This window comes from Haliotis rufescens, unplaced genomic scaffold (assembly GCF_023055435.1).
Source record: "Haliotis rufescens isolate VD_foot unplaced genomic scaffold, xgHalRufe1.0.p SCAF_18, whole genome shotgun sequence".
Taxonomy (NCBI): domain Eukaryota; kingdom Metazoa; phylum Mollusca; class Gastropoda; order Lepetellida; family Haliotidae; genus Haliotis; species Haliotis rufescens.
The window spans coordinates 29,488,850-29,560,938 of NW_025963868.1; the positions used below are offsets into that span (position 1 = coordinate 29,488,850).

General features: G+C 40.6%; 3 protein-coding genes across 4 annotated transcripts in view; 2 read left to right on the forward strand and 1 right to left on the reverse strand.

Annotated features, from left to right (window-relative positions):
- The window catches only part of LOC124117178 (sodium-dependent glucose transporter 1A-like), a 20,036-nt gene extending 16,745 nt beyond the window's left edge, over positions 1-3,291 (forward strand). The window contains exon 5 of one of the 2 annotated variants that reach the window (XM_048398563.1): positions 2,058-3,290. In XM_048398563.1, the coding sequence (XP_048254520.1) occupies positions 2,058-3,157 (1,100 nt within the window). In that variant the 3' untranslated portion in view covers positions 3,158-3,290. Of the gene's footprint in view, positions 1-2,057 lie in introns of both variants that reach the window. The other variant, XM_048398562.1, reaches the window with a different exon arrangement.
- A 5,891-nt stretch (positions 3,292-9,182) lies between these two features.
- Positions 9,183-40,378, reverse strand: LOC124123200 (sodium-dependent glucose transporter 1A-like). The gene is made up of 4 exons (XM_048397994.1): positions 40,361-40,378; positions 38,525-38,810; positions 35,174-36,089; positions 9,183-9,504 (listed from the first exon to the last, which is right to left on the reverse strand). The coding sequence occupies exons 1-4, from the start codon at positions 40,376-40,378 to the stop codon at positions 9,183-9,185; spliced, it is 1,542 nt and encodes a 513-aa protein (XP_048253951.1).
- A 12,664-nt stretch (positions 40,379-53,042) lies between these two features.
- LOC125381449 (signaling mucin HKR1-like) lies at positions 53,043-55,318 on the forward strand. Its single transcript, XM_048397995.1, has 4 exons — positions 53,043-53,542; positions 53,748-54,317; positions 54,516-54,827; positions 55,033-55,318. Exons 1-4 carry the CDS (start codon positions 53,043-53,045, stop codon positions 55,316-55,318), a joined length of 1,668 nt encoding a protein of 555 aa, XP_048253952.1.
- The last annotated feature ends 16,771 nt before the right edge of the window (positions 55,319-72,089 follow it).

Consider the following 72,089-nt stretch of genomic DNA (forward strand, 5'->3'; position numbering starts at 1 on the left):
CTGGCTTCATATAAACAGTGAACCGCCTCCGTGGTCTAGTGGTAGAGCGTCCGCCCGGAGAGCGGAAGGTCCGGGGTTCGATCCCCGACCGCGTCATACCAAAAGACGTAAAAAGATGGTACTTGTTGTTACCCTGTCTGGCGCTCGGCATTAAGGGGCTAAAACAAGGACTGGTCGGCTCGGAGTCAGTATACTGTGTCTGAGTGGGGTATTCATGTTAAACTGCGGCATGGTATCTCAGTGGGCTAGCTCTATAAATCGGCATCAGTCCGGACTAGTACAAGCAGCCACACAAACACATACATGTACATGCACGTCGCTATATAAGTGCAATAATCTTGGACGCGACGTTAAACCTCATTTCACCTCACCTCATATAAACAGTACTTCGAGATTTAATACCACAAAATGATATCCGAACTTGAAAGCTCTATTTAATATATTTTCCGAACTAATAATAATATTTTCCGAATAAATATTATTTTTCTCCCAACGTGTCTAATATTTGATACAGTCATATCACCCATTGCACACTTGCTGTGTGACCCCGTGCGTTCTATGCACTGGTCCTTGGTATTCCTCGCACACAAGATGATTAAAGAGTCTTCCAGATCAGGGACAACCATCTAAACTAAGGCACTTATTTGTTTTTCATTCACTTCCCCTTGTTTGTTTGTTCAACGTATTTCACGGTTCATCACTCAGCTGCTACCAGTGGAGACTGTTGAGCAAACCTTCCCCCTCCACTGTCCTTATCGATTGTTTGTCATGAACTCTCTGCTACCTTATATACTAGAACTACCGGGGGCACGGGTGGCCCAGTCGTCTAAGGCGCCGCCATTCGCTGTGCAGAGTTGCGTCCCTTGGACATGCGAGAAACCTATGATTGTGGGTTCGAATCCCGGTTCGACCCAATTATGTTTCTAGGTTTGTCAGCACCATACCCGTGCTCGTGGGTTTCACCGAAGTGGTAAACGTCTAAAACCTGCATCTCTTCGGGCTTTCCTCCCACATTAAGCTGACACGCCGCGATATGACTGGAATAATGTTAAAAGCGGCGTTAAACCCAACTCACTCACTACTAGAACTACCAATCACCTTACGCATCTCTCTTGCTCGTTTTAGAACAGCAAATCATAGATTACCCATTGAAACAGGAAGATGGAATAATATTGTAAGAGAGGAAAGAAAATGTACATTGTGTAAAAATTTGATAAGTGATGAAATGCACTTTTTATTAGAATGTCCAAAACTCTCGGAAATTAGAAACAAGTTTTTGCCTCAATACTACTGTATGTATCCTTCTGCCATAAAATTCTCTCATTTGATGACCATTACTTATAAGCAAATTCTATTAAAACTGGCGAGTTATATAAGATCATGTATGGAAATGTTCCACTGACATGTTTTCTCCTATTGTATCTAATTCCTGTATCCAATTACATCTCTGTATCACTGCCGTGATTTACGAGAATAAACATCATTCATGCTACCAAAACACGTAAAACTCACTCACTCACTCACTCACACTTTAAACATCTTTGCTTAACTCACATCATTCATTCTGTCATTTTTCCATATATCCTTTCCCAGTTTCTATTTTCTATCTACCCGTGAAGATCCAGGGTAGAATAGGTCCTCAGCAACCCATGCTTGCCTTAAAAGACGACTATGCTTGTCGTAAAAGGCGACAAACGGGATCGGGTGGTTAGGCTCGCTGACTTGGTTGATGCATGTCATCGTATCCCAATTGAGTGGATCGATGCTCATGATATCAATCACATGATTGTCTGTTCCAGAATCGATTATTTACAGACCGTCGTCATTTAACGGGAATATTGCTGAGTGCGGCGTTAAACAAACAAACAAACAAATTTTCGATCTTCATCTTATCCTTCCCTGGACACGTGTTTATCTTCATCTTCCATCATGATCATCATCAGTGCAAACATGACAAACATGTATTCTATATGTGTCGCTTATGCATCCAATGTCCTGATTTACGTGAGATGAAATGTTAATGAATAAAAGCTTCTCTTAGCCTTCTTCTCTTTTAGGTATGAATGTGGAGATCGTGGAGGAGTGGGGAGACGAGGGCAAACCCTTCATGCAGGCACTGCATTTCTCCTTCTCTCTTGGGGCAACCATCGCCCCTTTCGTCCTTGAACCGTTCCTCTCCCAGGAACCTGAACAAACAACAATGATCACAGCCAACTATACCTCCACAACAACCATTACTTCAGGCATGAACATGACTAGTACTCCAGCCCCGAGACCAGAGAGTAACATCCATTATGGCTTTTTAATTGTTGCAATTCCCTCAGGAATAGTTTCTTTTGCATTCCTCATCAAATTCTTCCATGAAAGGAACAAGGGTACAAGTAACATTCGACGGAAGGACGCACAGAAGGACGCCAAGGACCATGATGAAGAAGAAGGTCCAGCGAGGAAGAAGAGAACTCTCCCTCGACGACTTCTCATCATCACACTGGCACTCTTTGCCCTCTTCTACTTCTTCCTGGACGAGGTGGAAGACACCTCCCCATCTTTCCTGGCTTTGTTTGTCGTGAAGCAGATGAATTGGTCTAAGAAATATGGTGGACGCCTGTCCTCCGCTTTCTGGGCATCCTACACAGCTGGGAGAGGGTTTGGCATCGTCCTCATCAGTTTCGTCACACACGCCCAGTTCTTCACCATCTGCTGCGTCGTCCTCTGTGTGTCTCAGCTTGGTCTCCTCCTGTCAGCCACCTATGGATTTGGTACTGGTATCTGGATCAGCGTTGTTGGTATAGGACTGGCAATCTCAGTGGTGTTCCCCGCAAGTCTCACCTGGACAGAAAAGGAGCTTGTCCAACTCTCAGGGAAGCTGATGGGTGTCATCTATGTTGCCCTAGGTCTCGGTGGACTTGCAAACCCTCAGATTATTGGCGTCGCCATGGATCTGTATTCACCAATGTGGTACAGTTATGTTCTGTTTGCTGAGAGCGTCTTGTTTTCCATCACCTTCCTAGTTCTGGTGACTTTAGTTAAGAAGGTACTCTCTAAACATACACATGACATTGTACAAAGAGGAATAAATGAAAACAAAGAAGATCCCCTGACAACCTTCAAAATGAAGAATGAATGTGTTGGTCAAAATGTACCCACCCAGCAATAATAAGTAAAACATTGTTCAATATATCATGGTCTCCACAGTGGGACAAAAGAGGTTATTGTTCTTCCAATGTAATTGCTCCCTGTAAAGGGTTTCCTCATAAAGGTATTTCTTTAAAAGTGCATGCCAATCGTCTTGTTTTGATTTTCAAATGTCCAGTCGTAATGGGTTCTTCATCAATAAAACACTCAACCAAGCCTGACAAACGGATCCAGCACTGTCCTCTCAAGAGTTATAGGGGCCTAATGGGCTTACTAATGGGTGAGTGAGTGAGGTGGGTTTAACCCTGATGGTGCCTGGCCGTAAGCTGGCCTTGAATACCGCTCAGTGCCGCTGTGAGATGACGTCGTGGTTTCAAAAACGTATACATTGTATCAAAAATGTTGTATTTCTTCAAATAGTGTAACCAAACTGTTTTACATTCAACTCGAATTGACTATCTTTCCAGCAATATCTAAGGTCAACAAATCAAAAGGGCCGGTGCACTGCTGAGTCATCGGTAAAAATGCTGGTATTGTCAGTCTGCTGCTTTTCCACATTACCGTATTCGACGTAATAAGCGCCCAGGGCGCTCTCAAAATTAGAAATAGGGGGCTCTTATTAAAATGTTATTTTGGTGAAAAATACAGAGTTGAAAGATAAATTTCGTGGTTTATGCTGACAGCCTGAAATGTTTATGTACGACAGATATATTTTTCCAGAATTAAATGCCCATAATTAAGGGTGCATATAACACACGAGTGCGTATTATACGCGAATAAATAAGTCTTGTGTACATTGATCAATCGGAAGGGGTGCTAACTGGGATTGTTCACTAGCCAATATCTTAGCAAATGTCGCCGTGGGCGCTTATTAGAGCGGTGCGCTTATTACGTCGAATACAGTAATTGTAATATGGAAGCATCCGAACGTGGCCAGTAATGTCAAGTGAACGCCCTTGATTAAAATATAAAAATCCATTAAGTCGTATAATTGGAAAGTACATAGCGTAACGGTGATAGACATTTGACATTTATGTCGGAGAATACATTCATTGAGAAATTTCCGTGAGTTATATTTACTGGTAGAAAATGCTGATGAAATGTTTCAGGGTTTTTGACGTCAAAACAAAATTGACGGAAGTGGTCGTGATGTAGGACAACTGGTACCGGCACGGCCTGTATTTAGGCCCACCCGGAATTGCGCTCATGGGCTTAAGAACGGAAACTATTTCCGTATTTAGGCCCATTTACTGAGACATAAATGCAAAGTATAATTAATTAAGTCTACTCTAATGTTTTGCATTTATAATTAACTTAACATTAATTTCAAGATTTACAGTACATACTATTCAAAAGAAGTTAAAGTTTCTTTCATATGACTATGGTTAGTCATTAGAGAAAGCGATAGAGCGATAAAGCGATATTTCCCATAATTAATGCAAAATGGTTTTTGCTGATATTTAGTGATCCATTCCTGTAATTCTCACCGCAATTTTGCCTCTTATGATTAGATTTTTTAAACATCATGTAGTAGATAAATATGTTACAAAATACACACATAATATTTTCTCGTATAGCTTGTATATTTTCTTGTAGTGTAGTAAATAAGCAAGATTCACAGAATACAGATGTCACTGTTCATATTTTCATTTTGTTCATAATAGTTCAAATGTCACAAAATACACACATAATTCTTTCTCGTATAGCTTGTATATTTTCTTGTAGTGTAGTAAATAAGCAAGATTCACAGAGAATACAGATGTCAATGTTCATATTTTCATTTTGTTCATAATAGCCCCCCCCCCCCCCCCCCCCCCCCCCCCTATTCCTCCATCAATCTTTAATCTGATAAAAAAAGAGATCATATATTGACAAATAATTGTCAGTTTAATCAGCCACAGTTTGTATTGTTTGCAACGTCCAAAGAATTATTTTTTTCGGTCATTAGATATTTCGGGATCAACATTATGTTCATTAAGTTGCATGTACATTATGCAAACAAAAGTTATACATGTACACAGTTATGTTCCCCTTACAAAATACAGATGGATTAGATATATGTCTCTACCTTAAGTCACATATACGACTTTCGAGAGCGTCATTAACCCGTAACCCCATTCCTTGGACAATAGAAATGAAATGCGTTGTAAATTTTTTTTATAAACAGCTCGTTTCTTATAGTCACTTTCGATCAAACTGTCTTCGGAAATTGAATTTAATGCTAAAGTGCTTGTAAAATAAAGTTGAACTTTCCCGCCAGGAGAGACTAGATATCCGATTATAGTATAGGCTCAGGCAGGAATATACATATTTATGTAACAATTTTCTATCCATTCAAACTGTATGGTTAACAACTGTGCGTTCTGATGTAAGTTATGTAGTTATCTGCTACATTTTTACACAGACAATGAGTCGGACACACACAAACACACACGCACATACATAACTTTGACAAAACTATACTTAAGATATACATAAAATATTACAATGATAGCTGATTAAATATATGTGTGGCCACACTAATTATTATGTCTCTCCATATGTGTAGTTAACACAAGTACACATATCAACTGTGGTAACGCCACAGCGATGGGGGCAGTGGGGTAGCCTTGTGGTTAAAGCGTTCGCTCGTCAAGCCGAAGACCCAGTTCGATTCCCCACATGGGTACAATGTGTGAAGCCCATTTCTGGTGTTCCCCGTGATATTACTGGATTATTGTTAAAAGCGACGTGAAATCATTCTCACTCACTCACTCACTCACTCTCAGCGGTGTTTATCAAATTACTAATTGCAAGTACATATATTTGTAGATTTGCACAAGACAAAAAAAAACACAATTCAAGTTAAACATATATCAAATGTCAAAAAGAACATTTACGGACAGTAGTATGCCACACTGTAACATCATATACTACTGAAAACAAGTTATAGAACACCAACAATTATAAGATCAGACATGACTAATTAACCAATAGTCTTCTTAACTTCTTTTGAAAAGTATATATTTAGATTTTAACCTGATTTATTCAGAGCTAATTGCCATGATCTGCCACGCGCTTTCGGCGTGATGGTCATATACAACTGAATAGGGCCATAAATTAATCAATTACATTTTACGCAAAACTCTGTGGATTGTTTTAAATCACCTACGTCTGTACAGTTAAATTATGTTTCAAGTAAATAGTGATAAAAATTCAACATTCCCTCCTAATTTCAGTAGATATCACATGCGGCCCCTATAGTGGTCAAGAGGGGATATTGCTTAACCGCGAGAGAGTGATAGAGCGATAAAGTGATAAAGCGATAAAGTGATAAAGCGAGAGAGCGATAAAGCGAAAGAGCGATAAAGCGAGAGAGCGATAGAGCGATAAAGCGATAGAGCGATAAAGCGATAGAGCGATAAAGCGAGAAAGCGAGAAAGCGATGTCCCCTCTCGGCCACAATAGGAAGTCCCCGTAGACAAGATATCGCGTCACAGCTGTATGACAAGAACGTATATTTCGATCACTTCGGGCTTGGCTATTTTCAATGTTTGAGCATGAACGTCCTGCCTCTAAACGTATCTTGTACCACCTGTGTATAATAATACATACTATTTCTAATAATGGCGTAATTTGGACACACAAATATAAAGTAATGAATGTGACAGGCGACAATGCTTGTGTAAAGAGTTGACTAACGGGATCGGGTGGTCAGACTCGGTGACTTGGTTGATGCATGTCATTGATCCCAATTGCGTGGATCGGTGCTCATGAGGTCAATCACTGGATTGTCTGGTTCAGACTTGATTATTTACACATAGCCGGAATATTGCTGAGTGTGGCATAAAACAACAAACCAAATCATAAATAGCGCCAAAAGTGCGGGATGGGTCATTTGAAATTAGCAATTTTTATGTAAATTTAAATCACTACAACCTCATCTAAATCGTGAAAAGATGTGACTTTGATTCAGTGAAAATTTGCATAATGATAGTTTCAACAGTAGGTACAGTTAATTTAAACAGTTAATCTTTTTTTTTGTACAGTTTATGTTTATTAATTGTTAAATGTCTTTGTGTTCAAATGAGCTTTGCCTCTTCACCAATTCCTCTTTTGGAATAATGTGAAGATTCCGGGGTAGAATAGGTCTTCAGCAACCCATGCTTGCCGTAAAAGGTGACTCTGCTTGTCGTTAAAGGCGACTAACGGGATCGGGTGGTCAGGCTCGCTGACTTTGTTGATGCATGTCATCGATCCCAATTGCGTGGATCGATGCTCATGATATTAGTCACTGGATTGTCTGGTCCAGACTTGATTATTTACAGACCGCCGTCATATAGCTGGAATATTGCTGAGTGCGGCGTTAAACAACAAACCAACCAACCAACTTTTGGAATAAATAGTATCTAATTCAAATACCGTCACTACTAATCCTCCTAGTGAACAAAACAAAGAAATGCACATCAAAACTGTCATTGTAATAAAAGTGAAAAGTAATTAACAGACAATTGCAAGTGCTAATACCCACCCAACACTAATTGCCCTGTTAATCCCTAGCCCTTTTTGAGTTCATTTTGATAATTAGCTGTTTTTAGAGTAGCAAGGTAATAAACATCAAAGGTGGGGCAGGCTTTGATCATGTGTTCTGTAGAAGAGATGATGTCACTTGTTTTATGTTTATTTAGGATTAGCTACATCCCTTGATGCTACCAAGGTAGCCCTTGAGATTATCAGACAGTTTGGCTTGACACAAACTGATGTCTCCCTTGTAGCACACTATGTGTCAGACAAGGACTTTGACCACTCTGTGCAGATGCATATCAATGCGTGAAGAACGTGGGGTAGATGATTCAATAATGGCACGCAAGTCCAAAGTTGGGTTTCACTGAATTTAGAAACAGACGATGTATCCAAAACAGTAATTATTATTAATTTAGGCATTGCCAGACCAATATATTTGGCAGATTTGCATGTTATTGTTAATCTTCATTAAGTTAATTTAAAAAAAGAAAGGATAAATGATTAAAATATGATAATGATTTGAGGCATAAATATTGCCATGAATATTTGAATTCAGATCAGAACAAATAGGGAGGGTCATCTAAAAATGTGAGAGTCTCCGGGGGAGGGTTATTTAAAAATGGACAATAAAATATAAAGTGCTTTGCATTTTCTTTTCAGGGAGTATAGTGTCAAAATTGAATGAGAACATACCGGTAATACATGACCGGCCCCTTTATTGTAATATACATAGTTTTTAGTTGATGGTTTAGGATGTGCTTTTCAGTTGAATTTCTTATCACTGTCTATGTTGGACTATCAATTAATGGTAGATATTAAATATCCATGATAACTTAGATAAATACTTCTACAGTTTCATCCTAATTTGTCAAAATTTGAATTTCAATATAGCTTCCAATAATGGGTGAATGAATTTGGTGAGAATATCCATTGTCTGAAATCCTAATGTACTTTCTTTTGTTTTTTGGTGTGCTAGGGTAGACTAGAGGGTAAAACGTTCTCTGAAACCCCGGGTTCAATTCACCATCATCATCATTTGGAGATTTAACGTGCGCTTTCCGACTGAGAGCGTATTTCGCACACGGGGTTGCACTTATACTATTGGGGAAAAAAAGCGTAAAGAATAAATAAAGAAGTGCAACCCCCCAAAATGTAAAAAATTACGGCCTATTCTAATAAAGCTGAGGGGGGAGGGGTTTTGCTGGGTGGGGGTGGGGGATTAAAAGTATATTCAATAATATGGAAAAAGTGGGCCTTAGTTGGAGGGGAGGGGGTCAAGCGTGGGAAGGCACGGCGTCGGCTGGCGAGCATGGTGTCTATCGGCGATTTCCTCCCAGAAGTATCTTCGCGACGGCCTCTTCCCTGGGGTCTGGGGTCTTGAAGTGCTTGCTAGCCTTGACATCGCAATCCACGAAAAAGTGAGAGAGTTCTTTGGAGCTGAAGAACTCGTGCTCGAACTTTTCCTTCCCCAAATACTGGATTAGGGTAAGTGGGGCTCCGTCGGTATTGGAGGAGGGAAACACCTGGTCGTGGGCTGTCTCAATTCAGTCCGCGCCGAGGTTGGAATGAGCCTTATAGTATCTAAGGATTCCCCCCGCCTTTCCCAGTAGCGCGGCTCTAAGGTCCTTGTCCTTGTCCTTAAACTCGACCAGGGTGGTCTGAGTCTGGCCGTCGCTAAGGGAAGGGAGCTCTGGTGCGGTGGTCTGAGTGCTGGAGTCGTTCAGGATGGGCGTCGAGGTCTGGGACTCTGCTGACGCGGTGGTGGTGGTAGGTCGGGAGGCTGGTTCGGGAGAGGGGGTGTCTCTCCTCTTCCTCTTCTTCCTCCCGTGGCCCGTATCCTCAGGCGAGCGGAAGGGCTTCTCCCCTCTGGATTCGAGTGTTAATCACAGAGCTAAGGGTGGTGGTGGCTGGGTCAGGGTTGGGGATAAATGAATATAGAATAATAGGGAAAAATGTGGGCATTGGTTGGAGGAGGGGGGGGGGGGGGGGGGGGGGGGGGGGGGGGCTATCCAATCAACAAAATAAAGAAAAGGGGAGAGGATATTGGAAGTTCAATACATCACTACTATGAAAAGATGAATATGCAACAATGGTAATAGGTATTTTAAACTAAACTAAACGTGAATACGCTGATCCTAATATGATAATGAAGATATTAAAAATATCCCTGAAGAAACTTTAGATCTTACAATTACTGATTCGCTATTCTTAGAGACATTTTTTAGGAAAGTAAAAGGAAAAACTATCTCATATTCTACACACTTTAAAAAAGTAAAAGAGAAAAAATATAAAGAAATAGAAAATGATATATTGGAATTTGAAACACGAGTAAGGAACGACTTTCAAAACGTTAGCGAAACATTGTTATCCAAACTGTCAGAGCGGAAATCTGAGCTCGAAACAAATAAAGAAGAAGAAATGAGAGGAATTCAAATACCTAATAGAATACAGTGGTATAACGAAGGAGAGAAACCAACTAATTACTTTTGCCACTTAGAAAACAGGAACTATACGAATAAACTTATCAATACTATTATTGGTGAGGAAATAACAGATGGTTCTCTAATAATAACCGAACAGAAAAACTTTTACGAAAAATTGTACAAGTCGACAGACGATATTGATGCTGAAGGTTTCGATTGTTTAAAAGACTAACCACTCCAACTTTAAATAACAATCTTTCAGAAGAACTAGATGAAGAAATAAAACTGAACGAGATAGCTGCTGCTATTAAGTCAATGAAAAATAATAAGAGCCCAGGACTTGATGGTTTTCCTATCGAATTTTTCAAATATTTTTGGAAAGATATCAACATTTGGATTTATCGCTATATCAAGGACACTTTCAAAAACAACTCTTTGAGTTTGACAATGAATAGAGGAGTTATAACGTGCATTCCAAAACCAAATAAAGATAGATGTTTCTTAAAAAATTGGAGGCCCATTTCTCTTTTAAATGCTTTATACAAGATTATTAGCACTTGTATAACAAATAGGATAAAAAAGACACTGGATCTCCTTATCAACGATAACCAGACAGGATTTATCCCAGGTAGGTGTATTATCGAAAACATTAGACTCCTATATGACATCATTTTCGAAACAAAAAGATTAAAGAAAAAGGCCTATTAATATTAATTGATTTCGAAAAAGCCTTTGACACAGTTTCTAAGCGATTCATTAAGAAGGTTTTTGATAAATTTGGTTTTGTAACTTATATGCAAACATGGGTAAATATCCTGATCTCAAACTTCTTGTGTCATACAAAACGGTCACTTGTCTTCATTTTTCAGCAACGAGAGAGGATGTAGACAAGGAGATCCGATTTCCCCATACTTGTTTCTTTTCGTCGCAGAAATACTTGGCATAATGATAAGAAAAAATACAAATATAAAAGGTATAGTCCTTGGAGAAAGTGAGCGTGTAATAGGTCAATATGCCGATGACACCGAACTATCTTTAGATGCCTCAGCAACGTCGCTAAATGAAGCAGTAAATACACTGAGTAAGTTCTATAGAATGTCTGGCTTACAAATAAACACAGACAAAACTAAAGCTGTATGGATAGGCTCAATGGCAGGGGGTTCACTCACATTATGTCCTGATTTGACATTGGACTGGCACAACGCAGATTTCGATGTACTTGGAATTAAACTAAACGCTGATTTGATAAGTCTTTGGGTTATCAACACTAGACAAAGACTGGAAACAATTAGAAGAATTCTTTCAAACTGGCGGAAACGCAACTTGACATTAATAGGGAAAATAACCGTAATAAAAACCTTGGCTTTGTCAACTATAGTTCATATATTAACTGCTTTACCGAATCTCCCAAAATAATTCATAAAAGAATTAAACAGCATTTTTTTCAATTTCATATGGAATGGAAAGAAAGACAAAACAAGAAAGAAGTGAGCTAAACTAAGATTGAGTTCCAGTGACAATTGACCCCCCCCCCCCCCCCCCCCCAATCTCCCACATTAACCAGTGTTCACTACGAGAAGTAGATCACCATGAACACCTTTGAATAAAAAATTGATTGAGTAGTTACATAAGAAGAATTATCAAAAGGACCAAATATTGTTGACATAAAAACACATAAAACATGGAACAATATCATATAAGAAAATCAATAAATTAATAATTTCCATCTAGCCTTAACAGATATGGTAAAGAATTCATAAATTCAAACTAACACAAAGCACAGATACTTATGATGATCTACATGTGTGGAAACAACTTTGGAAAATATATTAGCTATACAAAACCAGTCACCAAAATTTCCAAATTCCATCATGTTTCCATGAAAACAGCAAAAGAGAAATTTTCAGAATCTTATAAAAGATAAAAGAACAATCATAATATAGTGGTTAATGTAGCAAGTTTGCTGAAGCTAGGATACATAATATGGTAAACATGGATCGTACAAAAACTCTACCCAAAATTTATGTTTCACCATGATTACATGGAAACGGCAAAAATTAAAAAATTCAGAATCTTCAAACTAGCAAAAGGCACATATACTCATTGTGGTAAATGTGTGTAGCAAGCTTGATGAAGCTAGGATGCATAGTTAAAAAGATATGGGCCGTACAAAACACCCACCCTAAAAGTTTAAGTTTCTTAATGTTTCCATAGAAACGGCAAAAATTAAAAAATTCAGAATCTTCAAACTAGCAAAAGGCACAAGTACTCATATGCATTGTGGTTAATGTGTGTAGAAAGTTTGGTGAAGCTAGGGTGCATGGTTAAAATCTTATGGGCCGTACAAAAGCTCGGACGGAAGGACGGACGGAAGGACTGACGAACGGAACGCTATATACCCCCGATTTACTTCGTAAACGGGGGTATAATAAAAAGAGTAAACCTAGTTCGAAAATATGAAGATGGTGGCCTTAGAATGGTTGATATTACAATGTTTATTTACTCACTTAAGGTATCGTGTATCAAACCATATATTTCCAAACCAAAACAGCTAGCCTCTTTCAGGCTTTCCCTTACAAGACATCTTCCGTTTGGGCGCTAATATTAAAAAACACTTCAATATCACAAACCCATTTTGGAAAGACACATTAAACGCTTGGAACAAATACATAAAAACGCACGAAATCAACGAAAATGATGTTCATGAAATTTTAATGCAACCATTGTGGTACAATCATAAATGTAAATTTCCGGATTTCATTATTAGAAATTGGTATACAAGGGGTATTTGCCATGTAAAGGATTTATGTGACTCGAACGGTTTTATTCCATTCCCTGAGCTGAAAATAATGCACTTTATTGGACTATAACAGTTTGCATTTAAACATCCCGAAGCCATGGGAAGATCTACTGCATGATTCAGATAATCTACACACAATGCAACTAAACATTTCCTCTCCGTGGCTTGATTTACTTAAGACAAGCAAAGGTTCTAGGACCTTTTATGACAACTTCATTTCATCATCTAACTTTCCAGTGAGTGAGTGAGTGAGTTTGGTTTTACGCCGCTTTTAGCAATATTCCAGCAATATCACGGCGGGGGACACCAGAAATGGGCTTCACACATTGTACCCATGTCGGGATTCGAACCCGGGTCTACGGCGTGACGAGCGAACGCTTTAACCACTAGGCTACCCGACCGCCCCTCTAACTTTCCAGAAATTTGTTAGAAGTGGGAACAAGAATTTAACAATCCAATTAATTGGAAATATGTATTTTTACAATATAGAAAATCTACAATAGATACAAAACTATTATAATTCCAATTCAAAATCTTACACAAAATTATATACACTAAAAAGGAATTGTTAATGATGAACTTGGTTGACAACAACCTTTGTTCATTTTGCAATTCAGACAGTGAAAAAACATCGCTCATGTATATTTAGAATGTTCTTGTGTCAAAGAATTCTGGGACGAATTTAATGCTTTCATAAGCGTTATTTTCGGTCATGTTTTCATTACAAAACAAGATATCTATTTTGGAGATAAAAACAACATCTTATTAAATCACTTATTGATATTGGCAAAACGACACATTTACGTAACACATATTAAAGGAGTAAAAACATATTTTCAGTCATACAGAAATATACTGAAAGATATTTACCATGTCGAATTTTTTCCTTGCAAAAAAAAGAGTAAAAAAAAGGGGGCGATCGGGTAGCCTAGTGGCTAGAGCGTTCGCCCGTCACGACGAAGACCCGGGTTCTATTCCCGACATGGGTACAAAGTGTGAAGCCCATTTCTGGTGTCCCCCGCCGTGATATTGCTGGAATATTGCTAAAAGCGGCGTAAAACCATACTCACTCACTCACTCACTCCTTGCAAAAAGAAACGGAACAATAAGTTCTTTCTATAAAAAATGGAGGGGCGGTCGGGTAGCCTAGTGGTTAAAGCGTTCGCTCGTCACGCCGAAGATCCGGGTTCGATTCCCGACATGGGTACAATATGTGAAGCCCATTTCTGGTGTCCCCCGCCGTGATATTGCTGGAATATTGCTAAAAGCGGCGTAAAACCATACTCACTCACTCACTCACTCTAAAAAATGGAGTTTAATGGATAAAACCATAACGCAGACGGATTAGCTTCCTTAATCTATATCTCTTACAATTATTACAAAGTATGAAAGGTGAACCTACTTTCATATCACTTCCTGTACATTTTTCTCATTAACATTTACGAGCAATTTGATGCCTCTTATGATACGATGACTATGTACCCTCTGGAATGAATAAAAACAATAAAAAACAAACAAAACTCACTCGGTTATTATGTTGTATTTTGAGATCATTTACATGACCTGTGTGATTGAAAGTTTTGATTATTATGAATAGTTCTGTTTTTATGCATAAGAACCTATGTAACTTAGTTTTCTATTTTCTTGTTTACCCTTCCTTATATTTTGATGTAATGCAAACATTCGAGCAAAATTCAGGTGAGTCTTGTGGCTCTACAGGTATTGTTATAGAAGACCGGATACATTTTTGTATTTCTGAACACTTTTCTGTTTGCAATGGCTTATTTACATGTTCAAAGATTGGTTAAATATCAGTTGCAAGATAAATTGTCAATACCTCACCGTTCGAGAAAACAACTTTTTACATTTGTAAATATATGTGTGTTTCATAATTTTTGAATAACAAGTTTCCAAAGATGTTATGAATTGTTTCAGGTACCTGGATTTCATAATCTGACACCAGCTACATTTTAGAAGATTTTGCTCAAACATGTCAGACAAGGGACTCGCCGGATGATGAATAATATCTCCCGAGAACAACGAACAGATTCACCCCAGAAAGTGACGATTCTGAATGAATAATGCCACATCACTGTGACTGTGGATGGTTTTATTACGACACTAATCAAGTCTGAATGAATTTATGACAAACACTGTGACTATGTCCAGGTTGTGTACACCGACACTGACTATACAAATCTGAATGACTTTTGTGGTTTACTGCAGAAACATAATTGACTTTAGATATTCTTCTTCCGTGAAATTCTGCTGAGATTTGACTAATTTGTTTATTTAGAAAATGGCATTGAAGCGCCTGTTCTGTAAGTTTTTGCAAATACCACTGGTTACGTTATGCTAGTTCATCTTCTTGCTGGATCAAATTTCAATTTGTGATATGTACCAATGAAATGTCATATAATCAATAAATATGTTTTTTTTCAAAAACATTATTTGTTTTGCTTCATTAGCATAAAGAAATATAATACTGATCAGCCATCACATAGGTGCTGAACATATATAAAATATACTAATGCCCTGAGTGTTTTCCTACTATTAATACAGCTCACTAAACAAAGGTTGTAGTTCCACGTTAGTAGAAAAATGACATTGATATGTTTTTCTGTACCTTATTTAGGTGTTTTCTATGGATGCCATTAGTCTTATGTACCAATTTGGGGCAATTGTATTCTGTTTCGAACTCCCATGAAATTACACTGTCCAGATATAACAAGTACTGATACCGTTCCAAACTAATCTTTTAATCTCACCAGGGCCAAATGACAAAGCACATAGCCAATGACTTTCCATTTTTTGATTGAGAATGGGGTTATGCCACTTTTAGCAATATTGCAACAATATAACGGTGCGTGACACCAGCAATAGGCGTCACACATTTGTACCCATGTCGCGAATCGAATGTTATAGTTTGATCACTGATACGTTTCAAATGGAGTTATGCCTGTTTTATTTTAATTCCAAAAGCACAGGACTAATATTAAAGTTCATGTTCCATAAAGGATGATGAACACGCTTCCGATTCCATAAGCTGTAGTATAATTCTAAAAACAACAACGTTCATTTAACTCCAAAGCTAATAATACTTTCCTTTGATATGAATTAATAAATGACAATAATTACTGTTACATAATAATTCCTAACTAAACTCGCTCGCCTGCTTTTCCCCAATCGCCTTGTCCCACAACTTTCATGTCTTCGGGTTTCATTTTAACCCACCTTTTTCCAACTATGTCTTCCAATTCTCAGGGCACTAATGTTTGAATCTTACAGTAGCTGAACATGTAAAAATGAAATAGGCACATTGAAAGATGACATAGGCACATTGAAAGATGACATAGGCACATTGAACGATGACATTGGCAGATTGAAACAACATGACATATGCACATTGAAAGATGACATAGGCACATTGAAACATGACATAGGCACATTGAAAGATGACATAGGCACATTGAAAGATGACATAGGCACATTGAAACATGACATAGGAACATTGAACGATGTCATAGGCACATTGAAAGATGACATAGGCACATTGAAAGATGACATAGACACATTGACACATGACATAGGCACATTGAAACATGACATAGGCACATTGAAACAACATGACATAGGGACATTGAAAGAACATGCCATAGGCACATTGAAAGATGACATAGGCACATTGAAACATGACATAGGCACATTGAAACATGACATAGGCACATTGAAAGATGACATAAGTATATTGAAACATGACATAGGCACATTAAAACATGACTTAGGCACATTGAAACATGACATAGGCACATTGAAACAACATGACATAGGCACATTGAAACATGACATAGGCACATTGAAACAACATGACATAGGCACATTGAAACATGACATAGGCGCATTGAAACATGACATAGGCACATTGAAACAACATGACATAGGCACAGTGAAACATGACATAGGCGCATTGAAACATGACATATGCACATTGAAACATGATATAGGCACAGTGAAACAACATGACATAGGCACATTGAAAGATGACATTGGCAGATTGAAACATGACATAGGCACATTGAAAGATGACATAGGCACATTGAAAGATGACATTGGCAGATTGAAACATGACATAGGCACAGTGAAACATGACATAGGCACATTGAAAGATGACATAGGCACATTGAAAGATGACATTGGCAGATTGAAACATGACATAGGCAGATTGAAACATGACATAGGCACATTGAAACATGACATAGGCACATTGAAACATGACATAGGCACAGTGAAAGAACATGACATAGGCACATTGAAAGATGACATAGGCAGATTGAAACATGACATAGGTAGATTGAAACAGCATGACATAGGCACATTGAAAGATGACATTGGCAGATTGAAACATGACATAGGCACATTGAAACATGACATAGGCACATTGAAACAACATGACATAGGCACATTGAAACATGACATAGGCACATTGAAACATGACATAGGTAGATTGAAACAGCATGACATAGGCACATTGAAAGATGACATTGGCAGATTGAAACATGACATAGGCACATTGAAACATGACATAGGCACATTGAAACAACATGACATAGGCACATTGAAAGATGACATTTTGCAGATTGAAACATGACATAGGCACATTGAAACATGACATAGGCACATTGAAACAACATGACATAGGCACATTGAAAGATGATTTAGGCACATTGAAAGATGACATTGGCAGATTGAAACATGACATAGGCACATTGAAACATGACATAGGCACATTGAAACAACATGACAAAGGCACATTGAAGATGACATTGGCAGATTGAAACATGACATAGGCACATTGAAACAACATGACATTGGCACATTGAAACATGACATAGGCACAGTGAAAGAACATGACATAGGCAGATTGAAAGATGACATAGGCACATTGAAACATGACATAGGTAGATTGAAACAGCATGACATAGGCACATTGAAAGATGACATTGGCAGATTGAAACATGACATAGGCACATTGAAACATGACATAGGCACATTGAAACAACATGAAATAGGCACATTGAAAGATGACATTTTGCAGATTGAAACATGTCATAGGCACATTGAAACATGACATAGGCACATTGAAACAACATGACATAGGCACATTGAAAGATGATATAGGCACATTGAAGGATGACATTGACAGATTGAAAGATGACATAGGCACATTGAAACATGACATAGGCACATTGAAAGATGACATAGGCACATTGAAACAACATGCCATAGGCACATTGAAAGATGCCATAGGCACATTGAAACATGACATAGGCACATTGAAAGATGACAAGGGCACATTGAAAGAACATGCCATAGGCACATTGAAAGATGACATTGGCACAATGCCTAATTAACGTGCACATGGTGGGAGGTCCATCGTGGCAGAGATATGAAACAACATTGATAAATTCAAGGGCGCCGGTAGGACGCTGAAAGACCAAGGAGCACCATCGCATTTGAGTGAGTGAGTGAGTATGCTTTTACGCCGCTTTTAGCAATATTCCAGCAATATCACGGCGGGGGACACCAGACATGGGCTTCACACATTGTACCCATGTCGGGAATCCATCGCATTTGAACGACGGATGGTTGCACAAACTTCCTCTACTATCATTGACATTGTTGATAGAACAATTTGACGACAAACTCGTTGTCAGCGGGATTCGAACTCGCAATATCCGCACCGACGGCTAAGGAAAGCAATTTTTATTACCATGCCGACCGCCTCGGTGGTCATGTGGATATAGCGCCTACCCGGAGAGCGGAAGTTTGATGGTTCGATCCCCGACCCGAGATTTTTTTGTTATTACACTGTTGCCGTGGTAGAGGCGAAATGAAATGGGTTTTAACATAGTGTTCAAGTTTATTGCACTCACACAGCTACGTGTGTGCGGGTTCCTGTTGTGCTAACTCACTAAGAATCCAGGCCGCACTTCACATGTATACCCAACTCAGACACAGTTTACTGCCAGACGTTATTTTGACGTAGAAGAAGTACTATTGTGACGTGATACAAGCATTATTGACGTGGAGGAAGTACCATTGTGACTCGGTACAGACATTGTTGACGTAGAGGAAGAGCCATTGTGACGTGATACATACATTACTGTTGACGTCAGAGTAATAAAAGAGTACGAAATGCACACTCATGTTGTAATGTTCGGGGGCACGTTGTAAGCCACGAACCTCTTAAAGTAAGCAAATAAACCGCTCACCCAGGGGTCTGCAACAGTTCGAAGCGCTTGTGCAGTCTTCTAAAATGGCGGTGCAACTTCCGCTTGGTTGCCTTGACATAATGAAGAACGTAATAGAAAAGGCTCGCTGACGAACTGATGTAATGTACGATTACTTTGTAGATGTGGGGCAGAATGAGAATGATAGGGTGTTAGCTGCCTTTGCTCATGATCCAGTCAAGAATTTCTTGTTCCGCTGTCAAACCTAACTGCCTTTTTGGTTTGAGAACGAAGCGACCCCAGCAGCGATTGTTCCGCTTGCAATCGCACCACTGTAAGGCGAATCGCTATACATAGCTTGAAAGTGATTGGCACTTTAATTGTTAATTGTTAATTGTAGATATGAACACTGAACACATATAACACGAGTATTAGTTTGAAGACTTTTTGTGTTTCAGTTACACCAGCAGCCGGAGGGCAAGTGAACAGATGTTACAGTTTGATCATTGATGCGTTTCAAATGGAGTTATGACTGTTAATTAATTTAATTTAATTTGCATGTTAAAGTTCATGTGAGTGAGTGAGTGAGTATGGTTTTACGCCGCTTTTAGCAATATTCCAGCAATATCACGGCGGGGGACACCAGAAATGGGCTTCACACATTGTACCCATGTCGGGAATCGAACCCGGGTCTTCGGCGTGACGAGCAAACGCTTTAACCACTAGGCTACCCGACAGCCCCTAAAGTTCATGTTCCATAAAGAATGATGAACGCGCTTCCGATTCCATAAGCTGTTGTATTCTTCTAAAAAAAAACAAGGTACATAAAACTCCAAAGCTAATAATACTTTCCTTTGATATGGTTTAATAAATGACATTAATCATTGTAACATAATAATTCCCAACTAAACATAATTAAACATGAAGATAGCCCTGATATCCAGATGGTGGAACAGGTGTCCTGGTGCATGGCGTCATACGATATAGTTGACGCCACACAAACTCGTTGCCAAATCGAAATACAGTAAACTACGGTTATAACGAACTCAAAGGGACAACCAATTTTAGTTCGTTATAACCGTAATTCGTTATAAGCATATATACAGCATAACTACAGCATATAGTCGGGATTAAAAAGTTAGTTCGTTATATCCGTTAGTTCGTTATAAGCGTATTCGTTACAACCGTAGTTTACTGTAGGTGATTTGGAACGGAATTTCAGTTGGGTTTTGCACATTTAAACAGCCAGAAAGATCAGTTGTGATATACGTTCCAGGTCGAATGTCGTACAGCATACAACATGTACAATTTGATAGATCTCACAAAACACTGTCTTACTGACGGAAATGTCGCCTCCGTGGTCTTGTGGTAGAGCGTCCGCCCGGAGAGCGGAAGGTCCGGGGTTCGAACCCCGGCCGCGTCATACCAAAAGACGTTAAAAAATGGTACTTGTTGTTACCCTGTCTGGCGCTCGACATTAAGGGGCTAAAACAAGGACTGGTCGGCTCGGAGTCAGTATACTGTGTCTGAGTGGGGTATTCATGTTAAACTGCGGCATGGTATCTCAGTGAGCTAGCATCAGTCCGGGCTAGTACAAGCAGCCCCACACACACACACGTGCATGCACGTCGCTTTATAAGTGCAATAATCTTGGACGCGACGTTAAACTCAATTTCACCTCACCTCACCTCACTGACGGAAATGTACCTGTACATCACTATATGATATTGGCATTGGACAGGGCTACATTCATGTATATATTATTAAATTTTGCTGTGTTCATTGTTATTCCTGCAACCTGATTAGCTAAATTAGTCACGTGTTATTGTTTTCATTTCCAAATGAATGTAAAAAAGTAACCCATGCCCACCGAGGCGTAATACTTTTATTTCTAGAGAATGTGGTGAATCCCAATATTACAGTCGAGCAAGTCCCTTCCTGCTCACGTGTATCGTTATGGACAGGACATTTAACCAAATTCATGCATATTCATTGTCCAAACAACCCTTTGAGACCGAAGGCCGAGAAGGAATTAAACAGCAAAAGTGCAGGCTCGCTCGCCTGTTTTTCCCCACTCGCCTTGTTCCACAACTTTCATGTCTTCGGGTTTCATTTATAACCCGCCTTTTCCAACTATGTCTTCCCGTTCTAAGGGCACTAATGTTTGGATCTAATGGTGCTGACCATGTCGTTTGAAACAGCCGAGTTCTCCGTTCCGGCTCGTTACAGAATGACTGTTGACCGTTGATTGGCTACAGACTTTGTGGGCGTGTCAACTTTTGGGCATAAATTAAACAATCACCTGAATCATGTCACGCCACAATATGTATTCCTGCACATGGAATGTTTATCATTCTCGTTATTTTGGTCTGCTTTAATATGTGCAACTGTTTTTGGTTAACCTATTTTTCATATACTTCAGTGTGAAAGAGTAGGTTTGCCGAAGTTGAGGAAAGTGTTATTTTCTTGAGGATTGACTGTGTATTTTTTTCGGTTCATTGAGGTATGAATCGAAAAACCGATGTGCAAACTGTATGAATCCGCGTAGCGGATTCTTATAAAAGTTTGCACATCGGTTTTTCGATTCATACCTCAATGAGCCAAAACAATACAGTCAATGCTTATAATTAAATTTGACAACGTAAAACATGTTTTATCTACAATAGTTTAACCAAAAACAGTTGTATATATCAAAACAGACAAAAATGACGAGATTGATAAACATTCCAGGTGTAGGAATACATACTGTGGCGTGACATGAACCAGGTGATCGTTTAATTTATGCACAAACTTGACACGCCTACACAGTCAGTAGCCAATCAACGGAGAGTAGGATCAAAACACCCGACAGAGTGAGGTACTAGATCCTTAAGGTATGAAGGTGTCATATTGTTATATATTTTTTAAATAAAATAAACACAATTTAAAGTATGAAAGTGTCATATTGTTATATATTTTATAAAATAAACACAATTTACGTTTTCTCCTGCGCTCTGATAAGGGCTCCCAGGAAGTTTCGAAAAATAATGTTTTGACGGAAGCATAGGTTGGTTAACCAGCTACAATTCTTGCTGCTTCAAGTGTTTTGGGTCACCGTATTTGAATAGCTTATTTCCATTGGCTTGGATATGTACGCGTTCTCAAAAAGATATTAAATAATACACATACGATTTCACTTAAAGATGCTAAGTATGTTTTAGAATTTTATGACTTAAGCGATCTAGGCCCGAAGCTTTATTCAAAGGGAGAGACTTTAGTATATCACTTATTTCATATACGTTTATTCGCTATGTGCTTAATGTTTTATCTGGACGTTTTTTCCACATTTGGCAATCTCGCCTTACTACCATCAACATCTGTTATGGATGAAAAATACTTGTTTAACAGATTAGCTTTATCTAAATCTGAGTATATATACTGAACCGCAACAGAAACGTCACCATGGATAGATATATGAGAAACCTTATTTGTCCAAACACAGTAAACATACTTTGAGACATATTAAAAAGATGAAACGTGGCAAAACTTATCAAGGTTGAAATTAAAGTGTCAAATGTTCTTAAAGTGAAACACAACACGAGTCTCTGAGAGACAATGGCATTACAAGTCAGTATCTCGTGTATCCGCCATGTGCATTATGACTGCCGTGCAACGCCGATACATAGAATGGATGAGGCAGTTGATGAGGGCCATAGGCACTTGAGCCCACACTTTGAGGGACGCCTGGCGCAGTTCAGCTGCAGTTGTCGGCCTTGGTCGGACGTCATTCAGCCGTCTTTGAATCTCGTCCCACGGGTGCTCAATGGGATTTAAATCGGACCTAAGGGCAGGCCACTGCATGGTTCTGATGCCATTCCGCTGGAGGAAGTCTCTTGTTGCTATTGCAGTGTGTGTACGGGCGTAATCATGTTAAAACTCGTGGTTGCGGTGACGTGCCAAATGAGGTATGGTGTGTGGTCTCAAGACTTGATCAATGTACCAAACTGCTGTGACACCATTGCCTCTCCCTGGACCGATGTTCTGGAAGACCACAGGGCCGACCCTTTGTGCAAGACCAATTCCACCCCACACCATGATGCTCGGACCACACCATGAGTCTCTCTCAACAACACAACAACACAAGCATCCGAATAACGTTCCCAACGGCGTCGCAAGACTCTATCTCTGCCATCTGCTGATGAGATACAGTAATGGCTCTCGTCTGAGAAGAGGACTCTTCTCCACTGCTGGTGGCGCCAATGTTGGTGCTGTGTTGCCCACTGAAGACGGTCCCGGCGATGACGTGGTGTCAGAATGGGTCCTCGGTGTTGCCTGTGACAGTGGAGTGGATGTGTCTGCTCATCAATCGTAGACGCACGGTGTCCGCACTGTGTCGCTTGTGTGTCCCCATGGTCTGTCGAGCAGTTTCCGCAGCAGTAACAAAGCGATCTGGAAGATGCTGTCGCACAATATGACGATCCTGACGTCGGGTGGTGACCCTTGGTCTTCCACTACGTGGTCGGTCATCTGTAGTGTTGGTGGTCTGTCGTAGTGTTGGTCATCTGTAGTGTTGGTGGTCTGGTACCGTTGCTGGAGCCTGTTTATGGTCCTTACGTGGACTTGAAATGCATTGGCTACTTGCCGGGCGGTTTGTCCAGTTTACAATCGTCCAAGGGCTTGGTGGTGTCGCTGATTTTTTGTCAATCTTGGCATGTGGTAGCATTTCAATAACGAATGAATGTTATCCGATCTGAGTGTATTGTTATAGGGCAAGAAATGGAGTAACGCATGTGCATTTCAATTTGCACATGACTCACGTGCATCAGGTTACCATGGCCGTTGCCGTGATGCGCTTGGGCGATCGGTTTTATTGCCAACTGCTTTGTTTTTTTATCATCAAATTTCATTTTTCCGGACAAGGTAATGTTAAATTTTAGAAACTTTGCCAAAACTTATCCAGATATTTAAATGACAACTTTTCATGCGATGTTTCTTGGGTGACGTTTCTTTTGCGGTTCAGTATAGTTGGGCTTTTTCGCAACATACCTGCGCAGAGGTGGAATAGATGAAGTCTTACCTGTATTTTTCACCAAATATCGTAACAATTTCCAATAAGAAGATTTGTTTTCTAAGTATAATTGTCTAAATTGGAGAAGAACATTTCCTTTGCATAATATTTCATATTATTTACTTTATTTCTTTGTTCTCTGCACAATGTTCTGTCCCTGTCTTTATTTGTTTTCCTTGAAATCTTAAGTAACCTGTTACTTTTCCTTATTGCCTTCCGTAATTCGGAATTGAACCACGGTTTATTATTTGGTCGAATTCTAACCTTTTTAGACGGTACACACATTTTTATATAATTATTAAATTTTGAGGAAAAACATTCAATAGATTCATCAATATCTTTATATTTGTTAAAGAGGTTAATCCAATCAATTGATTGAATAAGATTGTTTAATCTATCATGTTGACCTCTTCCACAACACCATATATCTCTAGGAAATGATGATTTGGTTGATGAATGTGTTTTCACTGATAAATACGTGCCCCTATGATCACTAATCTCATTATAAAGAATCATCCACAGAAACATCTTCACTTACAATAATCGGATCTAGTAAAGTACTCGTTGTTTTAGAAATCCGAGTAGGTTCATTTATCACATTACGTAAATTTTTCCTGTCTAACAAATCATTTACATGAAGTTTTCTGGCAGACAAAAGATTTTCATTGATATCTCCGACAATCACTAAATTACATGTAATATCGAACGCATTATCAATATTGTCGTCTAGGCGATTCCAGAAATTGTTTTTATTATACTCTGGTCTGTACACAAGACACAGAATTAAGGTTTTGGGGTAGAAATATCTGTATCCATATAGTTTCATCAAGAACATTTTCTAATACATTCAATCTTTTATATGCTAACCTTTCATGTACAAAGACTATGGCCCCTCCCCAAAATGCATTTCTATCTTTTCTTATCGGACCATGGTAGTTTTGCCAACGTAAGGCATCATTATTGACTGTATCGTCTAAATGAGTTTCAGTGACACAAACGACGTGAAAGCCGGAACAATACTCACTGAGAAAATTAAACTTATTGTGTACAGTTCTTGTGTTGAGGTGAGATATTGACACAGATTTCTCGTGCTGGTTATTTTTACGTTTTTTTTGTTTTAAAATAAAATAAAATAAGAAGCCCTTTCCTTACCTTTTTATGTCTTATTTTTTTCAAACCTAGATTAATTTTATGTGTCTAACCATTGTACATTTTCAGAGCCTATTAATTTAGTGTTTTTCATTTTAGATTTGCTGTGTCTTGGTTTCTAAAAATTTTGGAGGGTTTTTTCCGATACGATAGTGAATCGGGTGCGTTTTAGTTTAGGATTGATCAGGGGCAGTAGCTTTGATCTGACGGCGGCCATATTTTAGCAGGGTAGATCTGGTCTACAACACTGTTTTCATTCGCAATTGTCTTGGTGCTAGATTCCTGTCATTTCCGAAAACAAGGCATGGAAGTCAATATCGCTCAGTAAATCATTTTCGTTCACCTCAGTAATTTTTACAAAATTTATTTTCTTCACTTGCGTTATTAGTATTGATAGATAGCCATTCCATATCCAAATCACCGTAAGGGCAAACCATTTTGTTTCATCTAGCAGCAAGACGACATCAAACGCCAGAACCAATGCATTTAATTATTTATAAGTCAGATGAAATGTTACAAGATCAGGCAAAAATACTTAATTAATTATATTGCTGATAAATGCAGGGATCCAAAAGAAAAAAAGAAAAACGTACCATCTTCAAAGTCAGGACAGCCAGGCCATGGTTAGAGTATGATGCTACACAAGGGCAGCCATTCAATACTTTGGGTATGAGGCTACATAAGAACATCCAGACGAGGGTTCGGGTATGATGCTACACAAGGTCACCCGGACAATAGCTGAGGAACGATGCTACACCAGAACAGTCAGGCGAGGGATCGGGTATGATGCTACACAAGGTCACCCGGACAATAGTTGAAGAACGATGCTACACCAGAACAGTCAGGCGAGGGCTCGGGTATGATGCTACACAAGGTCACCCGGACAATAGCTGAAGAACGATGCTACACCAGAACAGTCAGGCGAGCGATCGGGTATGATGCTACACAAGGTCACCCGGACAATAGTTGAGGAACGATGCTACACCAGAACAGTCAGGCGAGGGCTCGGGTATGATGCTACACAAGGTCACCCGGACAATAGCTGAGGAACGATGCTACACCAGAACAGTCAGGCGAGGGTTCGGGTATGATGCTACACAAGGTCACCCGGACAATAGCTGAAGAACGATGCTACACCAGAACAGTCAGACGAGGGTTCGGGTATGATGCTACACAAGGTCACCCGGACAATAGTTGAGGAACGATGCTACACCAGAACAGTCAGGCGAGGGCTCGGGTATGATGCTACACAAGGTCACCCGGACAATAGCTGAAGAACGATGCTACACCAGAACAGTCAGACGAGGGATCAGGTATGATGCTACACAAGCTCACCCGGACAATAGCTGAAGAATGATGCTACACCAGAACAGTCAGGCGAGGGCTCGGGTATGATGCTACACAAGCTCACCCGGACAATAGCTGAAGAACGATGCTACACCAGAACAGTCAGGCGAGGGATCGGGTATGATGCTTAACCACGGCAACCAGGCGATAGGTCGGGTAAGATGCTACACTAGGGCAGCCATGCAATGGTTAGGGTAGGATTCTACAACAGGACAGTTAGGCCATGGATCGGGTACGATGGATGCTTCTTCACCAGGACATCCAGGCAATGGTTAGGATATAATGCTACACCAGAACAGGACATGGTTCGGGTATAATGCTGCACTGGGACAGCTAGGCCTGGCTTTGGGTACGATGCTTCACCTGGGCAGCTAGGCCATGGTTAGGAAAGAATGCTACACCAGGGCAGCCAGGCCATGGTTAGGATATAATGCTACAACGGAGAAGCCAGGCCATGTTTAGGGTATGGTTTTGGTAAGATGCTATACTAGTGCAGCCGGGCCTTGGTTTGGGTAAGATGCTTCACCAGGGCAGCCAAGCCATGGTTAGGGTATGATGCTACAACAGGGCAGTCAGGACACGGTTCGGGTAAGATGCTACCCTGGTGCAGCCAGGCCTTTGTTCGGCAGGGATGCTACTACACCAGTGCAGTCAGGACATGGTTAGGGTATGATGCTACACAAGGGCAACCAGGCAATGGTTAGGGTAGGAAGCAACATCAGTGCAGTCAGGGTTCGGGTATGATGCTACACCATAACAGCCAGTACATGGTTCGGGTATAATGCAAAATACAGCAGCACGTATCGTCACAAGGACATCAAAATGGACTCCAGTAACACCTGCTCTGATGTCGCTTCACTGGTTACCACTTAAAGCCAGAATTGATTCAAAATTCTAACCCTGGCCTATAAATGCTACATGGAAACAGCCCCATTATAAACTAGTGTCCAAAAGAAACGATACCAACGTATTTTCAAAATTGTTTTTTACTAAGTGAATTGTCTAGTATGAAAACATGCCAATTCGTATTGCTCATCCCAAACACAGCATAGTCGATAAAAAATACCGGGAACACGTGATCACTTCCGGGAAAGAACGTAAATTTCGTGAAAGTGACATTTCCCTCTCTAGCATTTGCTGCACGTGCATAAAAACTGTATAAAACGGCTGATCAGACACGTTGATATCACAGCAACAAAAAGAACACAAGATATGCCACGTTTGACAGCCATCGAGAGAGAGAGAGCCGTTGGAATGGTCCAACAAGGAGAGTCACACGTCGACGTCGCCAGAAGGTTGGGCTGCGCACGCATCACTATCACCAGGTTGATGCAGTGGTTACGTCAGACAGGTCAGACGTCAGACAGGCCCAGGAGTGGAAGCCCACGAGTAACCACGCCCCGTGAAGATCGTTACATCCGGGTAATACACCTGAGGAACCGCACCGTAACAGCGACGTCCACGGCGGCTACAGCACTGGGACACAGGATCAGTCGACAGACCGTCTACAGGAGACTACGGCAGTATGGTATCCGGCCACGTCATCCCTACCGCGGACCGCTCCTGACGCCATCCACACCGGAACAACAGATTGATCTGGGCCAGGCGAGTTCGACGTTGGCAACGGCGGGACTGGGCACGTGTTATGTTCTCTGATGAGAGCAGATTCCTCATCTTCAGAAACGATGGACGGCAGCTTGTATACCGACGATTTGGTGAACGTTTGGCGCCTATCTGTATCCAACAGGTCCGGCCGTTTGGAGGTGGAGGGTTAATGGTTTGGGGTGGCATATGTGGTGACGTCAAAACGATGCTTGTCGTCATTCGTGGAAACCTGAATGCACAGCGTTATCGTGATGACATCCTACGGCCTGTTGTGGTGCCCTTTATTCAGCAACAGCCTCGTGGACTCCTTTTCCAACATGACAATGCAAGGCCACACACAGCAAGATTGACACAGAACTTCCTTGCCAACGCCAACGTACAGGTTTTGCCATGGCCCGCATGTTCACCGGACATGAATCCCATCGAGCACTTATGGGACCACCTCGATCGGCAAATCCGACGTCGCCGTGTGCCTCCATTCAACGTCCAGGACTTGGAACGATGTCTCCTCGAGGAATGGCAACGCATCACTCCCAACGTCATCAGACGTTTGACGTCATCAGTCCGTAGGCGTGTTCTGGCATGTATTGATGCTCACGGTGGACATACCCGCTACTGACTTGACTTTGAGACGTGTGGTGTGACATTTCCCGTTGTTTCTGTGATCAGTGCTCTAACAAAATGTTCATTTTTCGACCCCACCCATCTTTAAAGGCTTGTCATATTGGTTGTACAGATTTTATTGAAATGAAATTTTTGTACAGATGTTGTGAAAGGATTTCTCAAAAGCATAACACCAATCCTAAACTTCTGCATTGTTTAGTTTTTCTTTTATGTCGTTGCAAACAGGTGGTATCGTTTCTTTTGGACACTAGTTTATCTCACCGAACTACTGCCTAAATACAAGCCTTCCAGATCTCTCCGTTCTCAGAATAACAACCTGTTACAAGTCCCGGAAACCCGTCTCAAAACCTTTGGTCAGAGATCTTTCCAGTTCTGCGCTTCCTCGCTATGGAACAAACTACCATCCGATCTTAAGCTGTCGCCATCGCTTTCATCCTTTAATGCTCATCTGAAAACACACCTTTTCAGACAACACTATCAACTCTACTCCCCCTTTCATCAGCATTACTTGCTAAAACTATGTAGCGCCATGAGCATTAACTTGGTGAATGGAATCTGGCGCAGAATAAATGTTATGTTAATGCTACACAAGGGCAGCCAGTACATGGTTAAGGTATAATGCTATACAAGGGCAGCCAGGCCATTGTTCGGGTATAATGCTACACAAGGGCAGCCAGGTGAAGGTTCGGATATGATGCTAAACAAGGGCAGCCATGCAATGGTTAGTGTATAATGCCAGGTAGTAGTTCGGGTAAATGCTACACGAGGGCAGACAGGTCATAGTTCGGGTCCGATGCTACACCAGGCCAGCCAGGCCACGACTCGGGTACGAAGCTACACAAATCCTGTCAGGATTCGGGTAAGCTGCCACACTGGGACAGCCAGGCCATGGTCCGGGTACGAAGCTACACAATTGCAGTCAGGATTCGGGTATGAAGCTACACTGGGACAGCCAGGCAACAGTTCGGGTAGGATGCTACACTAGTGTAGTCAGGGTTCTGGTATGAAGCTGGGCAGGGCATGGTTCGGGTATGCTGCTACGTAGGGGCAGCCAGGTCATGGTTTGGGTTGGATGCTACACCGGGAAAGCCAGGCCATGGTTCGGGTATGATGCTACACAAGGGCGGCCAGGTCATGGTTCAGGTACGATGCTTTACCAGGGCAACCAGGCCATTGTTCGGGTCCGAAGCTACACCAGGGCAGCCAGGCCATTTTTCGGGTACAGTGCAGCCAGGGTTCGGGTATGATGTTACACTGGGACAGCCAGACAATAGTTCTGGTATCTTGCTACACCAGTGGGGCCAGGCCACGGTTAGGGTAGGATGCTATACTAGTGCAGCCAGAGTTCTGGTATGAAGCTGCACAAAGGCAGTCAGACCGTGGTTCGGGTAAGATGCTACACCAGGGCAGTCGTGATTCGGGTACGATGCTACACTGGGACAGCCAGGCAACAGTTCGGGTAGGATACCACCCCAGTGTAACCAGGCCACGGTTTGGGAAGGATGTTATACTAGTACAGCCAGGGTTCTGGTATGAAGCTGCACAAGGACAGGACATGGTTCCGGTATGATGCTACACAAGGGCAGCCAGGCAACAGTTTGTGCAGGATGCTACACCTGTGCAGCCAGGCAATGGTTCGGGTATGATTTTACACGAGGGCAGCCAGACCGTCGTGAGGATAGGATGTTATACCAGTTCAGCCAATGTTCTGGTATCAGGCTATATCAGAACAGCAAGGAAATGGTTCGGGTATGATGCTACACAGGGGTGGCCAGATCATGGTTCGGGCACGATGCTACACCGGGGCAGCCAGGCCATTGTTCGGGTACGATGCTTTACCAAGGCAGCCAGGCCGTGATTCGGGTACAGATATACACAAGTGCAGCCAGGGTTCGGGTATGATGCTACACTGGGACAGCCAGGCAACAGTTCGGGTATCTTGTTACACCAGTGTAGCCAGGCCACGGTTAGGGTAGGATGCTATCCTAGTGCAGCCAGGGTTCTGGTATGAAGCTGCACAGGGGCAGCTAGGTCGTGGTTCGGGTAAGATGCTACACTAGTGCAGCCAGGCCTTGGTTCTGGTGGGATGCTACACAAGGAAAGCCAGTACATGTTTCGGGCATAATGTTATACAAGGGCAGCCAGGTCATGGCTCTGGTTTATGCTACACAACTGCAGTCAGGGTTCGGGTGTGATGCTACACCAGAACAGCCAGGACATGGTTCGGGTTTAATGCTATTCAAGGGCAGCCAGGCCATGGTTCGGGTTGAATACTACACAAGGGCAACCAGGTCAAGGTTCGGATATTATGCTACACCAGGGCAACCAGACCATGGCTCGGGTACGAAGCTACACAAGTGCAGTCATGATTCGGGTATGATGCTACACTGGTACAGCCAGGCAACAGTCCGGGTAGGATGCTACACTCCTGCAACCAGCCCTTGGTTCAGGTAGGATGCTACACAAGGGCAGCCAGGCAATGGTTAGGGTATGATGCTACACCAGTGCAGTCAGGTTTCGGGTGTGATGCTACACCAGAACAGCCAGTACATGGTTCAGGTTTAATGCTATACATGGGCAGCCAGGCCATTTGATACAGCCTCAATCACCAGGAATATAGCCCAGAACGCTGTGTCTGAGTGGGGTATTCATGTGAAACTGTGGCATGGTATCTCAGTGAGCTAGCACTATGAATCGGCATCAGTCCGGACTAGTACAAGCAGCCACACACAAACACGTGCATGCACGTGGCTATAATCTGTATAGTGCAATGATCCTGGACGCGACGTTAAACCCAATTTCACCCCATGTTGTTCATTTACCATCTGACGGAGACAAAGCAATAAGCTTGCCTATTATGTCTATCTTATGTTATTTTCATAGTGTAAGGATGACATGGTTGAGCTATGATGCACATATGTTTTATGGTCTTAGTCTGTATACCAACATCACAGGACCAGTTAGATAGGTTGTCGAATGTTATTTCGTATATACACCACACGTATCACTGTATCACCGTCCCTGAGCACAATCCCAAAGGAGCTGTCCCTCTTGGCAATTGTTGATTAATGCGAGTGAGTGTGGTTTTACGCCGCTTTTAGCAATATTCCAGCAATATCACGTCGGGGGACACCCGAAATGGGCTTCACACATTGTACCCATGTGGGGTATCGAACGCAGGTCTTCGGCGTGACGAGCGAACGCTTTAACCACAAGGCTACCCGACTGCCTTTCTTTTTTTCCAAGATCTGAACGACATGCTTCCCTGATATCATCTTAACTATCACAGTGATCAAGTGAGTGCGAGCACCTGGTTCCAACTACCCTTCTTTCCTGATTTACTGCTATCATTTATTGATTCTGTAATCCCAAAATTGCATAAAGGTCCTATTTGTCCAATATTTTCACATTCCCCGCGCTTCACATCATCGAATTTTGGGTTATGTCCTAAAAATCCACATTTATCATTGAGATTTACTATCCCTGAAATCTTGTGAATTTTTTCTATTTCTTAGGAAATTCAGCTGGTGACAACTGTAGCGTTTCCATGTTTCTGTAATTCATGTGCATACCTTGTCGCCGATACCATGGCACAGATATCTTGATGGCACTATATGAGACATTTTCTTCAGCTAATAATCTCTTCTGAATACCCTCATTTCTTAACCCACAAACCAATCTTTCTCTGAGTGCTTCATTGAGGAATTCCTAAACTGACAATGTTCCTTTCATTTCCTGGATCCAGTAATGAATGTTTAGATTGCCTCTCCTCCTAGCTGATTAAACCTTGAACTCGACCCATCCACGTCCTTCTTAAACTAGATCTAATTCACATAACATACTATTCATCGAAAATATTATGAATGAATGTATTGACATTGTGACAGTTAGGTAGAAATGATGTTAAAATACAGATTACAAAGTAGACAAATATATTCCTGGCCTGGTTTAAATGTGGTGATGTCACTATTGAAGTATGCTGTGTAGTACAAGGTAGAGTAGCTCCAGGTCTACAGCAGCTGTGGACTTCACAACAGCAGATCGTCGTGCCTCTCTCAACTGTATTACACAATCTGTTGTGCTGGAGATATGGTTGATAAACACTTATGTGTAGAGACTATCACTGAGTGTCTTTTGATTTCAGTTGATAAAGGTTTAAAACTCCAAAACAAGTGTTCATATATTTGATGTCAAACGACACAAGGGTGAGATGATAAGTCATCCAAAATCAAAACGAAAATTGGCGCGTTTCTCCAACACACAAGGTAGAACAATGTCTTTTCCGTTTGCTGACTTGGAAGTCCTTTTGCTGGAGAGGTGTAAAACACATTTTTTCTTCAAATTCTGAGACGTTTGATACCAAATCCGACACACCTATAAGGGGTCGTTAGGGAAATACAACCGTTTGAAGGTGTCCAAATTGACGTCAGACGCCTCTGTTAGGGTGCTACCGCACGCGCATGCGCGACACCATTGTGGTTATTTCAACACGGTTGGATAGGCAATGAAACCCTTTCAATGTTTCCAAAATATTTCAAAAGATTTGGTCACTGCAAAGTGTTTCAAAAGACCTGCACATCTATTCCAAAAACGAAAATTGGGGCGTTTCTCCAACACACAAGGTAGAACAATGTCTTTTCCATTTGCTGGCTTGGAAGTCCTTTTGCTGGACACAGTTTATGGATAACATCTTCTGTGACCTGCATCACTTCGGGCTTTCCTCCCACACTAATACTCTAAAGGCGACGTTTCGGTCTGGATCCTTATACCGTTGTCAAGCAAGACTGAGGAACATTGTACAGAATATATAGTAGGTAGAGGATTAACAGTAACAACAATTGGATAATACTGTCACAACATTGGACAGAGACACATAGGTGGAAGCCAAAGCGACATGAAGCCAATTAAACAGGATCAGTTTGCATAGGTGTCACAAAAACAAAACCTCCACCATTAAATCGGACAAAAAAGCATCCACCTCGGACTATATCAGCAACTGTCCCCATCACAACAACAACCGGGAAAACGTCCAAATCCTCTCCAACAACCTCCATGACTTCACTAAAAGAGAACAGACAGACGCAGTCAACATTCGCCGCCACAAGCCATCAATCAACAGAGATCAGGGTTATTTCATCCCATCCGCCTACTATGAACTCATTTAACAATAATCACCACACCCATGAAAACTTATCCTGTCATCCGTCAACTTCTAAGTACAACAAACTTCGGTTATAACGAACTCGAAGGGACCATTAATTTCAGGTCGTTATAAGCGTACTTCGTTATAAGCATATATACAGCATTTATAAAACAAATGGTCGGGGCTAAAAAGTAAGTTCGTTATATCGGTCAATTCGTTATAAGCGTGTTAGGTGTAAACATAGTTTACTGTAATGCATATCAAACAATAAAATACAGACTATTGTCATCCCAAGTTCCTTTGCACAACTTATCAGTCCATGAATATTTACCATGAAAATCGTTCGTTTTCCATGTAAGCATAAGTTATTCAAGATTAAAAAAGGGTATGCTCTGGTCACAGGTTTTTTGGTTGAGGGTCATTTTTTCAAAATATAATTGATGTAAGATTTCGTTTATATTACCTATGTTTGGTGATACGTTTCTAGGTAAACGTCTGAAACCTGCATTGCTTCTGGCTTTCCTCCCACATAAAACTGACAGAAGATAGAAGCTATATCCTAGTATTAGAAGAGGAATACTGCTTAAGACAGCGTTAAACCTACCCACTCAACTCATGATAAAATATATCTGTAATCCAAAACATATTATCTTCTTCCATTAATCCTGCTTTAGAAAAACGTATTGCGATATTATCTATGCAGTTGTTGATCTAATTAATTTGCAAATATCCTATATTTGTTATTTTATTTGAAGATTCTTTTTAAACTAAGAAAGCAACTGCTATATAATATTATAGCTCTTCCCGTGTGACTCTCTCAGAACTGTACACAATAAATTTTCTGTTGTTATTTTTGTAACCACTGTGCATATTCTGAAAAAATAACAAATTCAATTGACTTGCAAAAAACAATGTGTTTAGTGGCCAGCCTGCTGTCTTGCACTTTGAGGTGTATGTAAATTCGTTACCCAAACGAATTCGTACCCCTAGAAATGGGAAATTTCGGACTGAGGGGTTAGTAAGCGGGCTTAGTTTATTTGCTTCAAAGGATCACCCTGTTGTTATTAATCTCTTTCTTTAAATTCATGTTTGTGTTTAGAGAGTACCTTCTTTACTAAAGTCACCAGAACTAGGAAGGTGATGGAAAACAAGACGCTCTCAGCAAACAGAACATAACTGTACCATATTGGTGAATACAGATCCATGGTGACGCCAATAATCTGAGGGTTTGCAAGTCCACCGAGACTCAAGGCAACAAAGATGACACCCATCAGCTTCCCTGAGAGTTGGACAAGCTCCTTTTCTGTCCAGGTGAGACTTGCGGGGAACACCACTGAGATTGCCAGTCCTATACCAACAACGCTGATCCAGATACCAGTACCAAATCCATAGGTGGCTGACAGGAGGAGACCGAGCTGAGACACACAGAGGACGATGCAGCAGATGGTGAAGAACTGGGCGTGTGTGACGAAACTGATGAGGACGATGCCAACCCCCCTCCCAGCTGTGTAGGATCCCCAGAAAGCGGAGGACAGGCGTCCACCATATTTCTTGGTCCAATTCATCTGCTTCACGACAAACAAAGCCAGGAAAGATGGGGAGGTGTCTTCCACCTCATCCAGGAAGAAGTAGAAGAGGGCAAAGAGTGCCAGTGTGATGATGAGAAGTCGTCGAGGGAGAATTCTCTTCTTCCTCACTGGACCTTCTTCTTCATCATGGTCCCTTTGTGCGTCCATCCGTCGAATGCTACTTATACCCTTCTTGTTCTTTTCAAGGAAGAATTTGATGAGGAACACGAAGGAAGACAACCCTGCAAGAATAGCCACGATGAGAAAGCCATAGTGGATATTACTTTCTGGTCTGCGAGGTGCAATAGCCGTCGTCATGTTGAAGGCTGTTGTGTTGAAGGAGGGGTCACTTGTTGTGAAAGAAGTGTTTGTTGTATCCAACTCAGGTTCCTGGGAGAGGAATGGTTCAAGGACAAAGGGGGCGACGGTTGCCCCGAGAGAGAAGGAGAAATGCAGTGCTTGCATGAAGGGTTTGCCCTCGTCTCCAAACTCTTCCGCGATCTCCACATTCGTACCTGGAACAGAGGAAGAGAAATATTCGTTAAACAGGTTGTTTGTTTGTCTATTCTTTAATGTCGCTATATGACGGAAGTCGGTAAATAATCGAACCTGACCAGACAGTCCAGTGATTAACATCATGAGAATCGATCTATGCAATTGGGATACGGTGACATGCATCAATCAAGTCAGCAAGCCTGACCACGCAATCCCTTCAGTCGACTCTTACGGTAAACCGGATCTTCACAGGGGTTGTGCATGTTGCATGTAGTTGGCTCGAAAATATTTTGAGCTTGCGGTATGACTTGTCAGACTTGCATCCAGCGATTAGCACGTGCTATTGTGTTAAGGGTGTATTAAAACCGTTAATGCTTGTTGAATGGAAATTCCAATCACGCAAAAAAGGTTTGAAGTTGTGCCTGGGCAGGGTGAGTGAGTCGTCTAAGGCGCCGCGATTCGCTGTGCAGAGTTGCGCCCCTTGAGCACGCCAGAAACCTATGATTGTGGGTTCGAATCCCGGTTCGCCCCGATTATGTTTCTAGGTTTGTCAGCACCATACCCGTGCTCGTGGGTTTCACTGAAGTGGTAAACGTTTGAGACCTGTAATAGGAATAAACCGTGATGATGTTGTAATAGAGGCTTAGCGTCTTGCCTGACCTGGCAGCACCTGTAACCAGCTGAGATGTGTTGTAATAGAGGCTTAGTGTCTTACCTCCCCTAGCAGCACCTGTAACCAGCTGAGATGTGTTGTAATAGAGGCTTAGTGTCTTACCTGACCTGGCAGCACCTGTAACCAGCTGAGATGTGTTGTAATAGAGGCTTAGTGTCTTACCTCCCCTAGCAGCACCTGTAACCAGCTGAGATGTGCTGTTGTAGAGGCATAATGTCTTACCTGACATGGCAGCACCTGTTACGAGCTGGGATGTGCTGTAGTAGAGACATGGTGTCTTACCTGACCTGGCAGCACCTGTAACCAGCTGGGATGTGCTGTAGTAGAGGCTTAGTGTCTTACCTGACCTGGCAGCACCTGTAACCAGCCGAGATGTGTTGTAATAGAGGCTAAGTGTCTTACCTGACCTGGCAGCACCAGTAACCAGTTGGGATGTGCTGTTGTAGAGGCATAGTGTCTTACCTCACCTAGCAGCACCTGTAACCAGCTGAGATGTGCTGTTGTAGAGGCATAATGTCTTACCTGACATGGCAGCACCTGTTACGAGCTGGGATGTGCTGTAGTAGAGACATGGTGTCTTACCTGACCTGGCAGCACCTGTAACCAGCCGAGATGTGTTGTAATAGAGGCTTAGTGTCTTACCTGACCTGGCAGCACCAGTAACCAGTTGGGATGTGCTGTAGTAGAGGCTTAGTGTCTTACCTGACCTGGCAGCACCTGTAACCAGCTTGGATGTGCTGTAGTAGAGACATAGTGTCTTACCTCACCTAGCAGCACCTGTAACCAGCTGAAATATGCTGTTGTAGAGGCATAGTGTCTTACCTGACCTGGCAGCACCTGTAACCAGCTGAGATGTGTTGTAATAGAGGCTTAATGTCTTACCTGACCTGGCAGCACCTGTTACGAGCTGGGATGTGCTGTAGTAGAGGCATAGTGTCTTACCTCACCTAGCAGCACCTGTAACCAGCTGAAATCTGCTGTTGTAGAGGCATAGTGTCTTACCTGACCTGGCAGCACCTGTAACCAGCTGGGATGTGCTGTAGTAGAGGCATAGTGTCTTACCTGACCTGGCAGCACCTGTTACGAGCTGAGATGTGCTGTAGTAGAGGCATAGTGTCTTACCTGACCCGGCAGTACCTGTAACCAGCTGGGATGTGCTGTAGTAGAGACATAGTGTCTTACCTGACCTGGCAGCACCTGTAACCAGCTGAGATGTGCTGTAGTAGAGACATGGTGTCTTACCTGACCTGGCAGCACCTGTAACCAGCTGAGATGTGCTGTAGTAGAGACATGGTGTCTTACCTGACCTGGCAGCACCTGTAACCACCTGAGATGTGCTGTAGTAGAGACATGGTGTCTTACCTGACCCAGCAGCACCTGTAACCAGCTGGGATGTGCTGTAGTAGAGACATAGTGTCTTACCTGACCTGGCAGCACCTGTAACCAGCTGAGATGTGCTGTAGTAGAGACATGGTGTCTTACCTGACCTAGCAGCACCTGTAACCAGCTGAGATGTGCTGTAGTAGAGACATGGTGTCTTACCTGACCTGGCAGCACCTGTAACCAGCTGGGATGTGCTGTAGTAGAGTCATAGTGTCTTCCCTGACCTGGCAGCACCTGTAATGAGCTGGGATGTGCTGTAGTAGAGACATGGTGTCTTACCTGACCTGGCAGCACCTGTAACCAGCTGGGATGTGCTGTAGTAGAGACATGGTGTCTTACCTGACCTGGCAGTACCTGTAACCAGCTGAGTTGTGCTGTAGTAGAGGCATATTGTCTTACCTGACCTGGCAGCACCTGTAACCAGCTCGTGTATCAGGAACATCATGACCATTGACCAGTACACAGAACACCAGGGAATGATTGCACACGTCACAGCATACAGGAAGGATGACACAAACAACACTATGTGACGGTTGAATCTGTCATAGAGAGCACCGCCGACCAAACTTCCAACTACTCCCCCAACGGCTGCAGCTGTGAAGAATGCAGCACCCTGGCTTGTGCCTACACCAGTAATCTGCTGAAGGTCGAGGAAGGCTGGCCCCTTCAGTCCCACTATCAATCCCTGTGAGATACAGAGTACTTTACGTATGTCATATTCTCTTGATGACCAAATCAGTCCCACTAGCAACTACATTGACACGGTTGTGAGGTCTAGTGCACATTTACATTCCTGAGTCCAGAATGACGAGATTACCCCTCGTCATCACTATCAATTCCAACACGACAGAAAAATGTTTTTTTTCAAATTCACAGCACATTACTTGTAAACAAACTTGGATACATTGACATCAACGCAGGCACACTATTTAATCACTCATTAAATCCTCCTACTTTTGTGACCATATAATAGCCACACGATTTGACACTGCTTTACTGGAAAGGCAGTTACCCCCTAATGTGTCAGTTTTATGATGGTATGTCAGTTATATCCTGGTATGTTAGTTATACCCTGGTATGTCAGTTCTTATGATGGTATGTCGGTTATATCCTGGTAGGTTAGTTATACCCTGGTATGTCAGTTTATGATGGTATGTCGGTTATATCCTGGTATGTCAGTTATATCCTTGTATATCATTGGTATACTGGTATCAGTTGTATGATGGTATGTCAGTTATATCCTGGTATGCTAGTTATATCATGGTATTTCAGTTATATGAAGTTTATCAGTTATACCCTGGTATGTCAGTTATATCCTGGTATGTCAGTTATACCCTGGTATGTCAAATATATTCACTTATGTCAGATATGATTGTATGTCAGTTATACCCTGGTATGTCATTTGTATACTGGTATGTCAGTTATATGATGGTATGTCAGTTATATCCTGGTATGCTAGTTATATCCTGGTATGTCAGTTATATCCTGGTATGTCAGTTATATTCTCTTCTGTCAGGTATGATTGTATGTCAGTTATATCATGGTATTTCAGTTATATGACGGTATGGTAGTTATACCCTGGTATGTCGGCTATATCCTGGTATGTCAGTTATATCCTGGTATGTCAGTTATACCCTGGTATGTCAATTATATTTTCTTCTGTCAGATATGATTTTATGTCAGTTATATCCTGGTATATCATTTGTATACTGGTATGTCAGTTATATGATGGTATGTCAGTTATATCCTGGTATGCTAGTTATATCCTGGTATGTCAGTTATATCTTGGTACGCCAGTTATATGATTGTATGTCAGTTATATGATGGTTTGTTGGTTTGTTTGTTGGTTTGTTTCTTGTTTAACGCCGCACTCATCAATATTCCAGCTTTATGACCGCGGTCTGTAAATAATCGAATCTGGATCAGACAATCCAGTGATTAACATCATGATCATCGATCCACGCAATTGGGATCGATGACATGTATCACGCAAGTCAGCGAGCCTGACCACCCGATCCCGATCCCATAGTCGCCTTTTACGGCAAGTATAGTCGCCTTTTACGGCAAGCATGGGTTGCTGAAGACATATTCTACCCCTGATTATATGATGGTATGTCAGTTATATCCTGGTATGTCAGTTATATCATTTTATAGATAGATAGATAGATAGATAGATACTTATATACTTCTCTGGTTCCATAGCAGACTAGATATCCTTGTAATGGCTAAGGAAACGAGAAGAAGATATACCATCGTGCCAGTTTTGACTATACATATCCTGTAACGTTTAAGAACAAATTTGTATCCCCTACATCTTGGGATATCCACACAAAGGAATAGCCACATGAAAATAAGAAATATTTGTCGTCAAGAGCTTTCAGTAGTTTATTACATTGGTAAGAATATCTTTGCGGCTCCATCCTCAGTAATTTTAACCAATATTTTGTCATTCGAAGTTGACTTAATACATGAATGGGATAACGTCCTGTTTCACCTAAAATAGCTTTGTTGGAAGCATATTTTTTCAACCATTAAAAAACGCTTAAAGTAGTAAGCATGTACTTTTTCAAAAGCGTCATTATATTTTGCGCCCCATATTTCTGCTCCATATAGCAAGCTTGGCGCGATGTTGCCGTCACATATAGTACAAGCTGTAGAAAAGGATACATGTATATTTTGCTTGAAAAAAATTACAGATTGGTATAATTGCTTTTGATGCTTGCGATGCCAGTTGTTTGCACACAACTGACCATGATAGTTTAGATGATAGCGTCAAGCCTCAATATTTATAGTAAGTAACATTTTTTAAGGCGATATTACTATATGTCCATTTTTCATTTTTGGCAGTGATACCTCCATTTCTGAAAACAATTACATTTGTTTTTGACAAATTAACTTCCAATCCCCATCTTCTGCAAAAAGAATGTAATACATTCAATTGTTTCTGTAGACCATTAACAGAGTATGAAAACATTATATCATCAGCAAATAGAAGTAACATTAAATCTCTAATATCTTGTGTGACAAACACACCATGATGACATTCGTTATTTATTTCTGTTGAGAGCTCATTATTGAAAATAAATAAACAAACTGGACTTAATATACATCCCTGGCGTACACCACTAGATGTTAAGAAGCACTGTGTTCTACCAGATTGTGTTTTAACACAAGCCTTTACCGATGAATACATTATTTTTAAAACTTGAAACAATCTCCCATTTGATAAGAAGTAAATATGACATTTTCTCACTATCCACATGATCGAAAGCTTTTTTTGAAATCTTCAAATGTACAATAAAAGCGACCCCTAGGTTTACATAAATATTTGGAACATGAAGCTTGCAGTATAAATAGATTGTCAGCCGTTGAATAGTTGAGATTCAGATTAAAGATTATTCAAATCAAACCAAACTCTAAGACGCTTTTCTATCATAAAAGTACAGCTTTCCCGTTACATTTAATATCATTTAATGCCATTTATATTCTGGTCTGTCAGGTATATAATTGTATGTCACTTATATCATGGTCTGTCAGTTATATGATGATATGTTAGTTATATGATGGTCTGTCAGTTATATGATGGTCTGTCAGTTATATCATGGTCTGTCAGTTATATCATGGTCTGTCAGTTATATGATGATATGTCAGTTATATGATGGTCTGTCAGTTATATGATGGTCTGTCAGTAATATCATGGTCTGTCAGTTATATGATGATATGTCAGTTATATCATGGTCTGTCAGTTATATCATGGTCTGTCAGTTATATGATGATATGTCAGTTATATGATGGTCTGTCAGTTATATAATGGTCTGTCAGTTATATGATGGTATGGCAGTTATATGATGGTCTGTCAGTTATATGATGATATGTCAGTTATATCATGGTCTGTCAGTTATATCATGGTCTGTCAGTTATATGATGGTCTGTCAGTTATATGATGGTCTGTCAGTTATATGATGGTCTGTTAGTTATATCATGGTATGTCAGTTATATGATGGTATGTCAGTTATATGATGGTCTGTCAGTTATATCATGGTCTGTCAGTTATATGATGGTCTGTCAGTTATATGATGGTATGTCAGTTATATGATGATATGTCAGTTATATGATGATATGTCAGTTATATCATGGTCTGTGAGTTATATGATGATATGTCAGGTATATCATGGTCTGTCAGTTATATGATGATATGTCAGTTATATCATGGTCTGTCAGTTATATGATGGTCTGTCAGTAATATCATGGTCTGTCAGTTATATGATGATATGTCAGTTATATCATGGTCTGTCAGTTATATGATGATATGTCAGTTATATCATGGTTTGTCAGTTATACGGTGATATGTCAGTTATATGATGGTCTCTCAGTTATATGATGGTCTGTCAGTTATATGATGGTATGTCAGTTATATCATGGTCTGTCAGTTATATGATGGTCTGTCAGTTATATGATGGTATGTCAGTTATATCATGGTCTGTCAGTTATATCATGGTCTGTCAGTTATATGATGATATGTCAGTTATATGGTGGTCTGTCAGTTATATGATGGTCTGTCAGTTATAAGATGGTATGGCAGTTATATCATGGTCTGTCAGTTATATGATGATATGTCAGTTATATCATGGTCTGTCAGTTATATCATGGTCTGTCAGTTATATGATGATATGTCAGTTATATGATGGTCTGTCAGTTATATGATGGTCTGTCAGTTATATGATGGTCTGTTAGTTATATCATGGTATGTCAGTTATATGATGGTATGTCAGTTATATGATGGTATGTCAGTTATATGATGGTATGTCAGTTATATCATGGTCTGTCAGTTATATCATGGTCTGTCAGTTATATGATGATATGTCAGTTATATGGTGGTCTGTCAGTTATATGATGGTCTGTCAGTTATAAGATGGTATGGCAGTTATATCATGGTCTGTCAGTTATATGATGATATGTCAGTTATATCATGGTCTGTCAGTTATATCATGGTCTGTCAGTTATATGATGATATGTCAGTTATATGATGGTCTGTCAGTTATATGATGGTCTGTCAGTTATATGATGGTCTGTTAGTTATATCATGGTATGTCAGTTATATGATGGTATGTCAGTTATATGATGGTCTGTCAGTTATATCATGGTCTGTCAGTTATATGATGGTCTGTCAGTTATATCATGGTATATCAGTTATATGATGATATGTCAGTTATATGATGATATGTCAGTTATATCATGGTCTGTCAGTTATATGATGATATGTCAGGTATATCATGGTCTGTCAGTTATATGATGATATGTCAGTTATATGATGATATGTCAGTTATATCATGGTCTGTCAGTTATATAATGATATGTCAGTTATATCATGGCATGCCAATGTCATGTAAAACGAAATTGAATCAGGTCATACATATGTACTACATACACAGAACTAGTCTTTGTGACAATCCTATGTGTACTCAGACTATAGGTCTTGCTCTCGCCTTTCACCTAGTTAGTGACTTGCGTGAGAATGTGAAAATTACAGCTGGGTTTACTGCTCTCAGACTGATGACAATAGTTTTATAAGGCTGGCGACTGAATTTTAATTTTTTATTTAATCTTTACTTTGCTTTTGATAACTGCTTGCCAAGTCCAGTCACCGAGCTCATACGAAACACTTACAGTGAAGAAAGACGAAATGTACATCCCCAGCATGTAGTACAGTTTCCTTCTGTACACGGAGTTTCCCAACTTCAGCATGATGCGCTGCAAAAGGGGCGTCCTCACCGGAGTGACATCCGGGACTTGAGGTGGCGTCCTCACCGGAGTGACATCCGGGTCTTCTGACGAAGCACAGGGGGTGTACTCTAAGGAATCCATCACTCTGTGTCAAAAATATAATTTTGTTCTGAGGTTATTCATAACATATGTTCAGAAAGAGCAAATCATTCACATCCTCCACGACCGCGTCCTCTACACACACACCCTCTACTACCACATCCTCTCTACACACATCCTCCACGACCACGTCCTATTTACTCACATTCTCCACGACCACGTCCTCCACGACCGCGTCCTCTCTACTCATCCTCCACGACCTCGTTCACTCTACACACACCCTCTACGACCGTGTCCTCCACGACCTCGTCCTCTCTACTCATCCTCCACGACGGCGTCCACTCTACTTATCCTCCACGAAGGGGACACGGGTCGCCCAGTCGTCTAAGGCGCCGCGATTCGCTGTGCAGAGTTGCGTCCCTTAGGCACGCCAGAAACCTATGATTGTGGGTTCGAATCCCGGTTCGCCCCGATTATGTTTCTAGGTTTGTCAGCACCATACCCGTGCTCGTGGGTTTCACTGAAGTGGTAAACGTTTGAGACCTGCATCACTTGGGCTTTCCTCCCACATTAAGCTGACACTCCGCGATATGACTGGAATACTGTTAAAAGCGGCGTTAAACCCAACTCACTCACTCACTCACTATCCTCCACGACCACGTCCTCTCTACACACACCCTCCACGACCACGTCCTCTCTACTCATCCTTCACGACCACGTCCTCTCTTCTCACATCCTCCACGACCACGTCCTCTCTTCTCACATCCTCCACGACCGTGTCCTCTCTACACACATCCTCCACGACTGTGTCCTCTCTACTCACATCCTCCACGACCGTGTCTTCTCTACACACATCCACCAGGACCGTGTCCTCTATACTCACATCCTCCACGACCGTGTCCTCTCTACTCACATCCTCCACGACCACGTCCTCTATACTCATATCCTCGTCGACCGTGTCCTCTATACTCACATCCTCCACGACCACGTCCTCTATACTCACATCCTCCACGACCGTGTCCTCTCCCTACACATCCTCCACGACCACGTCCTCTCTACTCACATCCTCCACGACCGTGTCCTCTCTACTCACATCCTCCACGACCGTGTCCTCTCTACTCACATCCTCCACGACCGTGTCCTCTCTACTCACATCCTCCACGACCGTGTCCTCTCTACTCACATCCTCCACGACCGTGTCCTCTCTACTCACATCCTCCACGACCACGTCCTCTATACTCACATCCTCGTCGACCGTGTCCTCTATACTCACATCCTCCACGACCACGTCCTCTATACTCACATCCTCCAAGACCGTGTCCTCTCCCTACACATCCTCCACGACCACGTCCTCTCTACACCCATCCTCCACGACTGTGTCCTCTCTACTCACATCCTCCACGAAAATTTACAGTGAGCAAATTGTAAAAGACAGAAATTACAATTCAAAATTGGTAATGTTTTACAAAATGAATAATCATCTCTCACCCGAATATCCTTGTAGGTTTATTCCTAATACAGTTTCGAAAAGCATGAATTATTACTTAAGGGACAAAATAATCTTCAAACAGTGAAGTGTAAAACGAAAGCTTATGCAGATTCATTTATAACAACACTACAACAACACTTTGGTATATGTTACCAGAAAACCTAACGGGGCAGAGACCATTACACAATTTAAGAATTTGCTACATGTAAGGGAAGATAATGGTATAAACTGGGATTTAAATTCTGTCAAATTATTCACAGTCGCCTCAGGCTTGGCTGCAGCGATCTTAAAGCAGATCAGTATGACAGATATGTCTTGACTATAAAAACTTGTTCCTGTGGATATCATACCGAAGATGCTTTACACTTCTTTTTTGTGTGTACAAATTACTATGTTCTTCGAAATGAAATGTATTTTTACCAACATGGTTATTCTTTACAAACAACGCCCTTTGGGAACTCGTATTTGAGTAAGGAAGATCAAAGCCAAAGATTACATTCTATTAAAAACTTCATATTAAAAACTGGCATATTTTCAGTTAAGTAAATTAATTGTTTTATATAAACTGTAGATATATACACATCTAGCTTGGCATGTATAATGCATTTGTAACATTTAACCTTCACTGATGTATGTATTGTATCATGCATTATGTGTAATATATTAAAATAAGTGCTTTGCTCGTTTACCAATCCATTTTCACATTTTTGTGAAAATAAATATGTTTAAATCATAAGAGAAATGGTCACAAAATTGAAAATCATGCTTGTAGTCAAAGAGGCGGTGTGGCGATTCCCGACATGGGTACAATGTATGAATCCCATTTCTGGATTCCCCTGCTGTGATATTGCTGGAATATTGCTACAAGCGGCGAAAAACCACACTCACTCACTCACTCACTCACTCACTCACTCACTCACTCACTCACTCACTCACTCATCACATTCAACCAACTCGAGACAATGCACCTGCAATAACGTTGCCTTTGATATGCTTGATGTCTAAATCAACTTCTTGCAAAGACAAGCTCAAGCGCATGAAGTGTTGTTTTTTGTTCTTCATTTTATGAAGAAAAGTCACTGGATTGTGATCAGTGTACACTTGAATAGGAAACAAAGTAGTATCTATGTACACTTTAAATTGTTGCAACGCTAACAATAAAGCAAGAGTTTCTGTTTCAGTGGTGGAATAATTTCTCTGATGTTTGTCAAATTTTCTTGAATAATAACAAACAGGATGATCAAAGTAAGACGAGTTCTATGGATGAACAACTTCTTTATTACAATTAGTGCGACGTTTCGGTGTAGATCCTAACACCTTTATCAAGCAAGTGATGGATAGTGCTAAACAACATAGGTATATATACTTGTTGACAGTCACTGTATAAACTTAGATGTCAATAAGTATATATACCTATGTTGTTTAGCACTATCCATCACTTGCTTGATAAAGGTGTTAGGATCTACACCGAAACGTCGCACTAATTGTAATAAAGAAGTTGTTCATCCATAGAACTCGTCTTACTTCATCACATCAACTTCTAAATGCCACTCAAAGAAGGATGATCAAAGCCTGATGCATTTTCCTGTAACAGGACAGCTCCAGCACCAGTGTCACTAGCATCTAATTTGAAAGATTGGTTCTTGGAGAACAGGAACATTCATGCGATTTAATTTTCTCGAAAGCAGCCTGACAATTACTGTCCCAAACAAATTAAACCTTTTTGCCCAGCAAACTATTGAGAAGGGCTACCACATGTTAAAAAATTTAACAAAATTTACGGTAGTATCCAGCCATACGCAGAAATCTGACGCGTATGAAAAAAGTTCCTTTTTGTGTTTCGGAACTTGGGATGTTTAAATAGCTTCCACCTATGCTTGTACGGGTTGTACCTGACCTTGGCACATGACATGACCTAAAAATTGTATATATGCCTGTGGAAATTCACTTTTCGCTAGAATTACAGTCAACTTGGCTTCGGTGAGTCTCTCGAAGAAGGCACGGATCCTCTTCGGGTGTTCGTCCCACACCATGGAATCATTGATGTCATCGTCAACGTGGGCCTCAACAACCTCAAGATTGGCTGAAATGTCATTGCTGAGACTGGAAGATGACTGGAGCACTCTTGAGTCCACATCGCATAAGTTTATATGGGTAAAGTCCATCTGGAGACACAAAAGCTGATACCCTCTTGGCACGCCCAGTCAATGGAATCTTTCAATTCCCCTTCAGTTGGTCAAACTTGATTACGTACTTGGCTTTACCGATTCTGTCGATGCAATCATCGATTCTTGGTATTAGATGAATGAGTGAGTGAGTTGGGTTTAACGCCGCTTTTAACAGTATTCCAGTTATATCACGGCGTGTAAGCTTAATGTGGGAGGAAAGCCCGAAATGATGCAGGTCTCAGACGTTTAACGGTGAAACCCACGAGCACGGGGATGGTGCTGAGAAATCTAGAAACATAATCGGGGCGAACCGGGATTCGAACCCACAATCATAGGTTTCTGGCGTGTTCAAGGGACGCAACTCTGCACAGGAATGCAAGGTAAACTCCAGTCACTATGACTTGGTTCAATAATGTTATATTGTCCAGCATTTATTAAATCTCTTTCTTAAGAGCTTCAAGCTTTATTGGATTCATCCCATAGGCACACCGCCACCTACATCTACACCATGACACACTAAATCCGTGAACAAGTGGGCAAACTCTTGAATTAAACTCTGACACTTGAGCCTTTTGCTCCGATGACAAATAACTGAACTCTGCATCCAAGTTAGCTAATACTTGTTTAGCTCAGGTCAGCAATGCCATCAAAACTTGACAAAAATCACTATTCACATCAGTATCACAAGCTGATGCAATATGCACAGGTGATACAGTGGCAACACACTGAGTAGGTACAGAGTCAGTTATTTCATGACACTTTCTAATCATATTGACATGACAAAGCTGTGTCTTTTTACGACAGTGTGTTTGTACAACATAGTCAGTATCACTGACTATTCTGTCAATAACATACGGACCGTGGTATCTAGCACGAAATGGTTGACCAGGGATTTGCAAAAACACAAACATTTTATCGCCATGACTGAAATCCGCGTCAATGCTTATAATTAAATTCCACAACGTAAAACATGTTTTATCTACAATAGTTTAACCAAAAACAGTCAAAACAGACAAAAATGAGGAGATTGATAAACATTCCAGGTGTAGGAATACATACTGTGGCGTGACATGAATCAGGTTGGTTGGTTGGTTTGTTGTTTAACGCCGCACTCAGCAATATTCCAGCTATATGACGGCGGTCTGAAAATAATCGAGTCTGGACCAGACAATCCAGTGATTAATATCATGATCATCGATCCACGCAATAATTTACAGACCCCGTCATATAGCTGGAATATTGCTGAGTGCGGCGTTAAACAACAAACAAATAGAACTACATCTAGGAGGGGATGAACTGTCCTTTCCTAATTTGTAACCCTGCGAACTCCTGCCAGTAAACCCTGACTGCTTAAAACTAACCCTGGGAGTTAGCGAATAATCATCAGCCAGCCTTGTGTAACTGATCCTCTTTCTGCTCATCAAGATCTGTCCGAATGTCCGCTGACACACGCTGCTTACAATTCTCCAGCAAAAAACAACTGCCTCAAACCATCAAAATCACTATAGACCTCCTTTGAAGTACACCACCTATCACCTATCTTCTCCCTTTGCAAACTCAACAAAAGCGGAACCGTCCATTTTCTTAGTACAGTAAACTACGGATATAACGAACTCAAAAGGACCACTTATTTTAGTTCGTTATAACCGTAGTTCGTTATAAGCATATATACATCATAACTACAGTAAATAGTCGGGACAAAAAAGTAGGTTCGCTATATCAGTCAGTTCGTTATAAGCGTGTTCGTTATAAACGTAGTTTACTGTAGACCTAAACTATTGCCTTTAAGCTTCAGGAACCAATTCATAAGCTTTCAAAACGTAAACCTTAACAACCTGATAATCCGAACCCCTATCAATAAGTAAGGCAGAATAAGGTTCCTGGGCTTTTCCCCTGAACACATTTTGCAACAACACCGTCCACTGACGTTGAGGCCATTTCAAACTGTAAGCCACCTTTTCAATATGTAAGAAAAACTTCTTAACATCATGTTCATGGGGGCGGAACAAGTGTATTCTGCTTGGAGATATCAACCAGTTCATCACCTGTTGAGGTACGGTGAGAGAGATCATTCTGCAATTTAATTTGTTTTATCCTAATTTCTTTGTCAGCTTCCAATCTCAATTTTTCAGACAGACAGACATCAGTTTATTTGCATGAAGGTCATCAGACGCATAATATAAAAAGGTTTACAAGTACCAGAGAGTTATTTCTTAAGGGAAGACAAACAAGTGCTTTATCTAACTGTGAAGATATAATTCAGAAACCTGGCAAAGTTTAACATGACATTAACATTTGTAATGATTAATAGTTATCACTTCCATTAATTAAATTAAATATTTCCACTCACTATCGTAAAGCACACAGTGACATATAAAATGTATTTCGTATTCAATTACAGTACAATGCTTGCATAAAGCAGTTTGGTCATCACAGCTTACTAAACCTCTACGAAGCAACTGGATACCAAGGGTGTTATGACCACTTCTAAATTTAGTTAGCAGTCGTTTATACTCACAAATATTAGTATTTAACAGATAATGTTCACAAGTTAAATTTAATTTATGAGACTTATAAAATTCAAGTGATGTGGTATCTAACGATGCATACCAATCATGAATTGCGCAGTCATGATCTCTTTCACTAAATTAATAGACAAATAAATTTGTATCACCCACATAATGTGAAACCAGACGAAGCCAAACCTATAAAGAAATAGTAAATGCTTTACATAGGTTGCCAAATTATGGCGTTTTCTGTGGGCCGTTAACAATAACATTTTATAACATTGAAACGGATATCTGCTTGGGTGTATTTGTAATTTCTTTTCATATTTTTAATAAATAGTATGCTGTGGAACTCGACCACATTCTCCATACGCTACTGCAATTGGCTGTCCTGTTCCCTGTATGTAACAGAAATTTACAAAACTTTCAGTGTACAATTTCAATACTTTCTCTTTTCTCAAAACCTCCAAATGTCAATATTGGCACAATCTTCTTGTCAAATATATTAAAAGTATCTTTAATTGATAACTCATAACGTCTTATTAAAAACTTCACTGGAAAAAGAGCTTTACTAGCTTGCTCAGATAAGGTTTTAAAAGTTTGTGCCCATATCAGTTTGGGCGTAACCATAAGTCCTAGATATTTATATGCGTTAACAGTTTACATAATTTGGCCATTATACAACCATTGTTCATATTTTGATCAAGTTTGTCTTCCAAAGATACGACAAGTTCAGTTATAAATGAAGAAAACAGTACAGGACTAAGAGTACAACCTTGTCTAACACCACAGGAGCTGTCAAAATATTCGGTCAACCTTTTACCATACTCATAAGTTACTGTTGTTTTTACATTGTTGTGCATACTTTTTATAACATGGAAGAAGTTTCCATGGATACCATTTTTAAAAAGAATATACATCAGTTTACACCTATCAACCATATCAATGCCTTGGCATATGAAGGCACAATATATTTTACCCAATGTGTGAGTGAAAACAATGGCTTGCAAGATAAAATATTGTCAACGGTCGAATGGTCTTTCTTAAATCCACCCTGATCTTTACCAATCTGCCCTTGCAAATCTAGATAATATCCAAATCGCTTAATTAGCACAAAAGAGAATACTTTACTCATAATATAAAAAAGTGAATTTCCTCTAAAGTTATTGGGATTACTTTTACTCCCCTTCTTGTGGAGCGGCATAACTATTCCTGCAGATCATGATTTGGGATATGTTCCACAATGTAATATTTGATTAAACAATATGAGGAGATATGGCGTAAATACATCTTCAGCACTTTTGTGACTTGTTACACTTAAGTTGCCTTACAGCATCAATAACATCTTAATCTATGAAGTCACATAAAAAGACATCATCATTGCTAAGGCAGTCGACACTTCTTCGTTATGATGTTTAAGATACTGAAAAAGGATTTAACAATTCTTTAAAATAATCAACCCATGCTCCAGGTGCAATCGTAGACTCTACCGAACGACTCGTTATGTTGTTTTTTCACAAGTCTCCAATAATTTATAACTTTCTTGTGAAGAAATTTTTGAAAATAAATTCAGTCTTTTAAATTTTTCATTCTCAGCCTCAATTCTTTGAGGCGAAATTCTCTCTCTTTTTCTGATTTTTCAGCATCCAATCTCATTTTGTTTTCAATTTCAAAGCCAATATTCCTCTTTTAAATTCTAAATGTTTCAAAACCAATATATGAGTTTTTTTCTTCAAAGCCAAAGCATCATTATCCAAAATTCATATATTAATCAAAGATATCAACATTTTCTTGACATCAGCCTTAAGCATACCCGATTGGATGTCAAGTTTGTAATGTTTGGCCAATTCCAGCCTGGTTCCCTGGGTATGCTGCGCTGGCGCTACCCTGACCCAGTAAATGACTGCACAATGGCGGCCTCCACCAGACGAACAAACATGGCGGTCATGACATGTATTTACTATAAACACACGCTAGAACGGGTGGTTAAAATTTGTTCTTAGCATTTTCATAAATGCTGTTGCAATGTATGCGTCACGAAAATAACGTCTATTGTTACTTTCAGTGGAGGGAAACATTATTTAAGCTGTTTCGAGATTCATGTGGTCGTCACATCGGTGAAATGTAAACAATGACATACACACCATTTTCAACAGTGATATGTGGGTTAATATTTCGTGTCAACTCACAGTTGTCACGAAATTGTACACATAATACATTGAATTAAACGACCACGTCAATGAAATACCATCAGCGTCTTTATTTTGGCAAAATAACTTTGATTGCATTATATTTATTATCGTCATTGCAGACCTTCATTCCGTTGAATATTAACTGAAAAATGTCTCTACACTAAAGATAAAAGTGATTGTTGGCCTCTCTCAGTATTAGACAATTAAATGTTTATCAAATAATTTTATCAAATAATTTGTGATGTAAATTTTCGCTCCCGGAAGAACCCTCGATTTCTGTTACGTGTCTGATCCCAAATTGAAATAATATCTTAATCCATAATCTGAACGTATTACAAAATTCAGTACGTTTACAAATCAAAACAAATGACAGCACATCACATACAATGACAGTACACAATAGAGGGGTAGTGCAGTATTCAATGGCAATATATAATATGATGGGAGTGGTCAGTGTCAAACACAATAATACAATGGTGATAGCAAAGGTCAGTGATAATAATTAGGAGATAAACATACTGTGTTTTCAATGTAGAACTAGGTTACCTGTAGATTTAACCGCGCTAAATTGAATTTGGAACCGAACGCATCAAGATATAGTAACATCTTGACGACTGCTTACCTTAATAAGTACGCTTTATCAGTGCCCGAACACAACGCAAGGCGCGTCAACCGAATATCAACAGAAACAATATAAGACCGATACAATCATTGTTAAAACATAAAATACACTGCCATATGACACTATTCACACACACCCTCCACAGCCACGTCCTGTTCCCTCCACGCTACACGACCACGCCCTCTATACTCCTCCTGGACAATGTCTTATCTACTCACAGCCTCCACAGCCACGTCCTGTTCCCTCCACGCTACACGACCACGCCCTCTATACTCCTCCTGGACAATGTTTTATCTACTCACAGCCTCCACAGCCACGTCCTGGTCCCTCCACGCTACACGACCACGCCCTCTATATTCCTCCTGGACAATGTCTTATCTACTCACAGCCTCCACAGCCACGTCCTGGTCCCTCCACGCTACACGACCACGCCCTCTATACTCCTCCTGGACAATGTCTTATCTACTCACAACCTCCACAGCCACGTCCTGGTCCCTCCACGCCACACGACCACGCCCTCTATACTCCTCCTGGACAATGTCTTATCTACTCACAGCCTCCACAGCCACGGCCTGTTTCCTCCACGCTACACGACCACGCCCTCTATACTCCTCCTGTGGGCGGTCGGGTAGCCTAGTGGTTAAAGCGTTCGCTCGTCACGCCGAAGACCCGGGTTTGATTCCCGACATGGGTACAATGTGTGAAGCCCATTTCTGGTGTCCCCCGCCGTGATATTGCTGGAATATTGCTAAAAGCGGCGTAAAACCATACTCAATCAGTCAGTCAGTACTCCTCCTGGACAATGTTTTATCTACTCGCAGCCTCCACAGCCACGTCCTGGTCCCTCCACGCTACACGACCACGCCCTCTATACTCCTCCTTGACAATGTCATATCTACTCACAGCCTCCACAGCCACGTCCTGTTCCCTCCACGCTACACGACCACGCCCTCTATACTCCTCCTGGACAATGTCTTATCTACTCACAGCCTCCACAGCCACGACCTGGTCCCTCCACGCTACACGACCACGCCCTCTATACTCCTCCTGGACAATGTCTTATCTACTCACAGCCTCCACAGCCACGCCCAGTTTCCTCCACGCTACACGACCACGCCCTCTATACTCCTCCTGGACAATGTCTTATCTACTCACAGCCTCCACAGCCACGGCCTGTTTCCTCCACGCTACACGACCACGCCCTCTATACTCCTCCTGGACAATGTCATATCTACTCACAGCCTCAACAGCCACGTCCTGGTCCTCCACGCTACACGACCACGCCCTCTATACTCCTCCTGGACAATGTCTTATCTACTCACAGCCTCCACAGCCACGTCCTGTTCCCTCCACGCTACACGACCACGCCCTCTATACTCCTCCTGTGGGCGGTCGGGTAGCCTAGTGGTTAAAGCGTTCGCTCGTCACGCCGAAGACCCGGGTTCGATTCCCGACATGGGTACAATGTGTGAAGCCCATTTCTGGTGTCCCCCGCCGTGATATTGCTGGAATATTGCTAAAAGCGGCGTAAAACCATACTCAATCAGTCAGTCAGTACTCCTCCTGGACAATGTCTTATCTACTCACAGCCTCCACAGCCACGTCCTGTTCCCTCCACGCTACACGACCACGCCCTCTATACTCCTCCTGGACAATGTCTTATCTACTCACAGCCTCCACAGCCACGTCCTGTTCCCTCCACGCTACACGACCACGCCCTCTATACTCCTCCTGGACAATGTCTTATCTACTAACAGCCTCCACAGCCACGTCCTGGTCCCTCCACGCTACACGACCACGCCCTCTATACTCCTCCTGGACAATGTCTTATCTACTCACAGCCTCCACAGCCACGTCCTGTTCCCTCCACGCTACACGACCACGCCCTCTATACTCCTCCTGTGGGCGGTCGGGTAGCCTAGTGGTTAAAGCGTTCGCTCGTCACGCCGAAGACCCGGGTTTGATTCCCGACATGGGTACAATGTGTGAAGCCCATTTCTGGTGTCCCCCGCCGTGATATTGCTGGAATATTGCTAAAAGCGGCGTAAAACCATACTCAATCAGTCAGTCAGTACTCCTCCTGGACAATGTCATATCTACTCACAGCCTCCACAGCCACGTCCTGTTCCCTCCTCGCTACACGACCACGCCCTCTATACTCCTCCTGGACAATGTCTTATCTACTCACAGCCTCCACAGCCACGTCCTGTTCCCTCCACGCTGCACGGCCACGCCCTCTATACTCCTCCTGGACAATGTCTTAGCTACTCACAGCCTCCACAGCCACGTCCTGTTTCCTCCACGCTGCACGGCCACGCCCTCTATACTCCTCCTGGACAATGTCTATCTACTCACAGCCTCCACGCAAATATGCATACCGTATTCGACGTAATAAGCGCCCAGGGCGCTCTCAAAATTACAAATATAGGGCTCTTATTAGAATATTATTTTGGTGAAAAAAACAGAGTTGAAAGATAAATTTCGGAGTTTATGCTGACAGCCTGAAATGTTTATATACGACAGATATATTTTTCAAGAATTTAGTTGCCCATAATTGAGGGTGCATATTACACACGAGTGCGTATTATACACGAATAAATAGGTCTTGTGTACATTGATCAATCGGTAGGGGTGCTAATTGGGATTGTTCACTAGCCAATATATTAGCAAATATCGCCGTGGGCGCTTATTAGAGCGGTGCGCTTATTACGTCGAATTAAGTATACTGTAACTCGGTACGACTCTGCGACTGTGGCACTGAGAGAAGTGATATTGTTCATCACGTTTACATCAGTAAATATTTGGGAATATACAAATCACGTTTACAGCTGTTTAATGCGGTCTACTATCGTGTTCCGTGAGTGTACGTGCTCATTCGTTCATGAGCACACATAACCTCACATGTACAAGTGATGAGTATATGTGAGGGTGGTCAGGCTCGCTGACTTGGTCGATCCATGTCATCTATCCCGATTGCGTGGATCGATGCTCATGATGTCAATCACTGGATTGTCTGGTCCAGACTCAAATATTACAGACCGCCGTCATATAGCTTGAATATTGCTGAGTGCGGCGTTAAACAACAAATAAACAAATAAACAAAACATGGGAGGGTATGTGTTCATTTGTCCGTGAGAACACGTGTCTGTGAATTCACTGAGGATTCGCTGATGAGTACATGTGAGTGAACTGTACTGCTATATAGCAGTGTATTTTCTAGTTAAATAATGATTGTAACTTTATTATTGTTTTATGCCGCTTTTAGCAATATTCCAGCAATGTCACGACGGGGGACACCAGAAATGGGCTTCACACATTGTACCCATGTCGGGAATCGAACCCGGGTCTTCGGCGTGACGAGCATACGCTTTAACCACTAGGCTACCCGACCGTCCCAATGATTGTAACTGTATTACATTGTTTCTGTTCAGATTCGGTAGAAGCTCATTCTACTGCATTTGGGACACACATGAAAGAGCAACCTCCACGTGGCGAGTGCTGAGTAACGCTAATCGCTCTTCCCCCGTGTGGACTCGGGGTAGAATGTGTCCTCAGCACCCCATTGCTTGTCGTATGAGGCGACTAAATTGGGCAATGTTTTTGCCGAGGATCGTGCCCCTGTGTCGGTGGAGGACGGGATTTTGGTGGTTGAGGGCACTGGAGCCAGGGACTGGTGTTCCTTGTAAACCCAACATACCACTTCGAACCTTACTTCACCTAGATGATTGGTAGAATTGGCCCGATTCTATCATTCAGCTGGTCACGTTGTGCATGGAAAACTGTCCCTTTTGATACATCATAGTAATCCATTTGTTATGATGCATTATGACAACCCCATTCACGCAAATCTAAATCTTGCCTAGAGTCCTATGCCAGAAGGCGGTGGTTCATGGGCCAATCTGGTGATGTCAACCTCCGAATTCTATATGTCTCAATGTTCTGTCATAGGCCGAATTTTCTGGAGTATACCACGCCTGTAGCCCTGATGTTGTAGACTGACACTTCATGGTGGGTGGGAATCAGGGGTGCCTATTTGTTTTTCTCACACCATGTCACAAAACCAAATTTCTGGTTCATTGAAAACCAATAAACGTCGTCATGTGGACTCTTTGTCATCTGATGAAGATGTCTCTCCAGATGTTGCTAATTCTTGGTGAAGGTGTATAGTTATACCTTCTACTTAAGGAAATTTTCTCAAACGTAATCCTTTTGCTGTCTCCTAGGGCATTCAGAGTGTCTGTGGAGAATTAAAAAATGTAACTCGTCTCCAAAATGTTTCACTTCTTGTCGGATATGCACAGAGATAACAATCTGTCAATCTGCTGGGTCTCAAGCAGTTTGTTCACACCCAGGCTGGGTCTCAAGCAGTTTGTTAACACCCAGGCTGTTGTTTCAGTGCACAAATCTCTGAACTCCTGTAAAGGAATTGTTCGAGACCAAGCAAAGTGTCTGCCTGACATGACAAAAGACGAAATTGCAGCAGCATTGACAAATCAAGGATTTACCTCTGTTAAACGTTTCAATAGAAAACAGGACACCAATATCATAAAAACAAATACATGCCTGTTTACCTTTAGACTTATACACCTGCAGTGCAGAGAGTTTGCTGTTTATTAGTAAAGAAAAACGTTAAGAAATATATTCATTTTGAGAGGCAGTGGGGCGCGGTTTTACATTTGCTATACAGTTGTTGATTGTGTACCATTAGTTGTTTGTTTGTTGGTTTCACACACACAGTTCTTTACGTGCAGATGTCTTGGTTTACATATTGTTTCAATTTGGGAATCGACACGTAACACAATGTGTTCATTCATTCGTGAGTACATTTGTGTATGTATTTGTGTGTGAGAGTGAGTGAGTGAGTGAGTGAGTGAGTGAGTGAGTGAGTGAGTGTGTGTGTGTGTGTGTGTGTGTGTGTGTGTGTGTGTGTGTGTGTGTGTGTGTGTGTGTGTGTGTGTGTGTGTTTATTCGCTGATGGGTCCACGTGAATGCATCTAATCATTCATTCACGGAGGACACGTGAGTGCATGTGTTCATTCATTCGTGAGTACATTTGTGTATGTATTGGTGTGTGTGAGTGTGAGTGTGTGTGTTTGTGTGTGTGTGTGTGTGTGAGAGAGAGAGAGAGAGAGTGTGTGTGTGTGTGTGTGTGTGTGTGAGAGAGAGAGAGAGAGAGAGAGAGAGAGAGAGAGAGAGAGAGAGAGAGAGAGTGTGTGTGTGTGTGTGTTTATTCGCTAATGGGTCCACGTGAATGCATCTGATCATTCATTCACGGAGGACACGTGAGTGCATGTGTTCATTCATTCCTGAGTACATGTGTGTTTGTTTGTTTGTGCTCATTCGCTGATGAGTATTCGTGTTAGTGTTCATTCGTTCATAAGTACACGTGGATGCAAGTCTTCATTCATTCGTGAATAGGTTTTTAATTTGACGTTTACAGGATATGCGGCTTTTACATTGGACGAGAGGTCGGTCACATGACCGCGAAATCTACGTTCATAGGTATATGAACGACACAATTTGACATTCATACGTTTTTCACGAGACTGTGTTCTTGAAATGACGTAAACAGTGACGGACTACTTCCACATTCCTGGGGAAACCCCTGGGAATTCCCTAGCACGAAAACATGCATAAGCGTTCTTTCTGATCATTTAGAACCTCTAATCTTGGTCTCGGCGTTTCAGTATGCATTGAGAAAAGTCAGAGAGTTTGACTGCATGCTTGTTGACGAATATCCTCGCTTCGGCCCATCCTAATAAACAAACGAAGAAATGCACATCCAAACTATCGTCAGTATCGACTCGATCTGTCTCCAACTATCTAAGAATTTACCTAGGTGTCTGTTTGACGCATCTTTAATCACCTTTCAATGATCGGTCAGTTGATCAATGATGGCTAACATATGTAACCACCATAGGTTCATAAACAACTTCGGAAATCTCTCCCGTCACGTTTATCTAGTCGGCCATTTTGACGTCTTGTACTTGATGTAAATGTATTACGACGCGCTGTCATTGTGACTTACCGAGGTAGTTCTTTACAAACCTTTCTCATCTAATGGTGATATTATATGAACACATGTGTTGTGTAAGATTTTTCTGAAGAGCAAGTTGTGCATCCATATGCTCATGTCACCTCTCTTTTTGAGGAACTATTTTACTCCGCGATATAGCTGGTTGTTGTATGGCTGTCAGTGTAAACATGAAGTCACACATACTAAATAAAATTGTGTTTAGATCTTGGCCTACATTCTTTGAGGTAAGAAATTGTAATAAAAAATTATAAGAATTGACTTTCACTTTGTGTGAGTTCATTGGAGTATATACTTTCATAGAGTGAGGGCCAAACATTGTATGAACGTCGTCGAATTTAAACAAATAAACGTCAAGGTCATCTGAACTCAGCGGCGAATGAACACATTCACACACATGTACTTATAAACGAATAAACGTCAAGGCCATCTATACTGTGAATGAACAGATTAAAGCTCCGACGTTCATACAGTTTGGCCTTCACTCTACGAAGGTTCATACTCTAATGAACTCAAAGTGAAAGTCAATTCTTAAATACATGCGTGAGAATGCGTTCATTCGCCGCTGAGTACAGATGACGTCGACGTTTATTCGTTTGTAATTACATGTGGATGCATGTGTTTATTCGTTTGTAAGTACATGTTGATGCATGTGTTTATTCGTCTGTAAGTACATGTTGATGCATGTGTTTATTCGTTTGTAAGTACACGCGGATGCATGTGTTTATTCCTTTGTAAGTACATGTGGATGCATGTGTTTATTCGTTTGTAAGTACATGTGGATGCATGTGTTTGTTCGTTTGTAAGTACATGTAGATACATGTGTTTATTCGTTTGTAAGTACATGTTGATGTATGTGTTTATTCGTTTGTAAGTACATGTGGATGCATGTGTTTATTCGTTTGTAAGTACATATTGATGCATGTGTTTATTCGTTTGTAAGTACATGCGGATGCATGTGTTTATTCGTTTGTAAACACACGTGGATGCATGTGTTTATTCGTCTGTAAGTACATGTGGATGCATGTGTTTATTCGTTTGTAAGTACCTGCTGATGTATGTGTTTATTCGTTTGTAAGTACATGTGGATGTATGTGTTTATTCGTTTGTAAGTACATGTGGATGCATGTGTTTATTCGTTTGTAAACACACGTGGATGCATGTGTTTATTCGTCTGTAAGTACATGTGGATGCATGTGTTCATTCGTTTGTAAGTACATGTTGATGCATGTGTTTATTCGTTTGTAAGTACATGTGGATGCATGTGTTTATTTGTTTGTAAGTACCTCTGGATGCATGTGTTTATTCGTTTGTAAGTACATGTGGATGCATGTGTTTATTCGTTTGTAAGTACATGTGGATGTATGTGTTTATTCGTTTGTAAGTACATGTTGATGCATGTGTTTATTCGTTTGTAAGTACATGTGGATGCATGTGTTTATTCGTTTGTAAGTACCTCTGGATGCATGTGTTTATTCGTTTGTAAGTACATGTGGATGCATGTGTTTATTCGTTTGTAAGTACATGTGGATGCATGTGTTTATTCGTTTGTAAGTACATGTGGATGTATGTGTTTATTTGTTTGTAAGTACATGTGGATGCATGTGTTTATTCGTTTGTACGTACATGTGAATGCATGTGTTTGTTCGTTTGTAAGTACATGTGGATGCATGTGTTTATTCGTTTGTAAGTACATGTGGATGCATGTGTTTATTCGTTTGTAAGTACATGTTGATGCATGTGTTTATTCGTTTGTAAGTACATATTGATGCATGTGTTTATTCGTTTGTAAGTACATGCGGATGCATGTGTTTATTCGTTTGTAAACACATGCGGATGCATGTTTTATTCGTTTGTAAGTACATGTGGATGCATGTGTTTATTCGTCTGTAAGTACATGTTGATGCATGTGTTTATTCGTTTGTAAGTACCTGCTGATGTATGTGTTTATTCGTTTGTAAGTACATGTGGATGTATGTGTTTATTCGTTTGTAAGTACATGCGGATGCATGTGTTTATTCGTTTGTAAGTACACGTGGATGCATGTGTTTTTTCGTTTGTAAGTACATGTTGATGTATGTGTTTATTCGTTTGTAAGTACATGTTGATGCATGTGTTTATTCGTTTGTAATTACATGTGGATGTATGTGTTTATTCGTTTGTAAGTACATGTGGATGTATGTGTTTATTCGTTTGTAGGTACATGTGGATGCATGTGTTTATTCGTTTGTAAGTACACGTGGATGCATGTGTTTATTCGGTTGTAAGTACACGTTGATGTATGTGTTTATTCGTTTGTTAGTACATGTGGATGCATGTGTTTATTCGTTTGTAAGTACATGTTGATGCATGTGTTTATTCGTTTGTAAGTACATTTGGATGCATGTGTTTATTCGTTTGTAAGTACATGTGTGTGAATATGTTTTATTTTGTTTGTAAGTACATGTTGATGCATGTGTTTATTCGTTTGTAAGTACATGTGGATGCATGTGTTTATTCGTTTGTAAGTACATGTTGATGAATGTGTTTATTCGTTTGTAAGCACATGTGGATGCATGTGTTTATTCGTTTGTAAGTACATGTTGATGTATGTGTTTATTCGTTTGTAATTACATGTGGATGCATGTGTTTATTCGTTTGTAAGTACATGTTGATGCATGTGTTTATTCGTTTGTAAGTACAGGGGGACGCATGTGTTTATTTGCTTGTAATTACATGTGGATGCATGTGTTTATTCGTTTGTAAGTACATGTTGATGCATGTGTTTATTCGTTTGTAATTACATGTGGATGCATGTGTTTATTCGTTTGTAACTACATGTGGATGCATGTGTTTATTTGTTTGTAAGTACATGTGGATGCATGTGTTTATTCGTTTGTAAGTACATGTGGATGCATGTGTTTATTCGTTTGTAAGTACATGTAGATGCATGTGTTTATTCGTTTGTAAGTACATGCTGATGCATGTGTTTATTCGTTTGTAAGTACATGTGGATGTATGTGTTAATTCGTTTGTAAGTACATGTGGATGCATGTGTTTATTCGTTTGTAAGTACATGTTGATTCATGTGTTTATTCGTTTGTAAGTACATGTGGATGCATAAGTTTACTCGTTTGTAAGTACATGTTGATGCATGTGTTTATTCGTTTGTAAGTACATGCGGATGCATGTGTTTATTCGTTTGTAAGTACATGTGGATGCATGTGTTTATTCGTTTGTAAGTACACGTGGATGCATGTGTTTATTCGTTTGTAAACACACGTGGATGCATGTGTTTATTCGTCTGTAAGTACATGTGGATGCATGTGTTTATTCGTTTGTAAGTACATGTTGATGCATGTGTTTATTCGTTTGTAAGTACATGTGGATGCATGTGTTTATTTGTTTGTAAGTACCTCTGGATGCATGTGTTTATTCGTTTGTAAGTACATGTGGATGCATGTGTTTATTCGTTTGTAAGTACACGTGGATGCATGTGTTTATTCGGTTGTAAGTACACGTTGATGTATGTGTTTATTCGTTTGTTAGTACATGTGGATGCATGTGTTTATTCGTTTGTAAGTACATGTTGATGCATGTGTTTATTCGTTTGTAAGTACATTTGGATGCATGTGTTTATTCGTTTGTAAGTACATGTGTGTGAATATGTTTTATTTTGTTTGTAAGTACATGTTGATGCATGTGTTTATTCGTTTGTAAGTACATGTGGATGCATGTGTTTATTCGTTTGTAAGTACATGTTGATGAATGTGTTTATTCGTTTGTAAGTACATGTGGATGCATGTGTTTATTCGTTTGTAAGTACATGTTGATGTATGTGTTTATTCGTTTGTAATTACATGTGGATGCATGTGTTTATTCGTTTGTAAGTACATGTTGATGCATGTGTTTATTCGTTTGTAAGTACATGTTGATGCATGTGTTTATTTGCTTGTAATTACATGTGGATGCATGTGTTTATTCGTTTGTAAGTACATGTTGATGCATGTGTTTATTCGTTTGTAATTACATGTGGATGCATGTGTTTATTCGTTTGTAACTACATGTGGATGCATGTGTTTATTTGTTTGTAAGTACATGTGGATGCATGTGTTTATTCGTTTGTAAGTACATGTGGATGTATGTGTTTATTCGTTTGTAAGTACATGTAGATGCGTGTGTTTATTCGTTTGTAAGTACATGTGGATGCATGTGTTTATTCGTTTGTAAGTACATGTGGATGCATGTGTTTATTCGTTTGTAAGTACATGTTGATTCATGTGTTTATTCGTTTGTAAGTACATGTGGATGCATGAGTTTACTCGTTTGTAAGTACATGTTGATGCATGTGTTTATTCGTTTGTAAGTACATGCTGATGCATGTGTTTATTCGTTTGTAAGTACATGTGGATGCATGTGTTTATTCGTTTGTAAGTACACGTGGATGCATGTGTTTATTCGTCTGTAAGTACATGTTGATGCATGTGTTTATTCGTTTGTAAGTACATGCGGATGCATGTGTTTATTCGTTTGTAAGTACATGTTGTGTGAATGTGTTTGTTCGTTCAAGTACATGGCAATGGTGTTGCAATATTGAACACATGTAAACTAAGTTCATCGAAAGTAATTCATCAGCCAGATTGTCCCATGAGCCACCGCCTTCTTGGCATTCCACGTCTCTCATAATCAGTTTAATTTTAAGATTTTCCAGCTACATGGCGGCGGCCTGATATACTGTCAATAACTAGTGAGTGAGTGAGTGAGTGAGTCAGTCAGTATGGTTTTACACTGCTTTTAGCAATATTCCAGCAATATCACGTCGGGGGATACCAGAAATGGGCTTCACACATTATACCCATGCCGGGAATCGAACCCGGGTGTTCGGCGGGACAAGCGAACGCTTTAACCACTAGGCTACCCGGCCGCCCCGTTAATAACTATGATTGCATTATATTTATTATCAGTGAGATATTATGAAATACATTTCACTAGACTACAATACAGACCACAATACACAGATGATTACAATTGATCAATGGGAGAGAGGGGACACAAATCCTATTTTCCGCCTGCATTTACATACACATTATCTTAAAGCTAAACATGAAATTGTAATCGACAAATCATACCATTTAGATATTCACATTGATTAAGTTTGTAAAAATAGAGTGGATTTATGCTGGTGATGACTGTTCAATAGCCATGCATTAGTACAACAAAAGTAGTATATATTTGATAAGCAAGGCACTATGAATATTCATGAGCCTAGTAAAATAAAAGGTGAATTATATATGAATATTAAGAATGTGAAGAATGCGACCTTTGTGAAAATGCCTTTGCCTTAAATACAGACAATGTAAAGGTGTGTAATTGGTGAATAGAGGGCCAGTGTTAATCACTAGCAATGTCGGCACAAGCAAAAAAAGGATGACAACACATTTCATGAAAACTAAGTATGTTTGATATATTCTTCATCAAAGGTAAATATATACACACCCATGATATAGATATAATGTATTCTCACATCAATTGCCTATAATAGCAGAGAAGAATTACTGTGGACCAGCAGTTGTTGTTGAATCAACTGGTCACCTAAGGCAATATCTGTATGGGAATCATTTCACTGTGTGAACTGTCCATTTCACAGATCCAGAGGGACAGCTAGCAAGGTTGCTCACAATGCTGTCTGAATACGATTTCGACATCAAACATCATTAGGGTTAGGAGCATTCCAATGCAGATGGATTGTCACGGATCTCGTGCAAACAATGTGGCCTTAGAGAAGAGGAAGAGGAAGAATGTCCCCATACATAACAATGAGAGTGTGTGAGTGAGTGAGTGAGTGAGTGAGTGAGTGAGTGAGTGAGTGAGTGAGTGAGTGAGTGAGTTGGGTTTAACGCCGCTTTTAACAGTATTCCAGTTATATCACGGCGTGTCAGCTTAATGTGGGAAGAAAGCCCGAAGTGATGCAGGTCTCAAACGTTTACCACTTCGGTGAAACCCACGAGCACGGGTATTGTGCTGACAAACCTAGAAACATTATCGGGAAACACAAGAATCTACCATTCCTATGGAACTGTAGACCCAGATAAGTATATGTGTCTACTACTTCAATTTTACTACCCCCAATCGAAAAGGAGAACTTTGGATTTGCTGTTTTGGAAGGCCCACCTCCAAAAATTATAATCTTAGTTTTTAATAGATAAATATTGAGTTTCCATTTAGAGCAGTATTTATAAAAGATATCTAATAAGCTCTGTAATTCTTCAGGTGATTCACTGAAGATAACCGCGTCATCGGCATATAACAGCACAATCAAATCTACCAGAGATTAATGTCATCATCATTTGCATATTCAATTTTCACACCTATACATCCATTTCCGAAAAGGGAAGATTCAAGATAATTAATGAAAATAGAGAACAATAATGGTGATAGGTTTTCACCTTGTCTAACACCTTTTCTACGCTGAAAGAATGGCAACATTTCATATCCAGCAATAACAGATGATTTGATATTATGATACATGTTTTTAACAAGTGTTAAGAATTTGCCCTTAATTCCATATTGTATCATTTTGTACCACAGCCCTGTACGCCATACCGTGTCAAATGCTTTAGTAAAGTCGATAAACACGCAATAAAGTTTCCGTTTTGATAATTTTAGTATCTCTAAAATTACATTAATAATGAACATATTATCGGTTGTTGAAAGACCCTTTCTAAATCCTGCTTGTGCTGGTGAAAGGATATTGTTGATTTTTGTAAATAACGTTAGTCTTTCATTCAGAATACTTGTGAACTATTTACCCAAGCAACTCAGGATCGTTATTGGTCTATACGAATTTGGATTGGTTTTATCGCCATTTTTCTTATAGATAGGTCGAATAATACCACTGAGCCAGGATTCTGGGATGTATCCTGAGGTTAGCACTAGATTAAAAAGCGAGGTTAGAATAGGCGTCAGTATGTTCGCTGCATCTTTGAAATAATCGTTTTCGATGAGGTCTATTCCCGAAGCCTTATTTATTTTATAATTTTTTATAGCATTTTTTACTTCTTCCTCAGTTATATCTTTATTAAGAACTTCCGTATCATACATATCTTCCTCTACTGTATCATCAGTTATGGTATCATCCAAATCCTCAACATAAGCATTTCCAGAATCATTTAAATTTTTATAAACGTTAAAGAAACATTCAATATTTGGCATAAATCGTTCTTTCTCGGGTTCTTTATCATTTAAAACAACGAGGGTTCTCCTGTGTCAATATCCTAAAAGAAACATTGTAGACACAATCTAGCAGTGAGGAATATTGGCACCATGGACAAACTGACTAATCATTTTGTTACGAAGATTCAGAAAAAAATGATTCCCTGATTGAAAACCAAACTGACACGTTAGTGGAGTAAATAAACACAAAACCTACAAGTTTCTATAAATCTGCAGAATTTTCTAAAAAAAATCGTCAAACAATCTCAGAAAAAAAACATAAATACTCACGATGAAACCACAGCAGAAACTCCTTTGAAGACAAATGAATTACTCTCTGGGAGAGTAAAACAGAGTGATCAGAAGGTCTCACTACCGAACTATATTTTAACTCTGCCACCCAATCAACGTTGAACATTATCGAGAAACCTGAAATACATATGGATGTCTGTACATAAAAGAATAAAACAACAAAACAAATGTGGCTTGTACCATTTCATTGTTGTGCCTTAATACAGGCTTTGTAAGCGGGACTTCAATGATAGGTTTGCCCTCATCTACCTGTGATTATTTTCAATAAGAGCATTGGTGAACACATGACACAACCGAGAGCTGTATTGTCTAGACTTCGAGATGCTGGTTTGAGATAAAAGCCTGAATAGCGTCATTTTATGATGAAAAGTGTTTCATATTGCGGTCATGGTATATAAAATTTAAGTTTCAAATATCGCAAACATGGTACATCAGTTCACAACCAATCCAAACCTGGGAACTGATCACTTTGTCTTGATCTAGCTTGGAGAAACAAAAAGGCAAGCTACAATTACATATCATTAGCCTGTGAGCGTATCAGGGCTTAAATACAGGTTACACAAAAGGGTTATCTTGTTTTTTATATTACTGGCTTCACCCTTTTGTTGTCTTTACTACCCTTTTGTGTACATACAAGGGTTCTCCTGTGTCAATATCCTAAAATAACATTGTCGACACCACTTAATTACCTCTGTATTCAATGAGTCGAGACAGCGCCCTAATTACCTAGGGCTTATCACCTGAAACAATAGATGTCATCTACCACCTTGTTTGTGTCAATTAAAGCGACAAAACCCTTTCCATGTCCAATAGAATTCTCTGCATAAAATCAATCATTAAACGTCCATCATCTGGCGTGTTGCAGATACAATAATTTGTTTGATTCTTGAAGTGCCAATCCAAGTTGATATCCTCTTGAGCATCTGAAGCACTCATCGTCTTAGAAAACCTTTGGATCCCTTGATCCGTAAATACTTGGAATGACATCCAAATCGCGAGAAACAAATATCTACGGCAGACTCACTGTTTATTAAAGCTAAATGTCCCAATGATAAGTACACTAAATTCCTTCAAAAATCAGTTCTGTGCTTTTGTTGACTGTATCGTCAAATGATAGACTACCCAAATTGACAAAGGAAACACAATTTATGGATAACAACTTCTTTAATTACTGTTAAGACGACGTTTCGGTATAGATCCTTATACCGTTGTCAAGTAAGGCTGACATGCATGTCAAACTGGACGCGTCTCAGTAACACAGGGAGACCGACATTGCTGCTTGCATGTCGGTCTGTAAAAACTCCCTTTCATTATTACTTCAAGACATTAATTCCAGACATTAGACTCTTTATACTGTCATAAACAATATTAGTATATAAATGAATGGTTTGATAGGCATTGCTTAGAAGTTAAGCCCTTTTACAGTTGTCAAGCAAGACTGAATGAGGAACATTGTACAGAATATATATAGTAGGTGGGTGATTAACAGAAGAGGACAATTGCATACATGAGTTGGATAACATGAGTAGGTAATGACAACAGAAGGATACTCCTCTACTGTTAATACTCTACCTACTAGAAATATTATGTACAATGTTCCTCAGTCAGTCTTGCTTGACAACGGTATAATTCTATACCGAACGTCGCCTTTACAGTATTAAAGAAGTTGTTATCCATACATTGTGTCTACTTTATATAAGTGAAGGTAGAAAGTGACAGTGACACTTACCTATGTATCGAAATTAGCATGTGTACATGTCCTGAGACAATAATGCACGTTATCTTCAGCATGGCATATCTGAGTCTCAGCCTTTTCAACTTGACGGGATGCGCTGGCCTGACAAAAAATATGTCATTATTGTAATTGTTCAAACATGTGTTTTTGTGAAACTAGTCAAGGCTGTGTGCCATTACAGCAACTCCATGACAAAACATGTCATCTTATTATTTTGTCTCACGCAACACCGTCAAGCAAATGCAAGATTACCTTTATACAATGTCAAATTAATGACTGTGAAACCAGCTTGAAATTCAACATGAGGTATCGCAGTATCGCTGGTATGAAATGACATATAACAAACTAGAGGAACTATCAAAACTAGAGAATGGCATCTTCTAGGTGTTCTGTGTATGTTAAAATGCCCAAATATCGCTTTTGAAAAGGTACATGTGTCATTATTTATCATTAATTAGCATCAATTTTCTGAAATCGATAAAATGGTTAAGGAGATGGCTTCTGACTATATTGTCCATGGTACCAATAACGTCACTGTTTAAATGAGGTCCCAACACGTGTACATTACAGAGGAAGTGTGTATGATACTATTAGTTACGGTGTCTTCAGTTGCCGTATACGGTGTCATATTAGGTAAGTAGGAAAAAACTACACTATTTGGTATCTTTGTCGCACATGTCATGTCAAAATGAAAACTTGACACTTACAACCCGTATAAATGACAGGACCAGTACATATGTTTCCGATACAACGCTTTAATGTAAACACAAACGTTAACAATGGAATATATAATGAACTTAATGTGAACGTTTAAAGTACTATAGCTAAAATGGATAGAATTATCATAAAAATGCCCGCATGTTAACAGAAATCTGCGGGCCACTGTAATATGATAGCAGTCCGCTCTCCCCTAACGACGGGCTGCTATCTGTTCTATTGGTATGTGGCATCATTGGCGTCACGTTTCTTGTTTGTGACGTCATCCAAAAGTATATTTTATGACGTTGCTATTTGTAACTCAGTGACCTCTGTTGTAAGCTTTTTTTCTCAATACTTTTTATAAACAAAGTCACGAACGTGGTTTCTTTAATAAAAAATGACTTCGCTCATCACAATTAATGATATTAAAACACAAAACAGTGTCGAATGACGACTTTCTGTACCAGAATTTTCATGTGAAATATGTGAGGTGGGTGTTGAAAAATCCAAGATGGCTGTTACTGACGGTATACGGTCTCATATTAGGTCAGTAACGGCCATCTTGTATCTTTACTGACGGTATACGGGCTAATGTGGGGTCAGTAGTTCTGCTCTCTGATTGGTCAATCTCACTCTGAGGCATAATAACAAGACATATGTATATCCTACTGATACACACATTCGACATTCATCAGTATGACGTACACAGTTATGTAATACTCTCTAGCTCTGTACATTGGTCGATATATGTTAGAAAAGGCTAGTAAAGGTCCCCAATAAATTACGTTGTCACAAGACGTAATTAAATGAATAGGACTCTGTGGATGCCCTTCCGAATTGACCAACACAACACCTTACTACTACTACTACTACTACTACTACTACTACTACTACTACTTCTACTACTACTACTACTACCACCACCACACATGGGGCGGTCGGGTAGCCTAGTGGTTAAAGCGTTCGCTCGTCACGCCGAAGACCCGGGTTCGATTCCCGTCATGGGTACAATGTGTGAAGCCCATTTCTGGTCTCCCCCCGCCGTGATATTGCTGGAATATTGCTAAAAGCGGCGTAAAATCAAACTCACTCACTCACATCACCACCACCACCACCACTACTAGGTTCTACTACACCAAATCAGAACCAGTTTGGACAGTGCGGTTTTCGTAGGCAGCCTTCAGTGCAGATCGAGAGATATCTGCAGGCTGTGATTGGAGGATATTCTGTAAGATTTTTATGTCTTTCAAATGTACATCCATCCAGTTATTAAACTGACCATGTTTTTCTATATTTAGTACTGTCTTTTTCAACATGATGACTTATGCTGAATGTGACCACAGCTATTTTCAAGTAGGTGACATTTGGTGCGAAACTGGGGGTGGTGTGTTTAGCTTCCGGTACTCGGAAAAGGAGCTGGCTAAGCTAGTCATTTTTATTTTTTTTATTGCTGCTCTAAGGCCAAACTGTGCACACACGTACAGGTAATAACTGTTGAATGCTTAGTTATTTAAAATTTTGTTATAACGTTGCAATAGAAGTCTATGGGAAAACATTTGGTTGTGTGTAACCTACTACCACCACCACCACTACTACCACCACCACCACCACTACTACTACTACTACAGAAATGAGTGTCAACCAAGGGAAGTGCTATATCAAATCGGCCCAGACTCAGTTTTTCAAGGAGAGGCTTTCTGAACGACCACTGTATCGAGTATATGTGCAGTGTGCTGTGAGGGTCAGCAACCCTACAGAGTCCTTCGCTTAGATGAAGTCGGCTGGCCTGAAAAGTGAAACACAAGGCTTTCTGTTTGCTGCTCAGGACCAGTCACTTCCCACTCGAAACCGCGAAGGTGTGAATTTGCATCAAAATGTAAATATGAAATGTAGATTTAATGTAATGGATTTAATGAGACTGTCCAACACATTGTCAGTGGATGTCCAGCTTTGGCAAAAACACAGTATCTTAACGACATGATGGAGTGGCTCGATCATTTTATTACCGTCTTCACTATGGTTGTGGTTTTGACACAGCAGCCCATCCACGGTATGATCCTGAACATGTAGAGGGCGTCATGAAAAATGATAAATACAAAGTTCTTTGGAATAGGCCCCCATACAGCCTCAGAAGTATTCAGCCCAGCAAACCTGATCCTGTCCTTTTTTTTATAAATCTAATGAAATCCTTTATATCATTGAATTCTCTGTCCCTTTTGACACTAATGTGATTGACAAGATTAAGAAAACACATTGCAAACATGCGGACCTTGCTTTCGAAATGTCACGCTTGCATCCCAAGTACTAAGACTCCCTATTTTTCTCGATGCCCTAGGTTTGGTACATCCAATCTGTTGCCTGATCATGATATTGGGAGAGTACCCGGGTTTGCTGCCAGGAATACCACCCTTCTGACTATCTGGCTAATGCAGAAGGCTGTAGTTTTGTGCTACTACTACTACTACTACTACTACTACTACTACTACTACTACTACTACTACTACTACTACTACTACTACTAGTACTACTACTACTACTACTACTACTAGAGACCCGTGAAGATCCGGGGTAGATTAGGTCTCTAGCAACTCATGCTTGTCGTAAAAGGCGACTAACGGGATCGGGTGGTCAGGCTCGCAGACTTGGTTGATGCATGTCATCGTGTCCCAATTGCGTGGATCGATGCTCATGATATCAATCACTGGATTGTCTGGTCCAGACTTGATTATTTACAGATCGCCGTCATATAGCTGGAATAATGCTGAGTGCGGCGTCAAACAACAAACAGACCACCCATTTATAGTGCGCATATTTCCACGAGGCGCTATTAGTACTCCAGATAACTGGATCAGGGTGTACTCAACAATCATTCCAAGCTTCATGGAGAGTATACAACACAGGTTGCCCGTTAGGCGCTTGAAGGTTAACAAAGACTTTGACATCTCATCGTACCGGGTACCCATTCGCTGCTGGGTGAGCAGAGTCACATTTCGCACAAGGAAACACAACATATGTGTTACATGGTCTTCAGTGTGGGGCAGGACCAAAGCGCCAGGAACTCTCAGGAGCCAAACTGCCGAAACGCGGTCACCCTTCCAAGGAATCTCTGGGACAGACGTTGTTCATCTTCACCTGATTTGTGACCTGTGCGTTGTGCACATGACCACTGACAGCGATCAGGTTACAGGATGA

Excerpts from the sequence above, each read along its gene's own strand:
- LOC125381449 (XM_048397995.1), top strand. The coding sequence starts at position 53,043 with ATGACACTATTCACACACACCCTCCACAGCCACGTCCTGTTCCCTCCA. Across the intron at positions 53,543-53,747 it reads ACGCCCTCTATACTCCTCCT|CCTCCACAGCCACGTCCTGG; the intron begins GTGGGCGGTCGG and ends ATCTACTCGCAG. Across the intron at positions 54,828-55,032 it reads ACGCCCTCTATACTCCTCCT|CCTCCACAGCCACGTCCTGT; the intron begins GTGGGCGGTCGG and ends ATCTACTCACAG.
- LOC124123200 (XM_048397994.1), bottom strand. Across the intron at positions 36,090-38,524 it reads TACAGGTGCTGCCAGGTCAG|GTACGAATGTGGAGATCGCG; the intron begins GTAAGACAATAT and ends CCTCTGTTCCAG. Across the intron at positions 9,505-35,173 it reads ATATGGTACAGTTATGTTCT|AGGGGAGAAGCCCTTCCGCT; the intron begins GTTTGCTGAGAG and ends ACTCGAATCCAG.